The sequence below is a fragment of the Rhipicephalus microplus genome, chromosome 5 (assembly GCF_043290135.1).
Source record: "Rhipicephalus microplus isolate Deutch F79 chromosome 5, USDA_Rmic, whole genome shotgun sequence".
Taxonomy (NCBI): Eukaryota; Metazoa; Arthropoda; class Arachnida; order Ixodida; family Ixodidae; genus Rhipicephalus; species Rhipicephalus microplus.
In genome coordinates, this window is record NC_134704.1 from 103443552 (window position 1) to 103515640 (window position 72089).

Sequence of the window (72089 nt, forward strand, 5' to 3'; positions counted from 1 at the left end):
CTTCGGACGGGCTGCGAAATAAGCGGCTGACGTAAAACACTGGACGAGGGCTGCCGAAAGCGTTTCCCAAAAGACGCGCTAGGTGCCTTGGCTGGTGTCGAGAGTGGGTACGCATATTCTGTGATGTGTGGCAGAAAACATAATTCACGGCCGGTCTTGGCATCTGCGGCAGGACATTTTGTGAAGCTGTCATCGTATTGGCTGCTGTCTGCATCTTGAGCGCCAACTTTCTCCTCATGATCTTGGTCAGTGACATCAGCAGTGGTTACCTTGGGCTCTACCGGCGCCATCACTGTAGGTGGTTCAAGCATAGGCGATGCTGGTGTCTCCACTTGCCTCAGTAAAGGTGATATTGGGGCTGGCTTCTCTAACTGAGCTGTATGAGGACTGGTATCAGCCTCTTCTACTGGCATGATGGCATCGCGTACCGGCGCGGGTACTGAGAGCAGCAGTGGCGTGTCGCACCTGTGTCTGACTTCAAGGACAGGCGGAGAAGCTTTCTGCCGCGCGGCTTGAGGGCTCTGAGGAACCTTCGAGGCGTTGCGCCACTTCAGCTCGGTGTGCGATTGGGGTTGCATCGGTGAAGGGCAATGCAGCACAGTCGAGTTGATTCTCCGCGGCTGTTTCGTTGGAGCAACGCCCTTCAAGAGGTCCGACTTCGGTAGCGGCCTCGGGCCGCAGTGAACTTGCTTCGGGTATCGACAAAGTGTCTAACTTCTCGTATGGTAAGCTGCGGCGCACAGCTGCAGCCTCGAGGTGGAAAGCCTCTGGAGCTCGCTCTTTGATACCAGCCAGGTTGGACGGGGTGGCCGATGGCTGACATGAATTGGGGTCCGGTACCAGCGACGAGTCTGGAAGCTCATTTGTAGAACTGGAGTGCTCAGCTGGAGCCTCAAGATGGAACCTTTCTTGCACTCCATCCTCGGTACCAGTCAGGTTGGATGGGGTGGTGGTGAAGAGGTGGTAAGGATTAAGACCAAAAGCAGCTATGAGCTTGCAACTCCACTCCGCCCATGACTGCTGCTTCCAGCCTTCATACCGGTGCCACGACCTGCACCTTCCCGAAGACGGTCTACAGCCACGCTCCATTTCTGAGATTCCGTCCAGGCCTCGCGCATTGCTATCGCGTTGACGGTTGCCACCCAGCTGTCGGCGTCGTTCCGGACCCCGTGAAATTCCGGCAGTTCACAGACGGCTGGTGATTGAGAGGTGGCAGTTGGCAACGCAGAGATCACCGACGCGAAGCAGTTGAGCTGGTGTAACAGCTCGATGAAAGAAGACCGAAGCTCCCTGCGTTGCACTGGTGTGCTTGCCTCAAGGTCGTATGAGGCAGCTACATCCAACACTGCGTTAATGTCACACAATGCTGGCAACATTGTAGGAGCTCGCTCGGCGATCAACGCTGTCAGTTTGTTAGTCTCGGCACGGAGTAGCGCGATGGTACGCCACAGTTCCGCGGCACTGTCGCACGAGTCTTCCGAACCGCTTTCGTTCGCGTCCGTGAAGTACGCGGTTTTAGTAGTATTCACGGCGGTGACACGCACGTCCATGGAAGCATGAACAGCGTTTCTTGGCGGCTCGTATGTTGGAGGAGTACCGGACAGGGAATGCAGGCCGTGGGAAGCTTGAACAGCATTCCCAAAGGACAGGAGCCCGTGCGTATTACGGCCGCGAAGTGGTAGCATAGTGTTCATTGGGTGATGCCCTGGTACCACAGACGAGGCATGGACACCGTCCACTGAAGGTCCAATGGGCAGCTGAAGCGGTGGCTGGTTTGTTGACTTTATCGCCAAAGAAGCCTGAATGGCATTCCTGGATGGAGAAGCCCACACTTCCGACGAACCACGAATACACGTACCGTGGCTTCCCGCAGTGGGTTCACTTGTCGGCTTGCGCTGACGGCAAAATCCATAGCCAAGGACGCGTGGACAACGTCCCTTGTGAATTGGTACCGGTAACGTGTACTACAGCCGCCGAGGAGGCCTTGACGCCGTCCCCGAGCGGTGGTGGCAGTGGCGGCAGGTGAACAGTTGCCGAGGAGGCCTTGACGCCGTCCTCAAGCGGAGCTTATTGCGGCTGTCCTGGATGACGAAGCCGGGACGTAAGACTTCTTCTTCGTCGACTGTGCTATTGTGATGAGCGAGACACAGAACAAGAGACAACACCCGATCCGGGGCCACCTGTTCTTTTTCTGCCTTCGTTTTTCTTTTCTGTGCTTAAGCTACCCGCGCGCCGAACTTTTTTGGTCATGACAATATGTATATATATATATATATAAATATATATATATATATATATATATATATATATATATATATATATATATATATATATATATATATAATATATATATCAATGCTAGCGAGAGCCCCCCTCCCTCGCGAAAGAATTGGTACGCCACTGCCGGTGTTGTGTTCCTGGGTGCCGCGGAAACTATTACAATGGGTCAAAAGTGCGCGTGTGATGACGCGCAGAAAGAAGCGTGGCTTCGAGCTATTCCACGGAAAGATTTCTCACCAACAGTGCATTCGAAAGTAAAGAATTCTAACATTGCTTTATCGGGTGTGTAAATCAGTGCCCTTAGCTGCAAAAGCCATAATTATCGAAAGAAAATACTCTCTTCGTACATATTGAGAATAGTGTGTTTGTGAATGAACAGTGCTGAGAACGATATCCTTCTCACAGTATAGATAAAATACCTTTTATTTTGCTATAACTGCCATAAACTACATGGTTTGGCCGGTGTGTTTTATTTTCTGCATGTTGATGTGTACAACCATCCCCCAATTAAGCATGTTATGAAGCAAGTTATTGCGACAAAAAAATGGCTTTCTCATGATGCGATGAAAGAAAGAAAACAATAGCAGTAAAACAATGCAATTTTCTTTCATTTCAGATGTTGAAACCTGCCTTCGAAGTCAGTTTTATTTTTGCTTTTTTTTGTTTCCTTCATTTATTAATAAATGAAGAATTGTAAGTGCGGTACTTGCCCGGTTCTTGGATAGCAAAAATCATAGCGTCTCGTAAAAAGAAAGCCTGTTTCTACGTTAGGTGCATCATGTATAGTTTTTTTTAATGAACAACTTCGTGCTTATACCGTGGTTAAATAATTATGAAAGAACATCTATTCGCAGGGTATATCTGCGCACAGTGGGTTTCTTGTGTAGCGCGTTTATAACAGTCGTTTTTTTCTTGCATTCGCAGGTTTCTGAGCTTCACTTCCAAGCAGGTAATTTCATAACGACGCTGTCACATCGAGATGAACGACCAGGAAGAATAATAGAAGTAGAACGGGAGAAGCGCAAGCTGAAGCACAATGTTGTACCTTCTATGTTTTCGAACTGTCCAAAATACTTGTCATCAAAGCAAACACGCGATGAATCGCCAGCGAGAAAGATTGCAAAAAGGGAGAGGGCTGCTTGGTAAGAAGCTACAAACAGGTCGCTTCAGTCTGCTGAACTTGAGCAAAAAGAAACAAGATGTTTTCATATACAAACTTCAAAACTAAGCTGTAAGGGATGCGCAATAATAATTTTTGCACAGTACCTATCAGTAACGAGTGCGTAAGGTTTCTTGTCATCGAAAACAATCCTCTATACGTTAAATGATCATTGATTGTTCTGGATTTCTCACATTCTGTTGTTTTGAACACAGTGCAACTTCGATCGCTTTCTTGTGGTAGCGCTGTTCCAAGTGCTGCGTTTAGGGTAGCACTGTAGCATGGTTCTGGTAACGAAGCTAGTTGTGCAGACACTGTCATTGAGAGAACATGCTCAAGATTCTCTCAAGCAGAGACCAACGCAGTCTCGTCACTTCGCTGGCATTTTCTTTGCTGGACCGCAGACCACCAACTACACATCTCAAAAAATTGGCAGCATATCCACGGAGTGAATGATGGAGAGTGGGGCGAAGCATTCGTCCGTTCATTCGTTCTTGCTTCCGTCCGTCCATGCGTCCGTCTGTGTTACCATCCATGCGTCCATCCGTCCGTTCGTGCGTGCGTCTGTTCGTGTGTCCATCCCTGCGTTCGTCCATGCATCCGCCCCTGCATCCGTTCATGCGTCCATCCATGCATCTGTCTGTGTGTTCGTTCGTCCATCATTCAACACTCCGAGTACCACCAAGTCACATATTTTTATCATATATTCCCCATATAGAACCACCACCATCCAGCGGACATTCCGAGGAATAAATGAGAGGTGGCGCACGCACACATTCTTACGGCTTGCACTTTGTATCTACTTCCCACCTTTAACCACCGCGAGTTCATTCATGGTATATACTTGTTCATTGTATTCATGGCACTGCGGCTCAACGATCACTAAACCTTTCTAAAGCTAAGGAGGTTGCACCCAGCGAGTATAACGTAGCAGCCCTTTCTTGTCAGATAGTGCTCAATGTACATGCCAATGGCTGCTAATTGGGATCACAGCGTGCGCGTTCACTAAAAGCCGAATGCCCCTGTCTCTTATTCCCCATTAGCAGCCATTTGCATGTACATTGAGCACTATCTCTTATTGTTCAACAAGGCACAGAAGAAATCTCTCACCGGCACCACCTCGGAGTTCAAAATTTTATACTTGTTACACACTACAACGGCTACGAGGGACGAACGGGTACCGCTATTAAGAGTTTCACACCTAAAAAATTTTACTTCCTCTGAACACCACGGTGGCCTGCGTGACTGATCCTGTGCCTGCTTGCGTCGTGCCATTTCATGCCGTCTGCTCCAACGACCACCCTAGTGGTGAGCCTGAATCTTCTTCCGCATTTGTTGCAGCCATTGGTGACGACTTGACACCTTCACAAACGCAAAAGCTGCTTGCTTTGTTAAAGAAACACGCAAGTTCATTCCATGCTTACTCCTCGACGTTGGACCGCACTACTACTATAACGCATCGAATCCACACAGTCGGAACATATGTTGCAAGCCGCCGGCCCTACCACGTGTCTCCTGCTAAAAGAAAAAGCATCAAAATAACGTAGCTGACATGCTCAAATGAGAGGTAATTCGCCCCTCATCTAGCTCCTAATCGTCGCCTGTACCTCTGGTTCTAGAGAGGATGGCTCCATGCGCTTTTGCGTCTATTACGGAGTGCTCAACAAGATCACTCGCCAGGAGCTGTACCAATGCCACGCATTGTCGACGCCCTTAATTCTCTACAAGGCGCGAAATACTTTTCCAGCCTCGACCTCCGTTCTGGATACTGGCAAATTCCTATTCACGAAGAGGATAAAGAGAAAAGGGCATTTGCACCTACCTACGTTGCACCTACTAACGAATTAAACGTTATGCCTTTCGGACTGCGCGACGCGCCCGCTACTTTTGAGCGCATGATGGTTACCGTGCTGCGCGGCTTCAAATTCAAGACTTGCTTCTGCTACTTGGACGACATCATTGTTTTTTTTTTGTCAACGTTTGGATCACGTTCTGACGTGCCTTGCCACCGCTGGTCTCCAACTCAACAGCAAGAAATGCCGTTTCGCTACAAACGCTATCAGGGTTTCGAGCCACGTCGTGACCAAAGACGGAATTCAGCCGGATCTGGACGAATAGCTGAAGGAGTTGCGAAGCTTTCTTGGTCTCCCCTCCTATTTTCGCCATTTGATACGGAACTTCGCAACAATAGTGGCTCCACTGCACCAGCTTCTTGCTTCCGACGTGCCCTTTTTGTGGTCGGAAGAATGTCAAACGGCATTCGACTTGTTAAAGTGTTCCCTCACGTCCGAACCTGTACTCCGCCACTTTGATGAGGCCGCACCGACCATCTTACACACGGACGCTGGCGGCTGTGGTATAGGTGCCGTTCTGCTCCAATGCAACACCCCTTCACAAGAGGGAGTAGTTGAATATGCTAGTAGAGTACTAACTGCTACCGAAAAGAACTACACCATAACTGAGCAAAAGTGCTTGGCAATGGTGTGGTCAGTGTAAAAGTTCTGTCCCTAACTCCACAGGCGTCGTTTCGATATATATATATATATATATATATATATATATATATATATATATATATATATATATATATATATATATATATATATATATATATATATATATACATATATATATATATATATATATATATTTATTTAGAAAGAGAGAGAGTCGAGTGGATTGTACGTGAGCAGTCACAACAACTTCGTTTATTTCTCGACGTTTCAGCCAGAGTCTGGCCTTTGTCAGGAACACACACACACACACACACACACACACACACACACACACACACACACACATATATATATATATATATATATATATATATATATATATATATATATATATGTGGAACGAATCATGGAGATAAGGGACACATAAGAAGAGAGAAAGTAAAAGAACAAATTGATAAAAATAAAGCGGTGGAAAAAAGTAAAACCTGTGCCGTATCAGCACCACCCAGGTCTTCTCAAGCTCTGCTGTCCCCCAGCTTTTAGCGACATAGTGTATAGGCTAGCGATCACCCCCGTTTGCAGCTTGCGACAGCCTATTTCCAACAGCCACTTAATGAAAGGTGGTGGAGTGCTCATGTGGGTTCATCATCCTGATCATCGTTATGGTTAGCATGATAGCGCCAGCTGCCATTGCCACCTAGCGAAAGGCTAGGTGGCCGCAAAAAAAACATCAGTGAGTCGAGATTTTGGCGGTAGTAGTGTCGCATTCGCGGTTACTTATTATGTAAGTATGTTGTATTGAAATATTATATAAAGCATGCCACCACTGATACTGTCACGGGGTCGCGACGTGGCCGAAGACAGGAGACTTCGTGTTGGGACTTAACTGTTTATTTGGGCGAACCTGTGCCCAGTAAACGGAAAGTCCAATTACAGCAGCGGTCTTGCACAGATGGCAGTCTCGGACTGATAGCGGCGAACGGAGTGTCGGCCTTCGTTCAACAACTGACAAGCGGCGAAGCGCGTCGGCATTGATACTCTTCCCGTCGAATGTTCTAGCGTTATCGCTGGCGGTGGCGTAGGTTCCAGAACAATCTGTACCGTTCGCACAGTGGGCGTGATCTTATCGAAATGATCTACTACAGTCCGGAACCCTCTCGAAGACTGCAGGCGCGGTTTGCGCTGAGAAGCGTGTGGTGTTTTGGGACGACAACAAAAACTTGGGAAGTGGAACGTGGCATTGCCCCCCTCTGAAGAAAGGCATCGTCCCGATGCTTTAACTAAAGATGAAGGTACAATAATGATGCAAGAAAGTACAATGAATAGATTACGATGCAACAATAATACAAAAAAACACTGTTTCAGTTTGTTAACGCGCATGAAACGGCTTGAGGCGCGCGACATGGACGATGTCAGGTCACGATCGGCGTCGTTGAGAGCTCGTGATGCCGTCGGGGACAACCTCGTAATCAAGTGGGCTGAGACGTCGAACGACCCTGTATGGTCCGAAGTAGCGTCGCAGAAGCTTTTCACTTAGTCCACGTCGGCGTATCGGCGTCCACACCCAAACACGTTCACCGGGCTGGTATTCCACGAAGCGTCGTCGAAGGTTGTAACGGTGGCTGTCTGTCGTCTGTTGATTCTTGATACGGAGACGCGCAAGTTGTCGGGCTTCTTCGGCGCGTTGAAGGTACTCGCTCAAATCGAGGTTTTCTTCGTCGGTGACGTTGGGTAACATGGCATCGAGCGTCGTTGCCGGGCTCCTTCCGTAGACCAATTTGTATGGAGATATCTGCGTCGTCCCCTGTACCGCCGTGTTGTATGCGAAGGTCACATACGGAAGAATGGCGTCCCACGTCTTGTGTTCGACATCGACGTACATTGACAGCATGTCGGCGATCGTCTTGTTAAGCCGCTCGGTGAGGCCGTTGGTCTGTGGGTGGTACGCTGTCGTCCGGCGGTACATACGTTGTGGTTTGTTTGGCTGTATGCCAAGATCGCTTGAGTTAAGTCGGCAGTGAATGCCGTTCCTCTGTCGGTGACAAGGACCTCCGGCGCGCCGTGACGTAGGACGATATTTTCGACAAAGAACTTAGTTACCTCAGATACAGTGCCTTTTAGCAGGGCTTTTGTCTCGGCGTAGCGGGTGAGGTAGTTGGTAGCTACCACGATCCACTTGTTTCCGAAAGCCGACGTCGGGAACGGCCCTAGTAGGCCCATACCAATCTGCTGGAAAGGTCCGCAAGGTGGATCAATTCGCTGCAGAAGTCCCGCTGGCCTTGTCGGCGGTGTCTTGCGTCGCTGGAAGTCTCGGCACGTCCTCACATAACGAGTGACGTCGGTGGTAAGACGTGGCCAGTAGTACCTTTCTTGTGTCCTCGCGAGCGTGCGAGAAACACCGAGGTGCCCTGCTGTCGGATCGTCGTGCAGGGCCTTCAGGAGTTCTGGTCGCAGAGCTGTAGGCACCACAAGGAGGTACTTAGCTTGAAGTGGTGAAAAGTTTTTCTTTTGTAGAAGACCGTTTCGTAGGAAGAACGACGCAAGTGCGCGCTTGAATACCTTCGGGACTTCGGTGGTCCTGCCTTCGAGATATTCTATTAGGGCCTTAAGTTCCGGGTCGGCCCACTGTCGTTCAGCGAAGTCGTCGGTAATTGAGACTTAACTGTTTATTTGGGCAAACCTGTGCCCAGTAAACGGAAAGTCCAATTACAGCAGCAGTCTTGCACAGATAGCCGTCTCGGACTGATAGCGGCAACGGAGCGTCGGCCTTCGTTCAACAACTGACAAACGGCGAAGCGCGTCGGCATTTATACTCTTGCTGTCGAATGCTCTAGCGTTATCACTGGCGGTGGCGTAGGTTCCAGAACAATCTGTACCGTCCGCACAGTGGGCGTGATCTTATCGAAATGATCTAGTACAGTCCGGAACCCTCTAGAAAACTGCAGGCGCGGTTTGCACTGAGAAGCGTGTGGTGTTTTGGGACGATAACAAAAACTTGAAAAATGGAACGTGGCAATACATTTAAGTCGGTTGGTATAATCATAGTTGTAAAACCAAGTGAATAAATATACACATGTGTGTGTAGTTTACAGGACCACGTCTGTTGTCTCGACGTGTTCCGAGATCAGCGCTCTTTCGTTGAGCCTCCACAAGTGTGAGACGCGCAAGTTTGTTTTGACAAAATGCATGTCCCATTTCATCTTTAAAAACATATTTGTACTAAAATACATTCCTGAATGTTATGCGAGTAGCAAGTTTGATCGGGAACACTCTGAGCTTGTATAATAAAAACTTTAAACTTTCAACACTGTATTGAAGCTGCGTGCTACAGGCAGTAAAACCCTTAGGATTTAGACATTCATACTCTACAGCTAAAGAAAGCCTTTGCAGCGGTGAAAGCACAATTATGGAGTTCAACAAAAACAATTATTTTCATTGAATGTTTATATTAGGCAAGGTGAACAAACGCCAGCTATATAACAGAGGGCACTCCAGCCCTAAACAATTTCCCACGGGTAAATTTCGTGCGAAATGTTCAATGCAGTGGAATGAAAAGGGACAAACATTGGCACGAAACGCTGTAAAAAGAAACTAGTGCAACGCCGAAGGCCTTAGGCATTCAGTGACGCACATATACAGTGTATAAGGCAATTTATTAAGGCGAAAGCTTCGGATGCCTCATCAAACACACTGACCATTAGCGGCGCCAGCGTGTGTGATAAAAAACACCATCACAATAGGAGAACGTCACAATGCAACGTCATTATGCTGCCAAGGATCACCGAACCTTACGCCGGAAACCTTACATCACATCACGTGACGTCACATGATGACGTCCTTTCATGACATCGTAATACCTTGGGTTCTATAACAATAATACTACCTGAAGTTCTACGTCATAAAACCACGATATGATTATGAGAGACGCCGTAGAAAAGAACTCCAGAAATTTCTACCATCTGGTGTTCTTTAACGTGCACTGACATTGCACAGTACGCAAGTCTCTACCATTTTGCCTCTATCGCAATGCAGCCGTCACGGCCGCAATCAAACTCGCGACTATGGGGTCTGCAGCCAAGCACCCTAGCCACTGTTCCGACGATGCGGACAGCGCAAAACAAGGGGACGTGCCCAAAGCTTACAAAGCCTCAAATCTTGAAGGCAGTCCGAATTCATGTTGGGTGCAGAAAACTTTTTTAGGGAGCAGAGGTGGGGACAAAGGTATGTCAATACATCGAGTAAAGAAAAAAAGTTTTCTTTCATCTTTATGTCGTCTTAGGAAACAGCATAAGGAGGAGGATGAGGAATAAATGAGGAAGGACAGGGAGGTTAGCCAGTTCTCAGACCGGCTGGCTACCCTGTACTGGGGAAGGGGTAAGGGGGATAAAGGATGATAAAAAATATACGTTGTAAAAAAGAGAGAGAAGGTCATCAGACGATCCACGACGCTGTTTACAGTCTGTCTCTAAGACCACTTGCCCGCAGGAAGCGCAACAACGCTCTTAACGCCTTGCGTGCAGAGGATGGTCTCGGCCAGTGTCCTAATACCCTTTCTTCCGACAATTGGCGATTGCCTATTCTACCTAAAGCTTTTGACAGTTCTTTTCTTGGCACGCTGAAGCGGGGACACTCGCAGAGAAGATGGGAGAGAGTCTCTGCGCAGCCACAGTTGTCACATGTCGGGCTTCTGGTCATTCCGAGTCGAAACGAATAAGCATTCGTAAAGGCCACCCCAATCCACAGACGGCACAAAAGTGTCTCCTCTGCTCTGGTTATTCCTGATGAAAGACGGAGCTGTAGGTGTGGGTCCAGATTATGAAGGCGGACGTTGGTGAATGCCGGTGAATTTCACTGAGCGAGTGTCAGTTCTCGTGCAAAGGATTGAAGCCTTGCAGTGGCGTCCGTTCTTGATAATGGTATAGCTACACAAGAGGCATCATCATGAGCAGTTCGGGCTGCTTCATCTGCACGGTCGTTTCCATCAATGCTGCAGTGGCCTGGTATCCATTGATACGCTATGTCATGTTGTTTCTCTATAGCCCGGTGATGAAGCAGTCGTATTTCAGCAATTTGCTGTTCGTTTGGTCCATGACGATATGGCGAGGCAATGCTCTAGAGAGCTGCTTTGGAGTCAGAGAATATTGACCATGTGTGTTGCGGTTCTTCAACTAGGAACTCCAGAGCGGCACAAATAGCAGCGAGTTCTGCCGCCGTGGATGATGTCAGATGCGAGGTCCTGAACTTTATTGTGATGGATTTCTCTGGAATCACCACTGCGCCTGTTGAACTTGTTGAAGTGACCGACCCATCCGTGTAAATGTGAATGCGTCCACTGTGTTTCTCATGCAGAAACAGTAATGTTCTTTGTTTTAGGGCCAAATTTGACAAATTTTTCTTATTTTGCATTCCGGCGATGGTTATCAAAGCTTCCAGTGGATGTAGACACCACAATGGTAGCGACGGTCTTGCTGCGTGAGTGAAGTTCGTGGCAATCACCGTGCGATGTGGGGCAATAATAGAGCAGAACGCAGAGCATGGCCAGGAAGTTGGAAGGGAGGCGAGGTGATGCGATTGAATCCGGGTGGCATGTCTTATGTGCGTTCTTAAAGCATCCACACGAATGTAGGTTGTAATAGGGTGTTCATGAGCGATTGCAACAGTCGCTGCTGAGGATGCGCATCTCGGCAGCCCGAGGCATATTCTCAGTGCTTGAGCTCGTAATGACGGGAGGACGTGTACGTTTGTTATGCGGGCCTTGCCAAGCACAGGTAGGCTGTAGCGCATGAAGCCAAGAAAAAGTGCAGCATACAGTTGAAGCATGGCTCGTACCGATGCACCCCATGATTTTCCCGCAAGAAACCTTAGGACGTGGGTGATCATGGTCAGTTTCTTCTTCATGTGAGCGATAAGAGGGCTCCAAGACAAATCACGATCTATTATTACTCCCAGGAAACGGTGAGTCTTTTGATAGCTGACTGTGTGTCCATTAATTCTGATATGGTATGGCGTCATTGTCTTGCGTGTAAACGCAACTAGTGAGCATTTCTCATAAGACAGCTCCAGTCCACGTCCTTGAAGGTAGTTTGACGTCAGTGTAGACGCTGTCTGAAGCCTGGCTCGTACGTGTAGACGCGTGACCCCTGATGCCCAGATGCAGATGTCGTCCGCGTATATCGACAGATGTACGGAGTGTGGCAGGACGAAACGAGGCCGATGAGCGCAAGGTTGAAAAGTATGGGTCTTAGGACCCCACCTTGAGGTACGCCGCGATAAGTATGATGTTGCCTTGTTGCGCCATCTTCTGTCTGAACGAAGAAGGTTGTGTCCTTCAAATAGCTGCATATCCATTGGTAAACGCGGCCTCCCAATCCAATGCTGCCCAAGGCGTCCAGGATGGTTTCATGTAATACATTGTCGTATGCAGCCTTAATATCCAAGAAAAGTGCCACTGATAATCTCTTTAGGCTCTTCTGCTGTTGTACAGACGTGACAAGATCAACAACATTGTCCACTGAAGACCGTCCACGTCGAAAGCCGGTCAAAGCATCGGGGTATATATTGTTATGTTCCAAGTACCACTCCAGGCGAGTCAGCACCATTCTCTACTTTCCAAAACAGCTGGCAAGCGCGATGGGGCGATAGGAGGCCATGTCCAGAGGCGATTTGCCTGGTTTGAGCAGGGGCACAAGGCGGCTGCACTTCCACGAAGGAGCAACCAAACCGTTGCTCCACGAGTCATTGTATACAGCTAGAAGGGCACGCCTAGCTGTTCGTCCTAGGTTAGCAAGGGCTATGTAAGTGACTCCATCGGGTCCAGGCGATGACGAGCGCTTGCATGCTGTAAATGCTACCTGAATCTCCTCTAGAGAAAACATATTGTTCATTCGAGTGTCTCTGGACACCGGCGCGTTTCGTAGGTTACTCATGTTGATCCCGGACCCCTTGTTTGCAACCCTGGCACAGACGTCTTCCGCTACATCGATCTCACGCCGGCCTTGGTGGAGAGCAAGGCATTTGAACGGACGATTCTGTTGTGGCAATGTTCGTAGGCCGCGGATTATTCTCCATATTTGCGAAAGAGGTTTATGGGGATCGAGCGACTTGAATAGTGACTTTCATTGTTGCGAGTGTAGTGCATTGATTCGACGTTGAATCTTCTTTTGTAGACGTCTCACTTCCCTCAAGTCGTAGATGGATTTTGTGCGCCTATAACGTCGTTCGGCGCGACGACGGATTGCGCGTAGTCGCTCAAACTCCACCTCATATTTGCAAAAATCTGGCAAAGGTCCACAATGAAACGTTGCCTCTTGAATAGCGGCCTTCATTATACCTTCTAGGCTTTCAAGAGAACCTTCTTGGTTTCTCTCGCATTGCTTCTCTGTGGATGATCTGTACTTTGACCAGTCTATTCATGAAGTTGGCGTGATTTGCGACTTGCTTAGCCCCTTGATTTTTACATAGGAGGGAATGTGGTCACTCCCATGCATTTCATTGTCCGCAAACCACTGCACCTTGGTGTTTAGGCTACTTGACACAAAAGTTAGGTCGATACAGCTACTATATGTAAGACCCCGTAAAAACGTGGGAGCGCCGTCATTTAAACAATATAGTTGGTGGTCAGATGCAAAGGAGGACACATCTCTTCCCCAACGGTCCATCTTCTGGCTTCCCCACAGGGGGTGATGAGCGTTAAAATCACCGGTAATAATCCATGGCCCCGGTGTCGCTGATATAATGGCGCTTAATCTTGCTGGGTCAAAGCGGCCTGAAGGCGAAATATATACTGCCACTAGCGTGAAGTTCACGTTCTTACGCTTAACTGTCAGGCACACGTATTGGTTGCTGTCGTCCGGTGTTACTGGATGCTCAATATATGTGAGTTCGCACCGGATGTAAACAATGACCTTGCTGGTTTCGTTACGGGTTGCAGATCTGAAAGCCTCGTATTTAGAAAGTCGCATAGCATTGTGAAGACGTGCTTCACAAATTACGATAATTGGAAACTGATTCTTGAAAACATATGGTCGAAAATTCGAAATGCGGGGTTTAAGACCTCGGGCATTCCATTGGAAAATTGATGCCTCTTTCACTTGTTTACGGAAGGGCTGCAGACAAAGAGCCATGGTGCTCCTGTAAAATTGATAGCACCGGATTCAAAGCGTCCAATATTTGAAGAGCGCTGTGGGCAGCCGGAGTCTGAATATTATTCAGGAGTACTCAAATTGTCTTTATGAGGGTCTTAATCACGTCTATTATTTTGTTATCTTGACTGTCATGACTTACTCGCTCTGAAGTAGCTTTCAGTGGGCGATGCTGCCGCTCTACTGGCGGTGTCACTGACAGCAGCGCTGGCCACGCGTCAGGGTCAATGTTTCTTGCGTGTTTCTGAGGATGCTTGTTGTTGGCACTTGTTGATGCTTGTGGTGGTGAGTACGTGATATGGGGTAGCGGTGTATCCCTGGCCTTGGCAGAGGATGTCCTAGGAGTTTTCTTATGGCGCGAACGCCGACGTCGCACTTTGGCAGCAGCCTCCCTGTGAGTAGAACAGTCTCTGGCCATCAGCCTCAGCACTTGCATCTCCTTCTTCACATTTGGGTACTGCTTTGATGACGCCTCGTGAGGACCTTGGCAATTGCCGCATTTGCGATGTTCTGCCGGGCAGGCTTCCGTGTTGTGCGACTCCGAGCATCGGGAGCACACAGCAGAACTTGTTCAAACTGCACTCACGTGTCCTATTTTACAGAACTTCCGACACTGAAGAGGTTTCGGCACGAACGGCCGTACTGTGTGTCGAAAATGACCAACTCTTATTTGCGTTGGGAGGCTGTCACTCTCAAAAACTAGTTTCACGCATCGTGAGTTCCCGAGACGGCGGGCTTGCAAGATTATAGTAGCTTCCGTCACTGGTTTGATTAGAGTGGGAAAATCAATATCGCTGATAGAAGTGTCGACGTCGTAGATAACGCCTGCCCTAGAGTCCTTGCCATCTGGTGTGAAAGAACGTACGTTGATGTTCCCGAGCACATTCACCTTGGTCAATACGTCGAGAGCAGTACGTTGCGTAACATCTATCGCCAGAACGTTCTTGCGGCCAATGATTCTCACGTCTGTTATTTGTCCCGGAACGAGCGCCACAAGTGACATAGACGTGACCTGGCGATTAAGTAAGTTCATGCTGTCAGCGGCATTCAGCAGGACAAACAAGATAGTGTGAACCGGTGGCTCTTGAATATTCGTGGTGGCCTTACTTTGGGAAGGAGATGTCGTAAGCAGCCTTCTCTTCGCCTTGTGTCTTGCCACGGGCACAAAGTCACTTTCATCGGAGCTCTCATCACTGGCCGTAGAGTACATGAGCGTGTCCTCACTGTCGACGTTACTTGGGTGGCCGGAGTGATTTCTTAGAGTGGCCACAGACGACGCGGAACGTATGGGTGGAGGCCCTGGTGATTCTACGTCCATTTCTGCAGGCAGAAGAGCGGCGTCTTCCACTAGCACCAAAGAAAACGAGAAAAAATAACAGAGACTGAAACCAGCGTTCCATTCAGGAAAAAACTTCGTCTTCATAAACATAAACCTTCGATGAGCATAAACCTTCGATGAAAGAAAGGCTGTGCAAAAACACCATAGCCCCAAGGGCTGCAGTCGCTCTCGAGTGCTGGTCGGGCTGCAGACCTTCGTCTTCTATGCTCGTCAGGTGCCTTTTACTTTTACCACAGTTATTACAATATTTTCCTCTTATGCTCCAGCGCGCCGGTATGTTGGACTGGTAAGATTACAGTTTTGTATCCGAATAAAAAAAACGGTGCTACCATGAAATCGCCTGCATAAAATGCTTGGTGTGGTACATTCAGCATTTCATCATCGTGATAATTTCATAGCATGCCTTAGTAAACAGGTAAAATGATCACCTATCAGCCAGGAATGGCGGCGCTTTTAAATCAAAAATGAAATTGTGTATTATAGGTTTAGGCTAATTCAAGAGGCTACTGCGTGAAAATTGTGCCCATAGCTGCATGGTACATCGGAATTCAAACTGCATCTTTTTTCCCTCGGTCATGTTTCAATTGAAGTAGATAACATGCAGTGCTGGTGGTAACGAATTACAAGTGATGCCTTTACCGGTTACTTTTTACACTAAGTTAGTAGCGTACACTATTACGGAACAGTAACGAGTGGCGTACTTGACGATTCGAGAAGAGCGATGGTAATCAAAGCATTGTGAAACAATTTATTCATTAAATACACTCCTCCACGACCTTGATCATAAAAGCCACAATGTGTGGCATGTAGAATCAACACTGTGGTAAACCCAAGGCAAGCATGAGTCTAACCTCATTAATATGCACGAACACGTAACCAATATTTGTGAAAAGCTTCGGTGCAGCGGTGTGCTGAACCCACTGCCAAATACCGGGGCCGCACGGTTCAGCTTTCGCTGGTTAATCTTTTGTGCGGAGTGTTCGGGCAGTGGTTTTTTAGACATCCGGTTGTTTTTCTTGGAAAAGCAAACATGCTGAAGCATAGGGAATCAAAGGCTTGCACCATATTTAAATTTCACAAGCATATTAATGAATATGAATGAGTATATAACAACTTATATGGTAAATGAGAAATATACAAACTTAACAACCCAAGCTATCCGTAAACGAAGCAACAAATCCGCTGCCAGAAAAAAAGTGAAAAACTCAGTGAGTACTAAGACACGGTATGTTACTTTAAGTAGAATATCAATGTAAAACACGAATTCACAAAACGGTTCATCGACATATAATTTGAAGTTGTTTCGTCGAATGTTGAAATAAGGTCTTGGTATGTGCGGATCTTGGTATTTCTAGCAATAGGTAATGGCAATGGCTAAATTAATTTGATGTGCGGGGCACGAAAGATTCAACGCAGTGTTTTTAGAACATCGCACGACTCGATTCACTTTGTTACCATGGGCCCGGCGAAGAAACATGGCAGCTGGCCACAGGAAATAGTCTTTATAGAAAGTAGAGGCCCCCCACAAAAATTTTATCATAAGTGAGCGTACCGACTACCAGTCGTTTCAACTAATAACTTTTTTTCGGTGAATATGCTTCTTTGTTGGTATCAGTCTAACTTCGCAGTCGTTTGATTTAGAAGTCCGTCAGTAACAGCAAGCAAAGCGAGCGTAGACATAGCTTCTGTCTTGCTGTGGATAATAGCATTAGTCCTGCTAGGAGCCATGAACGTGTTAAGGTCCGACCATGATGTCACTGAGGTCTTCGCCTGTGCCGTACTAGTATGCTCGAGTGCTTTGCACAAATACATCACACACCAAAGCAGAACCCCAGTACTCGGTATGTAAAGAATAAAGAAACGAGCTATTGTGCATTTAGTGCTATATCCTGAGGCGCTTGGTAGGTGCTGACAGCAGTATTTTGTACAGTAATCGCTATACCGGGCAGGTTAGTTTGAGGTAACAAAATTGTGATATTGAGGAAGATAAACTCTTTCATCGGCTAGCTTAAACGATCGACATAAAAATTGATTTCGATGATTTATCATACCAGCCAAATTACCTGTCCCGTAAACAGTTTACGACAAAAGCAACACCGAATGTCACGATGCGTAAGCATAAACGCATAACATAAATTGCAACGTTATCATGAACTCACAGTGGTGGTGAACAAAACTGAGCCTTGCAATCTGTTATACTGAGGCAACTAATATTTCCTATGTACTTAAGCATGAATCTTAATTCAGTAAAAATCACGCTGCGAATAAACAAGCAAACAAATTGTTCTAGAAAGACTCATGCTTACCAGGAGGTCGCATTTAGTGCTGTTTTCAGCATTCCAAACAGATGCAATACTACATGAACTCCACTCTCAAGAAAGCGACGAGTTGGCAATGCAGCTTGTTGCAAAGTCTGAACAGCACACTCGACATGTCCGGGTTGTCCTGACGCATGGTTGCTTCGCAAATTCTCGCACACATTTAAGAGTGTTCTTATTTCGCCAATTGCTATACGCAAAACATCGTCGGTACAGCCACGCCTTCGCCAATAAGAGCACGACAATGTGGTTAAGTCAGTTATACAAAGAGCAACACCACGGCGACGTGACCGGCCACTTCACAGTTCGACACTCTTCCAGTCATACACATCGAACCTGTGCAACACCGAGGAGAGACTACTACGCTCTTGCGATAAAGCTAAAGCACGGCAAAAGGGCGCCATCGCGCCCTATGTCGAGCGCACACATCGTTTCTGGTTGTCCCCGTGTTCACAAACGCTCGTCGACTTGAATTTCACTCTTAGCTTGACTGAGTTGAGCTAAGGTCGATTCTCGACGAATCACTACAGATTATCGCTAATATGCAGGTATACTTGCTCTGCGCGCATAACGGCGCTCCCATCGACTTTCTCAAGTCAAGGTTAATCGTTTTGTGAAGGGACGTTCTAGAATAGAGGAGTAAGCGTACTTAATGGAATGGCTTGTGGCATGCTGTTCTTGTGAATTTAGCTACCCCCCCCCCCTGTTTTTTTTTGGCATGTTGGTAAAGCGTTAAGTCTAGGCGCGCTTCAAGCTGAACGTTTCGTGTTTAAGGGCAATCCAGATAACGCATTTGCAAGCGTATTCAATTACGTAAGGGTCAAGCGATATCTGGGAAGGCGGACTGCTCGCGAGGCACGTAAAGGAGTTAAAAACTCCCAAATCAAGCGTTTTAGTGGTTTCTGGAAACGACAATATGCTCAGTCGGTACTGTTGTAATGGGCATAGTGCGTCACAAGTTATCTACTCCAGTACAAAACTTTCAAAATAGCATACTTGTATTAGTGTCACACCTGAGTAAAAAAAATTGCTGTGCCTGGTGCTTTAGCTCGTCCTCGACTTAAGTAGGCACACTTAAACATCATGTACAGCTCATATATCTGCTCGATACGACTGGAACTATCACAGCCTCCATGTGTTCAAAATGAATATGCGAACCTAGTTTTTCACACGCGTGTGCTAGAACCACATTGTGTGTCAGGCGACTTATATAAAGTGTAGTTGAAATATTTCGGTTTGGCACAGGATAAATCATTATATAGTTTTCGAATAGCGTAGGCTAAATAAGCGGGCGTTTAAAGCGTAGCGTTTCCTTATGGGTGCCATACGAGTTTTCGTGTGGGCGCCAACTCTGACGCACGCTGGAGTAAACACAATGTGGCTTTGCGCATCTTGCGGGCCGCGCACTACTTCGAATTTCTCGCAGAAGAACCACAAACGCTAACAGTGGTTAGCGTTATGACACATGCGCAGTAGTAGCGACCGCCACGGATAGCAGTTTGCGTACGCTATTCAAAAACTTTATATTAGAAAGTTTCAGAATAACGCACCGCGAGTCCTTGAGGTGCGGTCGCTGTCACTACGCATGCGTCGTAACGCGAGTCACCGTTCGCACTCGTGGCCCGCCCGCAGAAAATCCGGAATAGCGGCCGCGTACGTGTGCGGCCCGCATTCAGCCGGCAAACGCTAGTTTCTAGGCTACGGTGTCGCTGCTATTGTGCTTTGCGGTTTGCAGGAAGGCAAACGCTATTCTAAAGCTCATAAGGCGCCCGCTACGCCGGTGACGCCTGCAGCGCCTGTAAGCGTTATTCTAAAGCTCCCTATTGTTTTGAATGAGCACAGCATTCAGCCAAGTGCAGTGGGCGTGCACGGATGCCCCCCACGCTGGTCGCGGCCACTCTATAGCTGTAGTTGTTCTCCCTGTATGAATCTGCGGGCAGACTTTCGTGACCAGAAAAGCATTGAAGAACTCTGGCCATAGTCACTGTTATTTGGTAACAGAGATGTGCATGAAAGCCAGTCACCAGTCACGCCGAACGTCAAATGTGATTAGCGCAGAGTGAACTGAGCAGTCACAACTCCATGTCCATATCACATCTGCGACAACCTACAGCTGAAAGCGATACTAAAGTACAAAAAGATTTTTCTCTTATTACGCAGCTGTCCTCGGAGGATACTAAAAACACCACACTTTTTTATGTGAATACGCTTAGAAAGCGATAGAACGTACAAAAACAAAATGTGTGTGGCGACACCCCTTCGATGTTTTAGCGCCGCTCACCGTGACATAACGTGTTTTTACGGCACTTGCTAGAGCTTACGCATTCTCTATAAGGCAAAAATGGGGTACATTGTCTTGTTCAAGGGCCATAGACTTACTACGACAAGATTCAGGAAACTTCGTTAGGCCAATAATGCCAAAATATGATAAATACAGTTTCAAATCTGTGACGTCACCTGTTTTTAATGCAAAATTTCAAAATGAAACAATCAACCAGATTTTTTTTTTATAATGAACCTCTCACAGTGCAATTCAGGACGTTACAACCGTTAGGGCTCAGTTTATTAATCTAAACAAATTCGTTGCGTCTGTTCAGTGTCCTCTAAAATTGAGGCTCGCACTAATTAATTTGGTGCAATTGCTGAATGGAATCATGGCAGCGATCACACATTGAGCCCTTCTTCCACTAAAAGGCATCTCTGTGCCCACTACATTTACTACAGCAAAACAATGAAATTTCGGCACTACGTGCTAAAACCACAATACGATTACCGTCGTTCTGTGTCACTTCGTTTGCAGCGTGCATTCACACCAGCGAAAAGTGTGCCATTCCAATCATTTTAGTGCTCGAGCACTGAGTGACAATCTTGCTAAGACACAAGAGAATGGTCGTTTAGTGAACACTAATATAGTGAATCTGACGTTGTAAATAACGCTACCTCGGGAGAGAGAGGGAGAAAGAGTCCAAATAGAAAGTGAGAGGTTAATCAGGTTCTACCCAGTTTGCTACAAGGAAAGGGTGAGAAAGTGGATAGAAAAGGGAAGAACGAAATACAAGGAAGGTAATATGTTCGCACACATAGCAGCGAGTTCTGCGCATGCCCAGAAGGTCTTAAAACTGCGTACTGTCTCAGAGTACGCGTCAACTTCGACTGCTAAGGTGATCGATGAATTATTAGCATGCAAATAGATGAGGACCGAGAAACATGCATGATGCGCAGGCGTAATTTCTTTTTTATCCTGTGTGTGGTGCGTCTTGTTTTTTTTCTCCTCGTCTTCTTGCACGCTTAGAAAATTTTCAGTTCATACTAACACGCCCAAACCACCACAATTGTGTCTTACATGAAGTACTCTGCAATCCACGATGTTAAAAAAGGCTTGCGAAGACTGGCTCCAAGGTATCCAGAACTCGCAGTGCGCTTAGAGCTGATGGGGCGGTCAATCCAGTGAGGAGTGTGCACATTATGCTTAGAAACGACCTCAGCACAGCTATGATGCATAAGTCTTCATATCGCAAATCCTTAGTCAAATCTTGCGTCGTGTCTGTGTGGTCGCTATCTCAAAGAGCTTACTGATAGCAGTATTCTGAAAAAGTCAGTGGTTAATCTTCTTTTCTTCATTTTACTGCGCGACAACGAAGACACGAACGAACGAGAAGCCACAAGTAGAAGCCGGAAACACCGCGAGGAGTTCGCGTCAGTCTATTCGTTCTCTTCAAGGTACCAGTGCTGTATATGCCAGTGTTCGCGAAATTGGAGCGAAAAGCCATCATATTTGTCTGCGCGTTTGACACAAAGCTTGGTAAGGGTAATTTTATGAATAAGCAAATAATAATTTCATTGTGTAGAGACGGTGAAATTGATAACCCTAATCTGCACATCTTTCTAATGCACTGTGAGCCGGCAAGCCCTAGCCAGCCGAAAAGGGCGAAGAGAACAAAGACGAAGTGTGTGTTAGCGCTTCATTCAAAGATACAAGCTCGTGTCTTTCTCCCCGCTGTCCTCTCGCCTCTACGGCTCTTGATGCGTGACAGTATTACTTCTAAAAGTAAGGGTCCAATTTGGTGAACATTTCGCATTTTCGAATGTAAAGTAAAGCCACTTATTTCATTATTATGGCACCCATTTACACAATAAACTGTGCGGAGAATTCAAATGCGTCCATAACCTTAAAGACAGGTCCATCTTCACACACACACACCGCTTTACCTGACGGGATATAAAAAAAGTAGCTTCTACGTGTTTATAACGGAATTTTACACCACGCAGAACGAAAAGAAAGTGCATCATACATCATCTAATCCACGTTCATTTATGCCCCTTTTACAAAATAACTACGTGTTTTTTTGACAGGGATGTAATCGTTCCCTTTCGAGACTTTTTAATGCAAAGCAATTTTCGCGAACTCAGGCGAATTTGAGCGTATCTGTCTATCTATCTATCTATCTATCTATCTATCTATCTATCTATCTATCTATATATCTATCTATCTATCTATCTATCTATCTATCTATCTATCTGTCTATCTATCTGTCCATCTATCTATCTATCTATCTGTCTATCTATCTATCTATCTATGTATCTATCTATCTATCTATCTGTCTATCTATCTATCTATCTATCTATCTATATATCTATCTATCTATCATATAACCGCTTACGTTTGGGTGCTCTTGTAGTCACCCCCTTAACTTGACGTGAACCAAAATTAGATTTGATTGATATCTGGGGGTTAACGTCCCAAAACCACCATATGATTATGAGAAACGCCGTAGTGGAGGGCTCCGGAAATTTCGACCACCTGGGGTCCTTTGACGTGCATCCAAATCTGAGCACATGGGCCTACGGCGTTTCCGCCTCCATCGCAAATGCAGCCGCTGCAGCCGGGATTCGATCCCGTGACTTGTGGGTGAACTGCCGAATACATCAGCCACTAGACCGCCACGGCGGCGCATGAACCAAAATTAGCAGGGGAGGGTCAGATGATTTGACGAATATGACGCGCTGGTCAAGAAATGAATAATGTCACAACCCCGTCGCGTACGTCATCAAACACTTCCCGCCAGACAGTGGCACATACCCACAGGCGGGTATGTGCCGCTGGTATGCGCGTATGTGCCACAGGTGATTGACACTTACTATCTACCCAGGAACGACGAGAACACACATGGGCAATTTTAACACGTGAGCGTTAAGCAATACCCGACATCATAGCGCTGAACCAACGAAAACACAGAATAAATTTCGGGGTTTCAGCTCAAATCGAACCAAACAATTCTGCATGGCAATGAAGCATTCTACCACAGAGCTACGCCAGGTTTCAGAACTGCTTTTCATATAGACGCTATTCTTCGTGAAACGTCAATAGTGGTTGCAGTGCTCCCTACGCAATTTTATAAACATTACATATGTACTCCTTTTGATACAGCCGTCACGTTAAGTAAATGTCAATTGTGGTTAGGTGCTATGCATTGAAGTCTATTTTTGTAGCAGTGTCCAGGGCCAGCATCTTCGCGAGCATCAGCACTTCATATCAGCTTCTGGTGTTGCTAATGCGCATGTTACAGTCGGCATTGTTGCCCAAGTGGGAACAGCTGGTTATATAAGCAACTTGTTACTGAAACAACTGCAACTCGTCAACATATATCTGTGCGTGCAACATTTGTAAGAATATTTAGTGTCATTTCCCGGCGTGTTGCCGAATTAAAAAACTGCACCACAGTAACCTCCCTTCAGCATGCTTGGCATAACGTCGATTCCCAGGTACGTGGGATCTGCTGATTTTATTATCATTTCGGGATTTTATGAAAACTCCTTTTCCTCAAGCACTTTCTTATTGTTCTATCTTTCATGTATTCCACCCAGACCTCCCCTTTAGCTAGCATACTAAGTAGCTGTAGGGTTCACAGCGTGTTGCCCTAGCAATTTCGAGTGTGCATTTATCGAAACACTTAGCTTCCTCTCACAAAAATTCACAAAAGCTTAAAATCTTTCTATGTACCTGGCTGAAGATGAGCGGTCCACGATCTTTTTTTTTATCTTTCCATGTATTATGAAAGAAAGCTCACATATTTTCTAGTAATACTCAAAGCCAGAACATGAAAACCAAAGTGGAAAAGTAACGAATGTTTTTGTCGGTCGGCTCTTCTGTGAATGTAACTTGTGACTAGATACGAGCAGCCTCAATAAGCGCACAGACTGGCCATCTTGTCATTTAAGAAGGAGAACGCTGATTTGCCCCCGATGAACACTCGGACTCACTACGCTTCCGCTCGTTGGTTAGAATCGAAGATGAAGGTTTTCAGTTCCATTGTTGTCGGTGGATTCTGTGGGGAAAAAATGCCATAGCTTAGTTCAAGCACGCAAAAATAAAGCCTGCTCCGGATCAACCACTGACGATTTCTGTATAATAATAATAATAATAATAATAATAATAATAATAATAATAATAATAATAATAATAATAATAATAATAATAATAATAATAATATAGGAAGAAGAAGAACTGCAATTTAAAGACCAAGAACTAGGATGTGGTCATCAGGCATACTGTAACAAAAGGCTCCAGAAATATCGACCACCTCTGGTTCTTTAATGAGGACCTCAATATAAGTACACCAACCATAGCATAGTGGAAGTATACTGACCTCTAGCATGTGCTACCGTCACGATCGGGATCGAATCGTCAGCGTTCGGGTCAGCAGGCGAACATCGTAAACAGTGTACCACCGCTGTGGCTGCTTATTATTGCCGTGTGGCTTTTGAAATAACATAACTGATCACTCAACATTCAGAGCAATCATTTGATTTCCTCTTTCATATTATTTATTCCAGCTCGATAAATATATGTGAGTCATAAACTCCGTCTTTTACGTCTTGAACTGATGTGGTGAATGTCACCATTTACAATACGGAGAAGTCTGGGTAGTCATCAAGCTACGGAGTAAATAAATTCAGTGAGCATCACGTCTTTAGTAATTTAGCTAAAGTACAAGCTTCTAAGGGCGGCAGAGTTGCCAAGTCACACTTGCTAGATTCACGGTTTTTTAACATTAACGTGCCGACAATTCTCCTTTTCATGGCGCAGCTCGTATACGTATACAATATACCAGATTTTGTCGATGGCTTACTGGACTCCCAGTACAATACATATATGTATAGATGCTAGAGATAAGATTATAGCAACGCAATTCAATAGCCGAAAGTAGTAGGAAAGGTGGGCCCGTATTCTAAAATCTATCTTCTCCATTCTATAGTGAGGCTGTCTTAGGCTAGCCTGCAACCTAGTAGCAGACGTTCATGAAAAACCTAACGGGTCCTTTGCCTGAGCAGGTAGGTCCTGTGATCTGGGTTCGACCAATCAGACGCATGCCAGAGACGCTGCGTTGCAAGCTCGCGAACCTGAGGCAGTCTGCCAATGGAGAGCTGCCCCTCTTAGATGGTCTAAAATGGTAAGCTGCTGCATACGTACATATTTTCGTTTCAAGTTCGCTTGTTATTGTGCCTAAGTATCAAACGAAACAGCGTAGAGCAGCGAGCACATCAAAGCTGCGATCATCATCATCATCATCATCAGCCTGACTACGTCCACTGCAGGACAAAGGCCTCTCCCATGTTCCGCCGGTTAATCCGGTCCTGTGCTTGCTGCTGCCAATTTATACCCGCAAACTTCTTAATCTCATCTGCCTACCTAACCTTCTGTCTCCCCCTAACTCACTTGCCTTCTCTGGGAATCCAATTAGTTACCCTTAACGACCAGCGGTTATCCTGTCTACGCGCTACATGTCCGGCCCATGTCCATTTCTTCTTCTTGATTTCAGCTATGATATCCTTAACCCCCGTTTGTTCCCTAATCCACTCTGCTCTCTTCTTGTCTCTTAAGGTTACACCTACCGTTTTTTTCCATTGCTCGCTGCGTCGTCCTCAATTTAAGCTGAACCCTCTTTGTAAGTATCCAGGTTTTTGCTTCGTAGCTAAGTACCGGCAAGATACAGCTGTTATATACCTTCCTCTTGAGGGATAGTGGCAATCTACCTGTCATAATTTGAGAGTGCTCGCCAAAGGTGCTCCACCCCATTCCTATTCTTCTGCTGCGATCACTCGGGCATAAACCTCCACGCAGCATCATGACGTCGCATCTCCATCTGGTGGTTAGGCCTAGGGGAGAGCACACTTTGCCTCTGCGTGAGCGGCTTCAACAGATTTCCGTACTGACCATTGACAGTCTCTCTTTGATCTTCTCATCCCTCTCGTCACTCGTTTCCGGTTTGTTGCGCATGTACTTCCAGACCAGGGGGCAAACGTAGGTAGGGTCTACGACTTCCGACCTACGCCATTCTGCGAAACGTAGAAAGGGAACAAAATTTATGGCATTTTAGGCAATGAAATAGTCGTATCATTACTAGGCACGCCGTAATGAAGGGCTTCGGAAATTTCGACCGTCTGGTGTTCTTTATCATGTCCCAGCAATGCACAACCCACGGGTCTCAAGCCTCCGTCAAAATTTGACAGCTGTGACCAGGATCGAACCCGCGACCTTCGGGTCAGCAGCCAAACACCGTAACCACAGCCCTCCCCCCCTACGACGTACACACAATTACCGCTCTCTGCTGCAAAGCTTGCACCACTTCCTTGAAAAAAAATAAAATTTGAGAACCACTTGTCCTCTCAAGAAAACGGGGGCGTAGGCGTGAAACCCTCCCAATTTTTTTATTTGTTTCTTTCGTTCCTTCTTTTAGTCATACCTACAACGACAATTTGCAAGGCAATGCAAGCCTCCCTTGAACAAAAAAATGTAATCTCATCCATGGTTACGCTGATATACAAATAGTGTTGGCACTTCGTGAGTAAAGAAATAACCTTTTAGTGTCCTGCAAGGAGCGCATGTGTGAGCTCAGGGCTTCTACTTTGGTACGGAAAGGTCTAGCCTAATAGTGGCATCGTGGGTTTGCTGGACGGCCTTGTTTCTGGTCGTCTAGGTTGGGGCTACTAAAGGCGGCATCCCACCTTGCCCCGATGCTATTTTTATACACAATGCTGCACTCCCAGAGCATGTATCTAAGAGTAGCTGTAGTAGGTTTGCATTGGTTGCATATATCCTAAGTGTAGATACCTGCGTATAAGACATGAAGTATTTGCGGAGTTGGGCAAGACAGTCTTTGATTTTTCGTTTGAAAAACTTTCTTCAAGACATGCCTATAGGAAGATGGTCAGAGTTCGTCTTACTTGAATAGTAAATACACCGCGAGGTTTTAGAATGGCGCGACAATGAAGACGGAAAGACTGACGAAACACAGGAGCACAAGCGCGAACACAAGAAATCACATGAGCACAAGGCACTTGTGTTTGTGTGGTTCGTTAGTGTTCTCGTTCGCTTCATCGCACCTTACCAAAATCATGCACCCGAACCAACTCAGTTAACTAACGGTCCTTCTTAACGCGAACACAGCGGTACCAGTAAGTGTCGATCATTATGTGTACGCATTATTCTTGCATGCGTGAGTATGCTTACCAAAGGCCAGGCTCACGGCTAATGAGACAATTAGGTGCACGACGAACCCGACGAAGGCCACCCACATGAACGAGATGTGGTAGAACTGGTAAATCCCACTGCGTAGAAAATGGAGTACCAATCGATTGCTTTCAGTGCATTTTCTAGAAAGCTTTGCTGCTGCAGTGAAAGCCAAGCCCCTAATCTTCAATGAAGTTTTCTTCCTCCATAACAGCTGTACAATTTTTCACCTAAATGGGTAATGAGACTTTTTTCCGGAGACGAGTTACTCTGCCATACGAATCTCCTGTATGCAGAGACGGCTCTGAGTTATTGTGAAGCTCAGCAAATGCTTATAAGATATCTTATTTTTATAATAAAGTCACACTTCTTGCGTCGCACCCACCAACATCGACACTAAATTTACGTCAGCCTACAGTAGTAATCCTGATGACGTCACGCAGCAGTCTAACTCGTTTTGATGATGTCGATCACCAAAACACAAAACAATGGCACTTTGTGCATCGCCTTTTCGATCGTCCGCTCGCGCCCTGCTGTCGTGAGGTCACTGTCGTCCAGCATACCTGTGAAGCGAGCTAGCGTAGTCTGGTATAGTGTACATGCACACAAATACAACATTGACGCTTATCAAAGGCAAAGAAATCCATTTTTTTTATTTCGTTGTCATAGTGGCGATTTTCGCTCTGTAAAGTCTTGCGCCAGCGAAACGGGGACGGTAGGTGCAAGTTACACCGATTTCCATTCAATCTGGTGCTGAGACAAGCGTGGGTCGACTTTTACGACGCCAATTAAGCGCAGCTTACTCTGTTCGCTGCACTTCACTCCAGACGCGTGCAGACGCAACATGCTTCTGCTGACCAACTTTAAATTGTCGGCAAAGAACCTGCGCCTTAAAGGCGATGCCATCCCAAACTTGTGCCCCCTTTCGCGACAGTTGCCATACGTGCCGCGTGCAGCGGACAAAGCAGACCATTGAAGTGACGCGCGGACGAGGACACGTCACGAACATTTCCGCGGGCACATACTACCACCTGGTGGCGTTGCTGATACCATGTCGTTACATGTCGTGACGTAAGGTTACAGTAGGAACCGAAACTAGCTAATAAAAAATACGCTGAAAATTAATTTTCAAGCAAGATTCACGCTTACCAATGCATTTTCACGCTCTAGGGGACTTAACCTATCGTTTGAAGAAAAAAAAAACATATGTGAAAAAGTTTGTGTCAGTACTGCTTAAAACCACTATTTTACATTACCGCATGTGCAATAGCTGTAACTAAGTTGCAAATAGACAACGCTTTAAGGCACTGTTGTTGACTCAACAAGTATTCAAATATATATAATCTAAGAACTTTGACTCCTCTTTCATGTATGTGAGTCACATGTGTAGTACTCGCTTTGGAGAAGAACGTTGGTCTCTTTAGGCGAGTCGGGCGAAGCACGATGGCCCAAAGGAGAGTCATTGAACGCCCCTCCCAAAAAGAGTCAACGTGTCATCTCTAAACGCAGTGCTACACATATGACTCTCACGTGCATGTATAAACGAAGATCAAAGGGACACCTTTTTTTTTTTCTTGGAGCGTACCACGTTCCTTTTCCAACACAGAGTACTTTTAATTAATCTGCTTGAGTAAAGCACAGCGCGATTCCTCGTCCGGTGCTGCATTATCTCGAGATGTGGCAAAAAACGCACAGAAGAAAGATTCATTTCCTTATTTCTGAGATACGCTTAAAGTATGTAATTTTATTTGCATGGCCATGAGGTATGGCACATTCATTCCATCAATTCATTTATGCTTTCGAGGCATGGCTCCGTGGTCGTGTTTGGCGTAAGCATTATAGGTATTTTTATTATACCCTGATTGGGTAAGCGCCGCAGCTAATAGATAATATTAATAAGGAGCGTGACAATATTAATGAGGAGCGAGGACATATACGGTTAGTTCAAGGTCTCATTAGTTTATGGAAGAAGAAAATATTTCGTTTTTTACGACGAAAAGAAGAAATACACAATTGTTGATTAGACAATTCCACGAGAGTTACGTCGTGCTTATTGTGTCGCTGGAACCGCAACTAGCCGCTTTTAGTATTGATGCGGGAAAAACTGGAACACAAGGGTAGATGGATTACTGCTCGTGCCAACCGACCTTGGCCACGGAGGCGACTCGTATGACCCCGATGTGATCGTCTCGTTGAAATGCGAACATCCAGCGGTGGTGGTGGGAAGTGTGTACGGCTTCCTCGGATGTAGAATAGATCCGAGTGACATCCAGCCGGATATGACTATCGATATGAAAGTTCCCACGATGACACCCTGCGTAGTTATTGCTGCTGAATACCAATTCCAAAGACTTAGCAAAAGAGATGTGCATCGTTTGACACTTTGTAAGGCAGCAATAGAGGAAGTATTTTCTTTAAGTACAGCGTATTAAATAAACTCACAACAAGCTATAGTGTGCGAGCTATACAGCGTTTGTTAGTGTGTGGGCTAGAAATAGGGATAGAAAAGTTAATAGTAGCAATTTCGTATTAGCCATTTGCAAGCAAGTCAAACAACTCGTTCGTAATCCGCAAAATAATAATAAAAAGAAATTATTTGTGTAAATATAGCGCGAGATGTGAATACGCGCTTGACGTGGCAGAGCTGGGGCACATGTCCGGTGCACTCGCGGGCCTTATACTTTGGCCTTTTTGTTACGAATAACGACACAAATGCCTCTTGGTTCCTATTTAACAATAACTGTTTTTTTGTTCAAGAAGATCAGTCAATGAGCGTGATGCCTACCACTTATATATGTAAGCATTGTTCTTTTTTTTAAAAGAGAAAGAAGCCTTCAGAATCGCTAGTTTGAATACGTTATAGGTAGCGCTGGTTACCAACTGCATTACCAGAACTATCGTTTCATTATATATGATCTAATTTTCCGAGTTAGCACTGCGAACGTATTAATAATACTACGCTATCATTAAAACTAGAGTAACGAGCCGCTGATTAAAGGTGATTGCACAAAAGAGATCACGTACTCGCTTGTAATGTGCGGGCCGACATCAAGTAAGCCTTATATATTTGTGCAGGCTCAGCTCACCTTTTTCTTGCAGCACGGAAAAAGGAAGCCCAAGACAAAGACGGCAACCATCGGGCCACACAAGGCACCTGACAGGGATGAGGCAGCCTACGTTCGCGAAGAGAAAAAACTTGTATTTGAGAATGATGAGAATGTATGCCTTCCGTACAATTCAGCTTAGTGACGCACCCGTATGGCACCTTCTCTCTCTTTTTTTTTTTCAAATACAGCTACGTCAATCTACATAACAAATCTAGTGTGCAGTGAAAATTACGTGGCCAGAATAACACAGCCCACAAAAATGAACTCATTCGACCACTTTTCCTGTTAGCACTTTTCAAAAATCAATGAATGTGCTTTCTAAAACAAATTATATGTACAAGAACGTTTCGTTTTATATGTAAATGATCTAACAAGCAACAAACAAGTGAGAAACCCGTTCCTACTTCTTAGGTCACATACTCCATAGAAAAAAAAACTGGCCTTTGCTAATACTCAAAAGTCACGAGCATCAGTCGACGTCCCACGCTCATGAATAACCTTTATAGTGCAAGATCAAATAAATACGATTTGTTCGCGCCATTAAAATTGAGTGCTTTTGGATGCGTGCTTACCTGTACTATGGACTCCATGGTGCCGACGAGGACTGCGACTGCTATTGAAAAAAGCCCGTACGAAGCAGCTGGAAATAGCAACATTTTGACACGGTTAATTGGTTATACTAAACAGTAGTCTTAAAGTGACATACCAGTTAACTTTGTTATCCGCAAAGTTGTTGCTTCGGAGGACTTTATCCAAGGCCGCATAAAGTCCTCCCAGGTCACTGCTGCTAGAGAATTGTACCCGGATGACAGCGTACTAGAAGGTAAAGAAGGTAAAGAACTGAAAATAGTTCGCTCTTGGGTGAGTTAATGCTTTGCCCTCGTCTATCTCTTCTATGTGTCGTGTTTATAGTTGCGCTCTCATGATGGTTTTTATGTAAAGAACTGAATTACTCTCACTTCTCGCAGAATCTGAATACTGACTCAGTTATATTAAGCAATATGAAAGATAACACTCTGATAGGTTATTCAATGCTTTACTGGCAGATGCCACGACACGGCAGTCTCACGACGCACAGCTAGACCGCCCTGGAGGCGGTCATTTTTTACTGCATGGCCAGATGTGGCTAGGTTCTGGCTGCCCACGCTCGCGGTCAGAGAACACGTGGAACAAGACGATTTATGAAACAAACCAGCGTTTTTTAGTCGAAAAACAAATAACACGGCAAAAACTCAAACGCAAGGATGCATCCTTCCAGTGACAAATCAAAATGGCGAAGATCATTCTGCGCCACAGGCGAAATTTCTTGCATGACAAACGAATTTCATCTAATTTTTCTACTTTATAAAAAATGGGGATTTCTCAGGTGCATCAAGATTTCATTTTGCGATCGTCTTCGGCCTACGTTTATGAGATGATGTGCACCATACCCAAGAGGAACACTTGAGATCTTTATATGTATCTTTATTCGCTAAATGTACTGTGTAATGGTGATACATAAATTCACTATAGCAATATTCGCTAACAAGACCCCGCTTCCCATACTAGCAGTTTTTTTCGCTCTCATCATCGCAGTAGAGGGTTGGCTCTTAATTTCTCTCTCTCTTTTTTTTTTCGAGGTCAGACCTGGGTAGAAAAAGTGCGAGGTTCCTGTAGACTATTGTTGAGTTTCATAAGTACGCATATTTTTTCAAAACCTCGGCAGAAGATAGCGACGATGCAGCCGCTCGATGTCACGAATCTTCCGGCAAGAAATTGCGTAACTCCATTCTATCACATGGCAAAATGCTCGCGGTGCAAAATGAGAAAAATAGCACAAACCTTGTCCTTTAAACTTTTAATCGAAAACGTATGGTACAAGAAAGCAGCCAGCCGAGTCATATAGCAGGAAGGTAAATGATATGTCGTTAAAATTAGTACCCAGAGAGCAGCGATATCTAAAAGCACACCTATATAAACCATTGCAGATTCAGATTCTTTCTGTAGGCTATAATGACCACATGTACACCGTAACATGCTGTTTCGCATAGCTCTAGCAATCACAGGCTTTGAGCTATGACACCACCAGTGCGGTTGCTCAAATACAACACCCCGTACCGACCATCGTTACAGCTGCGAAAAACGAATTCCCTGAAGCGGTAAGAAATTAAGCGATAATGAAGCTTGAGAGATTACTTTAGCTACGGCGTACTTATTGATTGTGTGAAAGCCATTTTCGAATAAATTTATTCAACTTTAGTTTACCCGACGCCAGAAGTTAGGCTGCCATTCGAACAAGTTGCGGTGGTTGGACGCCTTGTACAATTAGTCGTTATACAGCCTGTGGCAAGTGTAACCTACGCTTCAGAAAAAAATTTATCAGTTCAACCTAAACGACGACATTTTTAGGTCTAGAAATTCAAGCATATTGCAGTTAAAGTAGAGCATAAAATGTTCTTAATATAATAAAAGAAAATTTAAAGTATGCAACTGCTATAATTTGACAGGAGCGTTAAACATTAAGATGCCACGGACATTAAGTAAAACGTGAGAGACACAAGCGTGCATAGTGCCATCACTGATTAACGCTGGCTAAAATTAGCTTTTTTTTTCTTGGCTGTAGTGTTCATTACTATTGGCTATTTTATATAAAAATGTAATAAAATTGTATATTAGTACTATCACGACTTCATCATCATTTCTTAATGTTTAAGAAAATGACCATACCACATAAAATTGTAGCTTTCAAGCTCTTCCTTTTTTTCATATTTAGTACAGAGTCCTCGATGTCTCATCTACATACGGCAGTTGCAAATTTGTTTATCAATGGTGTTTGGAGACATATGAAAGCTAGTGACACGCTCACTAGAAGTTGCTTCATGCGAAGTGTCGCAATAAAAAAACAGCACACAACAATAAGGTTTAATTCCTACATTCATTCAACCAACCGACTGAGCATGTGTCTAAACAGATGTTGCTTTTTTTTTACTGAATCATCTACAAGGACCTCATCGCTCATCAAAGTTAAAATGGTCCTTGATTGTAAACCTTACCTGAGAGAGCTGCTGTACACAGCTGTAGCCAGTAAACCACTCAGTCCTGGGTACTGGTGTAGCATGTCTTGCACAATGTATGGCACAAGCTGTAAAGAGCAGTGATCGACTAAACGTAATTAGCGCATATTTAAAAGCCTCATTAGATGCATACATAATGAAGTAAAAGGCAGTGCCAGGACGAATATAGTGAGACAAGAAAAAAGACAGGACATTCCCTGTCACCACTCTTGTCCTGCTGCATTCGTCCTAGCCCAGCATTTTTGCATTTTTATGAACCCACACGAAGTTGCTCACTATTGCCAGTTACTAGTAACAAGTTACCCTTCGTGTCTTTTTATTTGTATCTAATGCTCTTCACCTACGAAAAAAATTCACTGAATAATTCCTATGTACCTAAGCGCGTACGGCGTACATTTCTAAGTCACGACAGGCAATCAGTCCAAAGCTAAAATGTACTGCGGAATCACAGAAAGAAATGTGAGTTGGCTTGGTTCATAAAGAAAAAAAAGTAAAATGTACCTGCACAGATTACTGCGTAATAGCCACATTTCACATAGTACCCCTAGTGCTTGGAAAATACCAAAGAAACTCAAGAAGACGAAGACCATGCAGTGTGGAGTCGAACTTAAGTTTTCAAAATTATTCGCGTCAGGTTATTACGGCAGTCTGGAACGCAGGCTCAAAAGCATATTACTTGCAGTTAAATTGAATATTTTACATAATGTTGCCATTTCATTCCTTTATTTTTGGTTTTAAATTTCATTGCTTCCTTGAAATAACATTAACAGTCTCTACGTTGTATTCTTGGCCAATCCCCGAAAGCGGGTACGTGCCATGGATCTAGGAAAGCAAAGCAAAAGCAAATGAAGAATAAAAATGAAAGGCGTTTCACGGAAGAAAAGGGAATACGGCATTATGGACCAGACAACAAATAGGAATAGCCAATATTCTGATTGACATTAGGCGATATAAATGAACCCAGACAGGCCACGTAATTCTCGGAACAGACAACCACTGTTAAATAATAGCAACGGAATGATTACGAATACACAGAAAGCACAGCTGAAGGTCGCAAAGAAAATGCGACGAAGTTAATAGGTTGTTAAGAATAAAATCGAAACATGGCACACAATATCGAGTAAATTATCAAGTGCTCTGCTCCATAACGTTTCCTGAATGTGCAATACAAGGAACACTAGACTGTGTGTATAGGAGCTGCAATGCATAGCACTTCAGCGAGCATGGGAGTTATGGGTATGACACGGATTTGCCTAGTCTTCGTACTTTACGTTCGTTCTGGCTTCGTGTGGCTTAAAGCTGCTTTGTCACGAATGGTCACGAAACAACAATCGGCAAATGTTCGGCAGTTACGGATCACCACATTGATCTTCTAGGCTTACTGCTTAAAATCGCATCAGAAAGTGTAAAAGGGTTTTTTTTTTCTTTCTTGCCTTTGAAACCAAACGGAAAGGTAGCAACAAGCAAAGCTACAAGTGCGGTTCACCGCCCGCAAGCACGAAGACTAAACAAATCTGTGTCATACCCATAATTCCCAAGGTCATTTAGCGATCGCAGCGGGAATGTCCCCTCTAGTTATTTGAGGAAACTCTATGCTTTGCTCAATGGTGCACAAAAAAACTGGCTGAAAATTATGGTGATGATTGTGATTCATTTGAATAGCACGATGTGGCTTACCTGGTCTGCCTTGCGGATGTCACCAGTGAGCCGTGGATCACAGTTGCCATATACCGCGTACAGGGTAAGCCCCGACAACACGGCCATCGTTACGTTAAGGATCGTGCCCGGTATGTTCAGCAACAGAGCTCTGCGAATTCGCCAACCCCACAACCACCCTACAAAATAAGGAGCTGTCTGGTGTTCACCGAAGCAACGGGCTCACGAGCACGCAAAACACTGAAACACACAGTCTAATCTTAATAACCTAAAAGCGAATGTCTTGTCGAAAGAAAAAAAAACCCAAGAACAGCAAGAAACTGAGCAATCTGGTCAGTTTTCTTCATTTGAGAAAGCAAGGTACAAAGCCAAAAAATCGGTGCTTGTCTTGGGTTCACGTTGGAAAACCTTTCTTTTTACCACGATGCAACTAAAACCAAACTTAATACAGCTCTCAGACATGCTTATTTCTTAAGTATTAGTAGCATTTCTTAATATAAAATCGTTTTTTACACTTCCAGAGACCCAACATTTCTATTGTCCTGCAAAACTTTATTGCCGTGAAAAACGATTTTACACGATAACAATGTTGAACTTAAGCACTTGAAAATAACTCATAAAATCGCAAATATAAACTGACAAGAGTACATGTTATATGCCCTGATATTGTGATCACGCAAGCACACATCCTGGTGCTTTGTCACTGTACAGAGAATAATGAAGAAAAAGAAGGCTCACATTCGGGCGCCCTTGAGTGATTCGATGCTGGCATAGCGCTGCGCCTGTGTTTGATTGGCGCAGTACATGCCCATCCAGGTGACGGTCCAGCCAAAAACCATTGTCCATGTTGTATACGTCTCGTATGGGCTAAGGCTAAAGCTGCAAAAGAAAAGCTTTCCTATACTTAGGTAAAAATTATTCTCTGATTATTCTCACTTTCCCAGGCCTGAACGCCCTACATAAACAAGCATCACATATTGAAAGGTCTACGCATATCACAGCACATGATACCTCTAATATTCGTTCTCTAAGCCTTGAACTTTGTGTTGACATTATCGACCAGTTATTGCTCTGTTTTTGAAAATGTGTTCGTCTCAGCCCAACGTTTGTACCAGCCTCATACACGGCGCTCACGGGTATAAACAAGCGTTCATAGATATAGCATCCTCAAAACATATGAAATGCATCAGTTATGATGCATCATCACTGTTATTACCTCTTCATTTCTACCTGAGTGTTTAGAAAGCACCAGGATCACGGAGCCTGCAAAGTATCTTACTGTTTTTGCTCTTTAGTATTCATTACACATATTGTATAACGTTTTGGAAATATTTTACTCCCTAAGCACCAAATCACACCAGCCAGCTGCACCACCAAGGGAGATACTAAAGCCTGTGTGGTTTGCTGGAATTTAGAAAATGCTAGTCTGTAGCGAGAACATAGTCATACGTGACACCAACTTGAACGGCTAGGCACATAGTGCAGTTGAATGGTTAGGCCCATAGTGCCTTTTTTGCCTGCTAGGAGGCAGAACTTTAGGCCTTATGTGTCTTACGGAATTGAGAAACACGAATCACAACGAGGGCAGCCACGCAGATGCCGAAGGCCCAACATTTATTACTGGTTCCGAAGGTTGAGTGTTGCTGGCCTAATATTGCGTTTGATAATAAAAAAATCTTATTATGTCGTCGTACTTCTATGAGGCAGAGTTTTTCCAGCAGAGTACAGTGATCGCGGGCGCCAGTTTCACATTTCGCCACTCCCAAAATACGCACGGTATAATCCAAACATTAGATATTTGAAAGAAACCATCCGAGTGTAATGTATTATAACACCTTTTAATAGTGACTGTTGCATTTTAACTACGCTAACCTACTTTGTAAATATCAAGCGGCCTCCATCACCGGCGATCTGCCACATAGCACTGAAGCCTCCCAAGTAGTGCAAGCCCTGAAACACAGAAGAAACTTGTTTTGAACCAAAATGTTATGCTCAAGCCAATATTTCCCTAAAACAGCTTGTCACATCCAGAAACTTACTTAAGCTCATGACGTTACCATTTGGCACATTACAGGCTGAGATAAGTTACTATACCACATGGGCAGTGACAAACCAAAGCCGTCGCTAAGACAAATCTTAAATTGGCCTTCTCGCTACAATAACCTAATATCAGCCAACATGTCGCTAAGACGAATTTGACGTTGGTTTTCTCAATACTTAACCGCAATACCAACAAACACGTGTCTAAAAGAAGTCTGCAATTGTTGTTCTCGTTCCATTCAACTCACCAGTAACTCGTTACAACCTACGCGGAAGCATGAAACTTTACTACCACGTAAATGACATTCTCGTCTGCGTGCTATGGCACACAAACCAACAGGGCGAATCTAATTGGCTGAAAATGAATAAAAAGGGAAGAACATGTATTTATAGAAACGCAGAAAGGTTTGCCAGAGCAATGTTATGACTGCTTCACTGTGAAAAAAGGCGAGGGGAAGAGAAAGAGTGATAACTGATCGAGGTCAGGTTGGGAGGTCAGTATATGCAGTAGCTGCCCTTTGGGGCGAGTCTGAAGTCATACATCCAGTTCAGTGGCTTGGAGAAAGGCTATGGACAGCCCTATAATTGCAGCAGCACTGTAAGCAGCAGCATAACTAAGGCCTAACACAACATCATGACAAGAATGGCTAATGGCCTAAAACAACATCATCACTAAATATATAGACTATAGTCTACACGGCATTGCGCGATCAAAGAAATCGGTTTCTGCCATTCTTATGCGTACGCTGGACAGGTGCTAACCGTGTGTTCAAGCGTCTTTTTCCCTTGTCAGTGCCCATAGTTGGGACCGCTGAAAGCAAGGAAAGATACAATTAGTTGTGGCTTCGATTCCAATTCATAACTCAGTGCTATTAAGCATAAGTTAACCAAAGGAACCGGCTACATCGTCGTCTAGAAATAAAATATCACTTCATTGCAATCGCTTATTTGTAATTTGCTTTATTCCGGGCAACCATTTAGAAGGTAGTGAATAAGTGGTATAATGATGGAAAAAGTATGCTTAATATACTGCACTCATTAAGGTTGAACATAATTGAAAAAAACAATCATAGTAGAAGTTTATAAATGAAATGGGATGACAACTTTTGTACTGAAGTGTTAAAAAAGAAAATAGTATAGAAAGAAAATGTCATCTCTTAACAGATAATTTATTAAAGCACCCCGGAGCCTGTTTTTTTATATTTAAAGAATTCGTAGTGCGAGTCTTGAAGTGCTAACAAAAAAAAACAAAAGTAAACAGTTATTCACTTCGCTCACAGCAGTCTTATATGCTCAGCAGTCTCATCAGAGCGACTGAAGCTTCTCTGAATTGCTGAATGTCGGAATGCTTGAATGACTCGCGAATGTTCCGTGAACAGTGACTCATGAGGCTACGGCGTCTGACCGCTGAACAAAAGGGCTGCGTATACGTAGAACCATTTAACCAAAAATAACTCAAGCAGTTCAACAACGCGTATTGTTGTTGAGTAGAATGTTTTTTTTTTTTCTTTTCCTTTTCGATTGCCAAGCACCAGTTAAGTTCTGAAAATGATGAATGAAAATAAAGACTGCAGAGGAAGCAGTACCATTGTTAACGCAAAGTTAATTCGATACAAGAACAACTCGACGGAAAATAAAAAGCAGACATTTTACATGTCTAACATATACAGAACAGCCCCATGTTTTGCTATTTGGTTATTGTTTAATCTGAAAAGGTTTAACTGGGTTAATACAAACAAGGACAGAGATCAAGTGAATAACCACACGTTTGCAGACTAACAACGTTTACGTACGTACATGTACATGTATTATTCTCTTACATTTGTATATATACATGTGCGTGCGTAGGGTTTCAGTGGAGGCGAAAGTTCTTCGCAGCGCCCATCTCACTATACTGAGTCAGCCCCCTCTCCCTACTGACTCTGCGCCTCTCTCATTCATTTAATTCATTGGTCTGACTTTGCGCTTCCGTCTCATTCCACCATGCCCCCCTCCCCAGCGTACCCCCGCGTATGTATATGTTTATAACATTCCACGCGGTACTCACAGATCCGATGACCATAATGTATGCGATGTATATGAGAACCACTTGGACAACGTCGGTCCATACCACTGCCTTGATACCACCCTGTACAAAATACCAAGCATGTAATTAGGTACAATGTCTAATTAGGTCATGAGGTAAAGACCTGCGTTAGGACTTTTTACATGATACAATGCTCGCTAGAAGACACAAGACAGGTGTTCCTAATTTGCTACACATTTATTCTAGCGCTAGTGAAATAACTAACAAATATTCAAAACTTTTGATGCTTAAAACTATGATCCCCGAAAAATTGCTGATATATTGTACCTGTAGCCAGTGACAATAGATTAAAGCAAACGCTTACGAATGGCCAATTAGGATGGCTGATTTCTGGATGCTCATTGTCCATGTGTGCCCAAGGAATTTTTTTCCACCCAGATTTATCACTATACGACTCATTTTAAAAAGTAACATTGAAGCTCTGAGAAGCTTCAAAAAATATAGTAGGCAACATTAACCATGCACGGAAATTTTTCGCTAGGAACAATGAATCTTGTTTTCTAGTGAATGCCGCACTTTTGCTAGCCTAACGAGAACACTTCCACTGGTCACACACTACATACAGCTGAAGCGGCTCTCTTAAATAGGTTAAGCGAAGCTGCACATGTAACTGTGTCTTCACCGAAATTTTAGCGAACCGAAAATTTGTCACCAAATTAAGCCGTGAGACACTATGAATGCTATTTTCCTCCTTGATCTAAATGCAGTATTATTTTTTGTCTATACATGCCCTCAGCCGGTGCTGCCAGACTTATAATAATGTTTATTCATTCATTCATACATGCTCTCAAGCAACTCTTACCAGTGATTCTGATTTTATACACAACAAATTGTCAAGTGCGAGCAGATTCTATTCATCTAGAGTGCTCATTGCATTCTACGTCTACAGGCTATGTTTGAGTGCACTCGGCGCATTCATTGCAGCAGAGAGCTAAAACAGAACAAACGAGTTATGAATGATGCAGTACTACTCTGGACTTGTAACTCGAAAGGGAAAGTTGTTTGAAAGAAACAGCGTTACGATTAACAGGTGGCTGCTAGAATTAATAGACGTCGCGCCACGCTGAACGGGCAGAAGCCGAAGAACTCATTATCATTGTTGCGAACTAGCCGATGTAACATGTTTGTGCCAAATGATCTTCAAAATTAAGTTTCTAGAGTTCTAAGAGCCAACAGAAGTTATTGAACAGTTATTAATATGGCATAAACCAACACCGTGATGCATTCGTTCGAGCAGTGAGCCTTATTGCCGACATATGAGGCTATTCATTCGCCAAACGCCTTTATTTATACAGCAGAGTTGCCGCAGTCAAAATGGCAAGTAATCAGTCAGTTTGCATAACTTGCAGCTAATTTCTCTGGATTCCTCGAGCATCGCTTTCAGCTCGCCCAAGCGCTCTAATACAGCATCTTCATTCTCATAATCTCAAAAACGCTGCTGTATCATTGTTTTGAATCTCTAATAAATTTATTTTGGTGTGGTTTTGCAAAACATTGTGATCGCTCAGCCTAATTATTCATATATGGATATTTTGTGTATACCGACACGTTCTGATTATCACGAGATTTATCCAATAAAAACACACGAGGCAGTGCTGAGACCAAGGCATCAGTACTAATTAACTAAGCTCGAAGTAACCAAGTTGTAATTAACCCGTGTTTTCTGTATAATCCTTATAACTATTAAACATATTGCAAGAACTCACTATTGACGTGTAAAACGTGCAGACGGCACCATTCAGCAGTATAGAAGACCATACTGGTAAACCGGTCACTGAAAATGATAAAACGTACGTATGAGCAAAATCACTTTGTCTTCAGTTTTAGCCTCATTACGAACTAGCGTGAAAGGTCTCCTTAAATTGCAGTTGCCCTTATTCTACTTCATCGCTAAATAAATATATTCGTTCTTGTTTCACATCCAACAACACGGTACCATCCTCTTTGAAGATCAAACTCCGCTCATTGCAAACGTCACTCCAACGTACTCCTTCATTTCCAACGTAACGTTGCTTCGTTTGACGTGCCTGGTGAAATAGGCACTGCCATACCTGAGAAATGTATTACAATTTTTACTCATTTTAGGCACTTTACAGCCAACATGCAATGTTTCACAAACATACTGACTGAAGAGCAAGATAGTTCGTATGCATTGACAAAGTTCTGCTCACTTTGTTTTCTTTTGTTGCCTTACTATCACATCGCAGTTGCAAAAGAAACGTTTTTTTTTATTTTTATACATGGCAGCAGTAGGTGTACGTACAGTTTTGAAGTATCTATTTGTTTATTATTTATTGAGTAGCTGCATCGCCTTTGCAGGCATTACACCAGAGGGGTTATATACATCACTAGATCAAATTGTCATTCATTTCTACACACAAAGCAATGTGAAAATCACCATTACGTTGAATTTCTGCAATATTTGACGAAACAGCATTCCACTCGCTCGCAGTCCTACAAAAAATGAATAACATAAAGTGTCACCTTTAAAAGTAAATTCAAGAACTTTCAAAGCATGGTCCCTTCTACGAGAATTATATGATGGTAATGCGATATATTTGTATCTGTCAATGTCAGTTTTTGAATAAAAATGCTGTGAAAAAATTTGAGTCTTAGTGCTTTCCGCGCGTCCTTCAGTTCCTGCCAATGAAGTGCGTGCTCACTTTCAAAAACACTGAGGTATTTGTCGTAATTTCCCAAAACAAATTGAACAGCTCTAGTCTGAATTTCTTCTAGTAAGTCGACCAACTGTTCAGTATGCGGATCCCAGCTGACACATGCGTACCCAAGTATTGAACGTACGTTAGTGAAATACAGCCCTTCTTTGAAGTTACTAGGTAATTGTCCGAATTTTTGACGTAGAAGCCTAATTTGCGTGCTGCCCATCTTATTTCCTGCACATGCCTATTTCACCTTGAATCTGAAGAAAAAACAACCTCCATGTATTTATATTCCGTAGCCCTGCACAATTTTAAACCCAACACTGTAAAAAAGCGTAGAACAAACTTCATCAATGGCATTCAACGTATGAAATCTAGTTGTTTACAGCTGCAAAAGCAGAACTAATATACTCCACTCGCACATAATGTGTATATATGAAACAAACCTTCACTATACCACCGAAAATGTTTTGAAGCTTTCTGAACGAAAGTTTAGTCATCTGTGAATTATAATACTTGAAGATTTTCGGGAATCAGATGTAGAACATTTCGACATTGTCCGTAGTTATAATACGACGGGGCTACAAAACGAAGCGCCATAAAGGAGACGTCACATGCTCAGTAAAACACGATGAGCCCACAGTTTAGTTATTTTAGGTTCATCTTGGCTAGGCAATCTCACTCCCAGAAAAATCATAGGTACTCCCAGAAAAATTATACCCTAGCCATAATCGAACAAAAATTTATCGTTATCTTTATGCTATTCGTATTTTTCTTTCACGCATGCGATCAGAGATAATCTTCGTACAGAGACGCAGTTAACATGATTGGCGCACCAATATGCATTAACATTACTGATATAAAATAGATGTTTAAAAGTAAATTTCGTAATAGTGTGCCTTTCATTTAATTGCAATTGTCATATCCTCATATTTATGATTATTCAGCCAGCAATAATGTCCAATTAAGATAATGCGTAATAGAAACTAGGTTTTTTTTTCTGTGGTAGCTTTTGTGTTACAAGTTCACTGAAAAAGACGGTAATCCTGCAGAACAGCTTCACTGAAAGCGATGTTGTAGGCTCTTTTAGTTAAAAAAAAATCATGCAAAACGTTTTCAAGAACCCATCAAGTGGCTCTAAAAGAGAAGTTCGTTCCCTGACGATATTAACCACCACAATTTTTTTAGAATCGTTCAAGTAAAAGCAGTGGTGACAATACGTTTTCCGCTGTCATTCCCGACAAGCACGCTGTGAGCTAAGCAGTGAGCGATGACACAGGAGATGTACGTTAGGTCGCACACTCGTCAGAGCCCTAAGCCCATTTTCTCTCTTCTTTTTTTCGAACGCGTGGATGACTCACTGCGATCGCGAGGAGGCCGAGGCGAGAAAAATGAGAGCACGTGCCGGCTGAACAATGCTCTGGATGGCAAAAGCCAACCATGATGATGATGTGTTTGTTCACCCTGGACGACGTACCATAGAACTCAAATAGCTTCGCTGTTTAAAGCTTACCAGATCCAAGGGCCAGTGATGGACCATATAACGCCACGCCCAGGTAGAGCAGCTGCAGTATAAAACAAAGACAGTTCTTTATACGAAATTTGTTAATGACAAGATGGTGTCTAGGTATGGATTCGAGTATCCCTATTCAGTTGCGTAATAGTGTTCGTTGCGAGCTTGCCTCTAATAACGAGATAGTGCAATCGTTAAACGCGAGTGGACGTTCACTAATGAAATTCAAGTACTGTCAACTTTGTCCATGAAATGACATTTGCAGACCTAATTCCAGTAGACCTGCGAGGACCTGATTCCAGTAAGCGTTGTGTGCGTGTGTTCTTGAAAATAATATCACTAGGTGGTGTATGTGATTGCCGTGTTGTTGACGATATCGTAAAGTTCACAGACGGGCGGACGGACAGACAGACTGACAGACAGAAGAAGAGACAGACAGACACACGGAAAGACGGACGAATAGACGGACGGATGGATGGGCGGTTATCATCATTCCCAGTCATCATCATTTGTTCTGTGGATATGCGGTGCTTTTTTCTTTGCTTTCTGATCATACGTCTTTGTGAAGTCATTTCTATGACGGAAATACGTCACTGAAGTCTTTGTGGACCCGGGCAGAAAACACTTCCATGTTAAAATTGCAGGCATACCTCAAAGAGAAACTTAAGCGAAATTCCCATCTTCTCAGAAGTTTTCACGTAAAATGTGTGTCTAGAACTTTGGATTAATGCCAAAATGTCAATATTTAAGGCAACGTGATGGCCTGCTTAATCACACGTTGCTAGAGTATTTTGTTGCTAACGTACGAAGATGCCTGAATATAAAGGGTTAATATTGTCACGGGGTCGTGACGTGGCCGAAGACAGGAGACTTAGTGTTGGTATTTAACTGTTTATTTGGGCGAACCTGTGCCCGGTAAACGGAAAGTCTAATTACAGCAGCAGTCTTGCACAGATAGCAGTCTTGGACTGATAGCGGCGAACGGAGCGCCGGCCTTCGATCAACAACTGACAAGCGACGAAACGCGTCGGCATTTATACTCTTGCCGTCCAATGTTCTAGCGTTATCGCTGGCGGTGGCGTAGGTTCCAGAATAATCTGTACCGTTCGCATAGTGGGCATGATCTTATCGAAATGACCTACTACAGTCCGGAAGCTTCTCGAAAACTGCAGGCGCGGTTTGCGCTGAGAATCGTGTAGTGTTTTGGGACGATAACAAAACTTGGGAAATGAAATGTGGCAATATTTCATTAGTCATTGCATACTAGAGAGGACTCGTACAATTTTTCTCGCTTGGTTGTTGTCCAATAATTAAGGAAACAGAGCTTTTAACACTTGAGTTACACAAAAATTAAAACTGCATTTCACCAAAGCCAAAGTAAGCAGCAATATCCTGGCTAAAATTAACAATATGAAATAATGGCGTACGCTCTCGCAACCTTCAAAATGCTTCCAAGCTTGCCTTTAAAGAAATACCCCAGTTGAAAATAATGAAAGAAGAACAAATTTCTATTGGTGATAGCTTATAAATTTGATGCCACCGTAATACATTGTTCGAAAGCCTACAGGCCAGATTACTTCTAGTCTATTCCTAAAGAACTTATTGTGATGCGCGTTAATTCAGAGATGCAAGGTAGTAAACAGAAAGAAAAGCAATAGGGATATCCATCAAAAACGTAATATCAAATGACCGTCACCTCCGTTTCAAGTGTACTTATAAAGTGCCAGATGTGATAAGGTTACTATCGAAAATGCCTTAAAACGTTTCACTTGTGATGAATGCTGTTGTATACAACAAGAAGATTGGAAACTACAAGCTTCCCGAAATAGTTGACTTCAGATTATTTTGCTTATTAGGTATTTATAGAATGACAGAAGAAACAAAGCGTAAAGTATATATATATATATATATATATATATATATATATATATATATATATATATATATATATATATATATATATATATATATATATATATATATATATATATATATATATATATATATATATATATATATATATATATATATATATATATATATATATATATATATATATATATATATATATATATATATATATATATATACGGAATAGTAGTTCACCGGGGGAGCGGCAGCAACTGACGCGTAGGATGGACGCAGCAATGTCGCGTGGGCGTCGCTGGGAGGCACGGCAGCAACTTGGGGGTACGTGGATACAGGTTGAGAAGCAGGTGGCTGTACGGGCGCAGAGCCAGTCAGGGATGTAAGTTCCTCCCTGATGATGTCACGTAAGGGCATTCCCGAATGCTGTGTAGGTCGTGGTGTAGGAGGTGTGAAGCCCATGGACCGCAATTCTTCGCGTATAATGTCCCGGATGAGGTCACGCAGATGGCCATCTGATGTGGAGTGGTGGTCGCCGATGTCTGGTTGAAGGCGGATGGAGTCCAGCGCATCAAGGCGCTGGCATGTCGCCACGACATCAGCGATGGTAGCTGGGTTTTGCACAGCGAGGGCATTAAAGGCAACAGGCCCAATGCCTTTCAATATATGGCGCACTTTGTCCGATTCCGGCATGGATTTATTGACACGCCGGCAGAGTGCGAGGACATCCTCGATGTATGAAGTATACGATTCACCGGGATGTTGTCGGCGAGTATCGAGTGTCCTCTTCGCGACGGCGGATCGAATGTCTGGTGTCCCAAAGACGTGCCGCAGCTGCTGCTGGAAGGTAGCCCAGTCGGGTAAGTCAACGACGTGGTTAAAATACCATGTCTTCGCGACTCCGACCAGATAAAAAGGCACGTAACGCAGTTTGGCGGCCTCGTCCCACCTATTAGCGGCACTTACGCGGTCGTAGTCATCAAGCCAGTCTTCTACGTCTTCTCCCCGAAGACCAGCGAAGAGCGGGGGTTCCCGCTGATGTCCGTGTATGTAAGTAGGAGGGGCAGCTTGCGGCGGTGCGGGGTTGATGACATCAGTGCTGGCAGGCTCGGTCTGGGACATGCTGCCTGATAGTGGGCGCAAGCGGCGGCCTGAACGAAGCTCCAGGGGGTATAGCGGGCTGCGGGAGGTCAGAGGACCGAAAATCCACCTCCACCACGTATGAAGTCTTCGTAGTCTTGGCTGCGACAGCGTTTAATTGAGGAAAGACCTCGCAAAACGAACGGGCAGAGCCAGCACAACAGACGATGACGATGATGAAGACCCAGAGTGGCAATGAGGGCAAAGGGACAAGCGGATGATGGTGATTGTGATTATGCAGGGATGAGGACGATGTAAGTTACAAATGCCCACAATATATATATATATATATATATATATATATATATGAACCGGTCTTCGTCAGGGTTCGCGAACAAGTATAAAACACTTGTTCGCAAACGAAGACTGGTCCACCGGTCGATACCGTTGGTCGATACCGTAGAACCACTAAGTTGCCTTCCTTCTCTTCCCAAGTACGTTCGGCCCATTGAAAAAACTTCTTCAGTGTATATATATATATATATATATATATATATATATATATGAAAGTAGATGCGCTTTCACATAACAACTGTTTATTGTGCCGACGTTTCGACAGGAACCCTGTCTTTTTCAAGGCATAATGATTATGCCTTGAAATTATTGCATGCATAATGAATGCATAATGATTATGCCTTGAAAAAGACAGGGTTCCTGTCGAAACGTCGGCACAATAAACAGTTGTTATGTGAAAGCGCATCTACTTTCATATTTATAACCTTGCGGCAACCGAAGTTATTCTTCTGCATATAAGCCTTATATATATATATATATATATATATATATATATATATATATATATATAATTAAGCTCGTGGTAGTACTGCTTAAAGTCAGTGCCAAATTTTTCGCAATGAATTTTTCACAGGCTCATTTTGAAACTATGCGTGAAAAACATTTCGGCACCAGTTTTTATTAATACTTTCAGTGGGAATAAACATTAAACGTGTACCTACGTGTCAGACTAAAAGTGGGTTATGATGGGCCCTCATGCAATTAGCATGAGAGTTTTAATATCTATACTTTCCTGTCATTTATCAGTGGGGATAGTACACTTTCAAAAGAACAGCATTGTGAGCTTCAGTGTTTGTAGGCACATTGACAGCCTCTGCTACAGAACTTGACTCGTACAGATACAAGTTTTTTCACAAATACATTTATAGGTGACGCCCCCCCCCCCCCAGGGGAAAAGATGGATGAGGAGTAATGATCTTTATTCTCAAGGACCAGCAAGTTTAGGTGTCCGGGCCAAGGCCACCCAGGAGGACACGTAAAGGCCTTGCCTCGACATCGTCTCAAGGGCGTGCTGGGTCGCCATATTTGTTCACCGAAGGCAGAGCTCGACAGAGCCCCACACAACCTCGACGCCGGAGTCACTGGAGACGAGTTGGACAACCGGGACAATTTGACAGCTTACAATAATCTCGTTAAATCAATTTGCCTCAAACGCCGAACCTTCCCCCGCCCCTCACCGCAAGCTCAGTCGGGCGCAGGCTACCATTATGCGTCTATAACAAGCCAGCCGATATCCCTCACCTGCGTGCTTTCACCTCATATTCGCAGGCGTTTACACTACTCCCAACTGCCAGACTGCTGCGGCACTCTCCAGGCTGCGTTTCCACATATGCTGTGGAAGTGCCCGGTATACTACACACACACTAGCGCAAGATTGACACGTAAATGTTTTTCGTGTCCCAATTTTTGAAATTTTAGGCATTTTTGATTGTAGAAGGTCACTGTAGCTTCATTACCGCAAAATAGAGCAATGTTGTAACCTGCGCACGAAACCATAAACAAGTGAACAGAAATTATACTCACTGTATGAACGATGAACAGTATGGACCCTATCTTCCTGACGGCCCGTGAGGAATACCTCTTCTCCAGATACTAAAATGAAAAGACAATTTCTTGGGTCGAGTATTCTGTTATTTCGGCGTGAAAAGCAATACTTAGCAACTATCTCAACTCTCCTTTTTCTGCAACAACGTATATCGCTATGATTGCACATATTTTTCCCTAGCGTCAAGTTTGTATGGGCAACCCAAACTTAGCGAATCCTTCCACCCACCTTCAGTTCACCAAAATGAAAGAAACGCACTGCTGGCAAACGTTCATTGCCTCGTGCTCGAAAGGCCAAATAAATACAGCGAATCGGGCAAAACGATGCAGGTAGCGAAACGGAGATTGCGACAGAAGGACGTGAAAATACTTTCCTGCTGAAGTATAAAACCATTTAACGTAGCATTCAAAAAAAGGGGTCATAGAAACGCGGATACAGGAAAGAATTCGAGACACCACAAACACCGGCTATCAACTGCAAAGGCGCACAACGGCGGAAAATCGAGAATACACAAAAACTTATCTGCTTACGCTGGTGTAGTAGAAAGGTACACCTTCCTGTTGAACGGGCATAAGCAGATCTCTTCAGCAGATCATAAGCATATCTCTTATAAGAGATCGCTAGCCTGATGCTCACCTCCTGATTTATCTTTACATTGTCGAGACTGCAAGTGCACACCAAAATTCGTTGAATGCGCAGAATTGTACTGGCACAAGATTGAAGAAACGTGTCTAATGATTGAGCCAAAAGATATCGACAACATTGGTATAGCGCATGCGGGAGTGGACCATCGATTAACCTGCGTTAAGAAGAAATCAAATGGTTTAGACGTTATGCTTCAGGTAGGCCTTCAAGCACACCGTATATATACCTTCGCCTATTTCATTAGCTTGCGAATATAACGTATCACGGTAATGTCAGCGCTACGAAAGACTTGCACATGTGAAATAAAGACGACAGGCAGTCGTCTGTCTCTTACAGGTGCACGTCTTTTGTAGTGCGAAATTCGGCATGTTATGTAATCACCGATTCGCTGAACAACAAGTTCTTATTATGCGCAGATAACTTTTTCGTGTCTTCTTTCTTTCCCGCTGTTGTAAGCCTTTGCGGTTCTTAGTCGGCGTTCTTTTTTTTGTGTGTTCACTTCTTTCTTGTACCCTTGTTTGCGCACCCTGTCATTCAAAATAAATACTTAACAAGTGTCCCAGCTCTTTGTCATTTTATGCTTGAAAAAGCACATGCGCCACCCAACCGCGGTGGCCTAGTGGATAAGGTACTCTGTTGCTGACCCGCAGGTCGCGGGATTGAATCCCAGTTTCGGCGGCTGCGTTTCCGATGCAGGCGGTAATGTTGTAGGCCCATGTGCTCAGATTTGGGCGCACGTTAACAAACCCCAGGTGGTCAAAATTTCCGGCACCCCGCACTACGGCGTCTCTCATAACCATATGGTGGTATTGGGACGTTAGACCCCACATATCAGTTATGACGTCCCCGCAAACACGGACTGAACCCCGCTCCTTTCAAGATGTGTACGCTCGTTCTTCAAACCCACGCATAAAATAAAGGAGAAGAAAACCTTCGGTGTAACGGATGGCCATTCCGGAGTGAAGTACAGAGGATTATTTCTACTATTCTCACGGGCTCCCCCACGCAAACACGAGGACCAGGCAGCGCCTTGTCGTCTACAAACATTCTGACAATGTACGGTGGAAATAATCGGCGCGCACCCTTCAGATTTGTGGCATGGGGGAGCAGCAGAGCACCTTTTGTTGGTTCGGGGAATGCGACGCGGCCGCAGCGCTTGTGCCGGGTCCAGTATGACTTTCGGTCAGCCTCCGTGGCTCCATGGCTCATTACTGCGTTCTGTGCGGATGGCCGCCCGCGGCGGGGAATGACAAAGAAGCGGCGGCTACGGAGAATTTCGCGGGAGACACCGAGAGAGAGAGAGAGAAACAACATTTTTCGCGCATCCGGCGTGCGGGAAGTCACCGGCCGCGCAGGGCGCGGGTATTCCCTATCTAAAGACTATGGCTCATAGTCCTATAGTCCCAGGCCCTAGATCTTGAGGACGTTGTGCTCTGGCTAGGCGTTGGATACTCGGGCTCCTCCGCTCCCGTTGTCCGGGGCATCGGTTCCCTTTCTCGTCTGCTTTGCCAGGGCCTCCTCAAGCCGCTGGATGGCCCTTCGTTGTGTGTTTGAGTCTTGGGAGCATATCCATGTTCCCACCTCTTCGGGATACGTGGCGTCCTGGCACTGCCCATTCCCATTGTTCACACCACGGTTACACCCGCCCCATATGATGTGGCGGAGGGTGGCTAGTTCACGTTCGCACGAGCTACACTTAGCGTCCACAAACATGTCGGGGCATAAGTGCCGGGCCAATGCTGGCGTTAGCACGCATTCCGTTTGCAGTTGTCGGAGCTTCACTGCTTCCGCACGCGACAGTTCACGATGCGGGGGCGGAAAGGCTCTCCTGGCCTCTCTGTAGGCCGCCAGGATCCCTCCGTAGTCAATGAGGGGATCGAGGTGTTCTTCTCGTTCTTCACCGCTGGTTTCAGGGAGATGGGCTGCCGCGGTCCGGCACGTGATGAGATCTCGGGCCACAGCGTCCGCCTCCTCGCTGCGGTTCTCAATGTCGGGAACCAGTTGTCCCATGTGGGCTGGGAACCACTTGAGGGCAATGGTTGGCCCTGTAGCGGCGCCGCGAGCAGCCCACGAAGCCGCGAGGGACGTCACTAGCCGCTCCGTGCCCCGCGACACCATGCCTCGGGCAAAATTCCTGATTGCCTGCTTTGAGTCGCTTAGCACCGTGCGCGTGCCCGGCCTACCTGTGGCCAGGGCTATCGCCACCTCCTCGGCCTGGCCGGCTGTTCGGGCGCGCACGGCGCTTGCTGTTAGTAGTTTACCGGTAGTAGCGCTGACCACCACTGCTGCCAAGGCGTTGCGTCTTCCCGGATATCTTGCGGCGTCCACGTAGACTGCGCCCTCGTCTCTCTGATGTTCACGGGCCAGCGCCGCTGCTCTCGCCGCTCGCCTGCCCGCATCCCTTTCTGGGTCCATGTTCTTTGGCAGCGGGTAGACAATGATTTTCCTCGCTGCCTCATCGCTCAGGGGAACTTGTTCTTCTAGCTCCCCGTCCGGTCCTGCTCCCGGGCGTTCTCCAGGAGGTAATAATCCCACCCGATCGAGTGATCCTCTGCCCGCGACTGTGTTGCTCAGGCGGCTCAGCTGCGAAGCTCTCTGGGCCTCGCTGATCTCCGAGAGCGTGTTGTGTGTTCCCAGAGACAGCAAGGCCGTTGTCTTTGTGCCTGGTAGGAGCCCAAGAGCCCCTGCGTAAGCCTTCCGGATGGCAGCGTCGATCTTGGCTCGTTCCGCGCCGGTCCAGCGGTGAAAGGCCCCCGCATATGCTGCGTGGCTTATAACGAAAGCCTGCAGCAGATGCAGAAGCCCCCTCTCTTTCATGCCCCAGTAGCGGAACGAAATTCGCTTGACCAGGCGCGCTGCGATGCCCATCTTGGTTGTGATGTTGTTGACCGCCGTGGCGTTGGTTTGGGTGCCGTCCACGAACATCCCCAGGACTCGAAGCCCCGGGACGTGCGGGATCTGCATACCGTCACTGGTGCGCACGATGATGTTTTCGGCCGCCTCTCGACTTGCCTTCTTTCTGTGCCTCCCAGGTGGTGGCAGGATTAGTAGCTGTGATTTTTGTGGCGAACACCGCAAGCCCGTGCCCGAGAGTGTGGACTCCACGGCGTCCACCACCGCCTGCAGACCCGCCTCGATGTCTCCATCGCTTCCACCCGTGGCCCAGATGGTTACGTCGTTGGTGTAGAGGCAGTGTCGTATCCCCGGGCCCAGCACCTCCAGACGCCTGGCCACCTCGATCATGACAATGTTAAACAGGAACGGGGAGATGACCGAGCCCTGTGGGGTCCCGACACTGCCCAGCTCTCGTTCTTCGAGCTTCGTTCCTACCACCTCCAGCCTGGCCGTGCAGCGAAAAAGGAAGGCTCTGATGTAGTTGTACGATCTTGCGCCCAGCCCCAGGCGGGACACCTGAGCCAGGACCGACGAGTGTCTAACGTTGTCGAAGGCGCTCTGCAGGACCAGGCCCAAGATCGCTCGGTTGTCATTCTTTGGAGTCCCGCCCAGTGGGTCAAGGACTTCTCGTTGGATCAGGAGCATGGCGTCTTGCGTTCCCAACTTGGCCCGGAAGCCAAGCATTGAGTCCGGGTAGACATGGTGCGCTTCCATGTAACGGTTCCACCGGGTGTTAAGAACGTGCTCCAGGACCTTGCCCACCGAGCTACATGGAAAGGTTGAGACTTGGTCTGGACATTGGCTCACCAAGTACCGGAAGCAACGGGACAATTGTTCGCCCGTAATTTAAAGTGTCTTCGGACGGCTCGCCCATCACTCTCCCTGAGGCTTAAGTTTGTACATTGTTACTTGCTCGGCTTTGTTTGGGAGAGGGTTTTCTACTGGTACTGGTCGAAGATGACACACACCGACTGACAGAGAAATATGCCGCGTGGATAGTGGCCATTTGTTTTGATGCCCCAGTAGGGCGCAGTCGGGTCCTACAAAAAGGGGAGTCAGAGATACGATGCAAAAAGAAAGAGTCAGGGAGATACGATGCGAAGAGGGTCGGAGAGATACGATGCGATGAGCTTGAGAGTCAGAGAGACGGAGCGTTGAGATTGAGATAGTAGAGAGACAGAATGGAAAAGGAAGATAATGGTGCGAAGAGATAGCGATGAGGGGCGATGAGATGATGTCTGGGGCAAGGACCGTATGATGAGGAATGAAAGTGGGGGATAGGAGGCGAGTGAATGGAGCATTCTGAGAGGCACGACGAAGGCGAAGATGACGAATACGATGAAGGCACCGATGAATCGGACAATGACCCCATGAAGAAGCCCTGAGCCCCAACTCGAACAGCCAGCTCCGAGCCCCCGTTCAACATGGACCTTTCGTGAGACGGACTTTGTGCATCTTATTTAGATTAGCTTTGCGGGAAGGAAGGTGGCGTGTTGAGACATTGCGGGGTTTTATTCATTAATGACTTTACCATTTGTGTCGTGATGCGTCTACTTTGTATTGTCGCACCATTTTATTGTCAAAGTTATTTTCCTTATGTATCCTGCGTCGAATGTCGCGAGTGTTTAAATCATGTGTTATAATTTTGTGTAGTGGTTGATGTATGCGGGTATACGATGTTTGCAGTTAGTATTAAATTAAATGAATCAGTAAACAAGAACAGGTCATAGCGTCTCTTACTTCCCGGCCCCAGCACGAATCCCTCTATGTGAGAAGTGTTTTGAGACACGTATCCAAGAGGGAACCGGATAAAAAGGGGTTGAGTGGTCTTCCCTCTTTTTGGTAATCGGTGGCGTAGCGGGGGACGTCTCACAGTCATCAATCATCAAAGCACATGCGTTAAATTCGTAAGGGACACACTGAACGGACATTTTGTACTTTTCTGCAAGTTGCGTGATTGATAAACGTTCAAAATTCTGTGTCAACGCGGTGTCTATTGCGGTACAACTTCGCTCATCATGCACTCCCTCATAGAGGGGTGGCTCACAATCTGTTATCGATTTACATTACCAGGAGAGCGGTCACCCATACATGTGCCTGTATTCGCTGGGAGATGAATGAACGGTATAGGCCGTGTAAAGCAACAGCTAGCTGTAGACCTTATTCCGTTGCCCTCAGCCACTTTTGATCGCTGCTGCTGATGATGATATGTGGGGTTTAACGTCCCAAAATTACCATATGATTAGGAGAGACGTGTAGTGGAGGACTCCGGAAATTTCCACCACCTGGGGCTCTAACGTGCACGCAAATCTGAGCACATGGGCCTACAGCGTTTCCGCCTCCATCGAAAATACTGCCGCTGGAGCCGGGATTCGATCCCACGACCTTCGGGTCAGTGGCCGAGTATTTTAGCCACTAGACCACTGCGGCGGGGCCACTTTTGATCACAATAAATGCGCTATACAGTGACATTTTTTTTTAAAAAGAGCGGCTTACTGCGTTTGGGTCATTACTCAACGTAACTGACAAAAAAATTAAATATTATTGAAATGTACTGCACCGTACCAAAGTGCAGAATTTTATGCATAACACCACTGTCGGTAAAGAATTTTGAAATACAGAAGTCAGAGAGAGACAGAAAAAATATAAGGTTGGGAGGTTAACAAGTACAGCAATCAGATGTTTTTTTTTTTTTAGTGGTAATGACAGTACTAGTATGCTGTAGGTTAAGCTGAAAGATGCTATATGAAAGACAACAGTCTTGATATACGCGATGCTTTGCATTAATAACTCACTCTACCAAGAGTGATTGGAATGAAATTCTATTAAACAGTAGTATTAGGTGAACCAAAATTAAAAACAAAAGCTGGTTGTCGAGACATTGCGATTCTAAATACGGATGTTGAGATATGATTGTAGTTACGCTTTTATTATTGCACAGTGCCCCATTGAACAGTGAGAGATAGCCTGTGATACCCAAGGTTCACTCAACCCACTTCTCTTTCACACCACGTTCATCGAAACATCCCTTTATGTGCATTATTTCAGGTATAGAGTTACTGACTGCCAGACTATCTGCAATAACGATGTGATCGCTTCATAACAAAACATTCTAAAAGACAAAAACGTCACTGTCCATACCTCATTAATGCTGGTGATGTCCATATTGTAGTACATCGGCATGAATATGAACGCAGCCATGAGAATCGCCAGGGTTGTAGATATAGAACCATACCAAAAGGTTGAACCACGGACGAACACTTCAGCAGGTATTCCTAAGACCGAAGCCGCTGAGAGGAAGCTCGCCATCATTGACATCGACACTGGAAGCCAACTCAGTTGCCTGTTCGCCGTTAGAAACTGCCGGTTCGAATTTCCTCGGCGGTCATGCCAGGCAAAGTACACGCCGATTCCGGCGGACAGTAGGAGGAAAGAAATGAGCACAACATAGTCCAATGTCACGAAGGTATGTGCTGCCATCTTGATCACTTCTCTTCGCTCCTTAGTGTCTGGAAGTTTCGGTGATGCTGTGGCTGACGCAATGTGACAGCTCTTATTCTTATTCCTAAGATATATTTCCGTTCATCAGTGTTCAGTCCAGCACGTAAATTTTCACGGATCCCGTACCAGTGCGGCCTCACACTCTCCTGCTTGCAATGTTGTGACCCCTCTTATGTCATGCGCACATATTGTTTCGTGCCTCGGTCTTACTAGACGGGTAATTTCTTTAAAAATACTTTTGCTATATTTATTTCCTTTAGGTATAGAATTTTATGTACTATAAAGTCGTTAACCAACGTCTTCTCCACTTCTTGCTGCCATGCGCTTTCTCTCCGGTTATCAAAGCCTTGTTCAGGATGATTTCCACGTATAAATTCCGATATTGCCTTCCTCCCAGCTCAAAATGACATCTTTATCTTACAAAATACACGGAAGTATCGCTTTCTGCTTGATTTGAGAGCTGTCTCACCAAAAGAGAAGTGTTATCAGTCAAAGCAGGCTTACTTGCTCTCATTGATGTTTTTCTTTGCGTGTGTCTTTATTTTCTTTTCTATACAGTACAGGTGATTGTGCCTTTTGCATGAATGCTTTTACTCACACAGTCATTTGATTGTGACTGATCTTCTTGCAAAGTTATGCCCATTAACTTTTTTCCTGTACGTTTCGTACGTTCAGCACTGAAGGTGATAGCACTTCAGCACTATAAAAAAAACCATGGCTCTTTGGAGCGTTAAGAGGAACGTCTGCGTCGTATTCATGCTTCCAAAGCATTAGTTGAAATATCCTCAACGATTGTAGTTACCACCGACGTTTTCTACGTAGGCAGCTCCCTTGCGCAAAGATTCTGCCTCGACAGAGTTCTTGAAATGGTACTTCAGCTTCAACGAAGACTTCGACGAGGAAGTCGACTGAAAAGACGACAAAAACAGCCAAACAGCCCAGAGTCATTAACAACATTTAAAAAATATAACGCGTACAATATGACATTAGTGTGAAGGTGACACTACTGAATTTCTTTTTTTCGTATTCCCGGCTGAGGTCCACTATATAAAAGTCGACTGTATATTAAGGCTCAACTGTTATACAGTGCCTACAGACGAAAGCATCACCTACTAATTGGGATTTAGCATTACATACATTGAACTACACTGCTGTTCAAGCGTTATTCAACAGTGTGCCGCGTAATGGCCGTTAACATAATTTACAATTGTATGTAATCTATCCTAACTTTCACAGAGGAGCTGTATATGGCTGAGATACCGGCTTTATTGGTACCGCCTGCGTGCAAAAAGTAAAGTTTTGTCGGGCTGCTTGAGATGGCGGTGGTCACCCATGCTGAATAGCAGGTGTACATACCGCTGCAGTCTATCGTCAAGAGTGGTAACGCCAAGTGACCACACCACCGCCGCCATATTGTGTCGGATAGGTGGCTGCCAACACACGTGCGCCCATTGTGCAGTCGCTATTCGATCATTCCAGTGACTATAGGCGGTGCAGCGAAAGGCAGAAATGGAGAAAGAGACGGTGATGTCGCGAGCGTTCACGTCAGCGTCACAGAGCGTGAAGACACGTTCATTCGTTTATGACTACTGAGAGACCGAACTGCATCGAAGTTTTATCATCGTGTGACAGCTTCAGAGCACGGCTACATGGCGCCGCCTGCGTCGCTGGAATGACCGAATCGGCAACAACTTTTCTTGGCAATGAAGGGAAAGCTACACAGGTAAAGCTTCTACAAATTTACCGCTACGCGAAGTAGCTCGGTTATGTCAGGTGTTTGGTACCGCTATGGATAGTGATGGCTTTGTGCGATCAGCGTTTCATATCGATGCAGATGCGGCTTGGCGTTCGGAGTACACGTAAAAGACGTGGCTTTCTCACGCCTTCAAAAATGCGAATTGAGAACGACTGAGCAAAAAGAAGTATGAATATTTTACTGATGCGATCTGCGTGCTGTGTTGAAAGGCAACGTGTAAAAAGTTGACCCCGTACTTGCTTGTTTAACTGCAAATGTCGTCGCAAGACTATCGTCTTGCGTCTGGAGGGAATGAATAAAACGTTTATTTGGTGTTCTGTGCGAGCGAATTGGTGAATGCGATTCTGGAGGCGCTGCTTGAGACATGAGCGCCATCTGGCAGTAATCTCGGAAAACAAAAAGATGGCCTCCGATTTCGACCTTTTCACTGAAGGCTCAATCCCCTGGGCGCGCCACAATCTTCTCTGGGCTGTTGTTAACATGTACGGCCCCCAAAAATGCAGGGCTGCAGCTGTGACGTCTCCTTTTGTGACGTCTACAGCTGTGACGTCTGACTACCGTGCAACAGCCCAGAAAGAAGGGGATCCTTCTCTCCATACAGAAAGTCGCAAGCGCGCGGAGTGTGCACGCAATCTTAGCAAAGCGCTGGAAACACCGGCCTTTTCGTGCCTGGCGTTGCGTTGTCAACGCAGCGTAATAATCGCTACGTTCCTTAGAATTACTTATGTATGCCTTTTATAGTATAAATAAACACACCACAGATATCGACGTGTTGAGGTTGTGCCCCAGATAAGCGCTATATTTCATTTTACTCAAGAATACGCACAAATAAATACGCCGAAAAGAGATCAATATTGGTGGTCACTGCGGATGTAGTTGGATTTTAGCCGTTTCGGGTGACAGACAAGTCAACCGACAGACCGGAATTCTTTCATTAAAATATCGTAAGAAAGATTATCGTCTTTAAAAGCGAAGCCATATTTTTGTCATATCAAGTTGAAAATGACGACACAAACGTAGAACAACGTTCGTTTGCGGTAGGAAGCGCGATTTGGCTCTGTAGCCTTCACTCCATTGCAAGAAAAGTTGTCCGCGATTACAGTTTATACATGCTGCCCTACTTTTTTCGAAAGAATATGACGGCGTCTTTGGCAATTCCATACGAAGGAACGCTGGCATCGAGGCACTGAAGCACAATGAAAATAAACCAGCAGCTGTCGCGTTCTTGCTCTGATTGGACGCGCACGCGCCTCCAGGAAGCAGCAGAAAATGAATAATTGATATGTGAAGTTTAACGTGCCGGAACCACCATATGATAATGAGAGACGCTGTACTGGAGGGCTCCGGACATTTTAACCACCCGGGGATCTTTAACGTGCACTCATATCTGAGCACACGGGCCTACAGAATTTCCGCTTCCATTAGGAATGCAGCCGTCTCAGCCGGGATTCGATCTCGAGAACTGCGGGTCAGCCGAGTACCTTAGCCACTAGAACACCACGACGGGGCGCAGGAAATGAATAAAATAATTAAAAGGTCCTAGTGTCATCATCATATACATGTCTTATATTGGTTCTAAAAAAATGTCTTCTAAACAGTGCATTTGCAGTTATTGAAGGCTTTTTTAGTGTTAAAGATGTAAGCTTGGTGTTTGTTAGCTGGCTTTAACACTTGCACCTGAGATGGCAAATACCGATGACGATCGCGCACGAAACCCTAAGCTCATGTGGAGTGCTATAGAATGGCGCACGTCGCGAACCGAAGAATGCGGTCTTGTATATGAGACTGTCTAGCAAACATCTCGTAATGTGCCCATCAACGGCAGTGTCGTCGTCAATGTGTCGCGGTGTAGACTCTACAAAGTGTCTTGAACGTTTATACGCCCGTTCAAAGCCACACATTGTGGACCAAACTGGCTTTCGCCGTATCACCTCTACGGCATATGCTAAACAACCTCACCCATCATCCACCTTCAGAGAGTAGAAAAGCCCACATATTTATGACTACCATTATTATATATGTACTTCGAACACTACTTTCTGTTAGCACTATACATCAGAAACTTGTTCTTAAGGCAATAAACGGCGGACACTGGACGCCAAGGCTGAACTAAAAGGTCACTTCTAATACCTGAGGCTGAAAGCATCCCCTGGCAACAAAATCACAGCATAAGATACATGGACAATTGAGATAAGAAAAGAAGGTCAAGTATCACATGATGAATCGTCATTGAATTTGCAATAATAAGCGAGCGGGAGTAAGAAGCGCAGAGATAAGTTATCTGAAGAAGCGCTGGCAACATTCTAACCGTTGCAAGGCGTTTTGAATGTAGGACACACAGCTGAACAGAGGTGTTTCACCTCGAACATCTCATAAGTAAATGATTTTTACTCAGAGCCACGTCCACGTTCAGTTCATAGGTGGCGCCAAGTTTAGAGGAGAAATGCTTGAAACTCTTGTGAGACGTATTTTGAGGACAGAGGAAAGAAGTAGAAAATGTAAGGGCTTCTTTTTGTTAGACACAATATTAATCATAACTAACAGACAATGGTGCCACGGAAAGACTTATTTAAAGAATAAGTTAATCCCGGAACGCATTAATAGAAAAGCGGGACTTCACATAGCCGGCGTTCTGTAACTGTGCATAACGTGGACATTAAACTATTCGCGTAAATATCGCACTAATACTCTGGGCAATCACCATAGGTACCTTTGCGTAATTGAGAATTATAAGTAACTTCCCGAAGCTGATAAATATTTCAGACAAGGCACTTTTTGCACTGCACGCTTTCTCACGGCATCCTTGCACACAATCCTCGCACCCGTTTCCAGAGTTTGTTGCACCGGTCAACCAAATAACATCGGCGAGCCAACACGTTAGCGTTGTTTCACGAATACTGAATTCAACCATAACATACAATAAAAGGCGCCAAGTCCTTATGTAAACTTCTTTATACAGAGAGATCTGCGTAGTCAACAGAGCACATCTGGTGACTTCCGCTTCAGTGTATTATTCAGTACAAGTCTGGCGAGTGTACAACACAATTTCCGTTCTTTGTTTAACGCAGTATAAGTTTTATCTGCTCTCTCTGTCTGTGGAAAAGCACTTTAACCTACAATTGATGCTAAGCCCTAAGAGGTAGAACGCATTCGTAAACAATTAACTTATGCTGCGAACAAAGTGTACATACATTAGGAAAACTGTTGCGATATAAATTATGTGCTCATCAAAATATTACTATAGAACAGTTTCATAGAATTAATATAGAATACAAAAATTTGTTCCTACGACTGAACGTGCAGCATTTTCACTGTGTTCCTCGTCAATCTCGGCTAAATACTAGTACACAATGAAAATGATGCTGTTATATCCTCCTATTTTAAAGTTCTGTGCTCCCAAGCTGCAGATGCAGAAACTAGCGCCTTTTAAAACACTAAACCATTACCGTTCTTCAATATTCAAAACACATGACAGCGGAGAACTTGCATCATAATTGGATTAACTTTTAAATTTCAATAAATCAGAGAAGCACCGCGGCTTGTATGCCTCGTCCACCATAGAGTTTCCTATAAATACACTAGAGGGTACTTTGGCGCTATAGTGTCAATGGGAGGTGCAACGCACAGCGCTTCATTCAGCATGGGAATGATGGAGAGCACACAAATTTGCTTGGTCTTTCCTATCTATTGCTTTTCTTCTTCTTTTTTGGCTCCATGTGGCCTCAATTCGTTTCGCCCCAATACGAAGTTCAGCGAAGGTTCAACAGTTACGATTCACCACCTTGACCTCTTTAGGCTCACCAATTCCGATAGAGTGACCAAGTTTTCAAAAGTCCGTTATTTTAGTTCAAACAAAAACCAAAACACAACAATAAACAACGCCAGAAGTGCGTTCGAAGACCGCAAGCATGAAGACTAGGCAAATATGTGTTCTACCCATCATTCTCGTGGTGGCTAAGCTATCGCTGTTCTAGATTTTTTCTCGAGCTAATTTGAGAAACTATATCTAATTCACAGCATCGCTAACAATTACAACGGTTACCCAGTTCACTGGCTTACCTGCAATTCCCAGGCAGCTCAAGGAACACGCTTTTAAAAGCACAACGCAGCTAAGAGCAACATCCATAGATCAGTGACTGCCACGGCTGAGAAATACTCTGTAACGCCCAAGGAAACACTTTTATCTGACCCATATCCAGTAGAAGTGTCCGTCAGCTGACCGGTCCTAAGCAAATATGCTGTATCGATAACATGCAGTCATGAAGAGAACAGGGCAACTTATCTTCAGCAGTCTGCTGTGTCCCCTTCAGTCACGACGTACACCACTGTGTACGCAAACATCGAGGGCACTTTACACGCCGCATGTTTCTTCAACTGGCCTGAAACTAGGTGTGGACATACGTGCAAGCTTTCTGAATGAACACCTAGCGATCAACTAATTTCATTTTGCTGCGTATTGCTCCAGAGTATGACTTGCCTGTAGACACCACCTTTCTTCAAACCGGTAGTTCAAAATTCTGTGTTCCAGCATCCGCGTTAGAAGTATTTTTGTTCTGCGCTCACAACGTATACAACCAAACAACAAACTGTGCGTCCATTTCGGGCCTGTTAGTTGATTATTTCATGTTAATACTAACGCTGACTGGTGGCGCAATATATAAATAGTTAGTTACACACTCAATAACATTACTTACGGAAACTCACGCAAAACAACACATTCCTTGATTTCATATGTAATAATGAGCGCCATGAATTTATGCGATGCGAATTTCATGCATTTCTAACTACATATCTTAGTTCATGACTGAAGGAGATATCTCTTGCTCGCTATTTATTGGTAGTGAATCTGAAAAAAGCATTTGAAAAAAATGCACACAGCTCGTTTCGCTGGTGAGAAAGCCATCATCTCAATAGCAATAATATCTGGCGTTTAACATCCCAAAACTACCATAGGATTATCAGAAACGCCATTGTGGAGGGCTCCACAAGTTTTGACCCCCTGGGGTTCTTCAATGAGGACGGTACGATAATCTAAAGATGGCCGAGTGGTGGCAGTGACATCACAGTGAAAAAGGCTGATTGTCCAGTCAATGGCTGATTGATGGCACTGCCTAAAGTCTACATTTCATCAAAACTGAATTACGTAGAGATGGAAGGGGGGGGGGGCTGTGTACATCACTTACTTCTATTCGAGCACGCGCTTATGTGTGACTAGCTTATGGATGGGTACAGCCATCTGTGGTCCCCAGGACCGAATCGGACAGGAAGTCCAAACTGAAGTGAGAGCCCAGTGCTCCGTTTCTTTATCCACCAGCAATGCGATATGGGTGGAACTACAGTGATAGAGTTTAAACTCATAGCAGGTAAATGACATAACACTGTCCTTTAAGTTTTGTAGAGAATAATTACTGCAGCCGTCTTTGAACCTACTGTAGGCTTTCAGCACATTTTACTGAACGGCAGCAATTATGAAGTCAGCAGTCTCAGTTTTCATATACTCACTATACTTGACCCATTTTCTACTGTCGACCGAATTCCCGTATTGCCTAAAATGTAATAATATTCTGGCAGCCTTCAATGAGGGAGAGCGCTGTTCTCGCAGTGAGGCAGATCGGAGACAGAATAATCCACTTCTGATAATAACGACGCTTAAGTCGCAGTAAGAATCAGCCTGTTGTAGAATACTTTCCACATACTTAATTGTACTCTACGATATCTACCCTATAATGCATCGACAAACAGCTGCAAAATGAAGCAAGAATACGCTGTTGTACTGGGGTTTGACAGCATCCCACCCGCGTTTATCTGTTCTTGGCCCGGGAATTGACCAAGATTCCACCGCTGCTATTCGCTGCTGAGTTATTGTGACTATATGCCGTTACTGGCACTGAGGGACTCGGGAGGAAGACGCCGAGCATGAAAAGACTAATGAGGAAAGTTATAGGCGAACACTTATCGCCACATTACGGAGATCTAGACGATGATGTCCTACATCGTGACAATATCGTCGGAGGCTCTCCCAGGCACCCACTGCGGCTCGCTATCGAGAGTATTTGTTCCCCTCACCCTCAAAATAGAAAAATGCTTTAAACTTCACTGTCCAATCACCGGAGACAGATCACTTTCGACGGTGCCCCGCACACCCACCCTGGTCTTTCATCAGGACCAAGTTGTCTCTTCTTTGGGTGAAAATGCCGCTAAGTGGCGTGTCCCATGCTCGTACTACCGCCGCACCGCCGGCAGCATCGAAGAACCCGCGCTCGCCACGCTGATTTCACGGGGCACATCGTCATTCATGCTGACGCCACCATTTCTTCAAGAAGGCGACCGAAGCCATTTCGGCCATCTCGCTGTACACTTTGCGGCGTCGCGACTGCATGCACCTCGCTTCCCGGCTGGGAGGACACCACACTGAAATATCGAAGAACACAAGCAGGCGTTTTTTGAGCATAGTAGTTACGTGATGAATTTTTATTTCGCGACGCCCGTTTCGGCAGCGAAGAATTTCCTTCCAGCCTTACCGCGGCGCACGGTGTTCTCTGCGGAGCGAGCCACCTGCAAGCCACATTGAGGAGACAATATGCAGCTACAATCTCAAGCCTGTGCCTCAAGATTCTGGGCCCGGATTCACAAAACTCACTTACGAAAACATTTTTGCGCAAGAGAAATTTTGTTGCGTAAGTCGATTCACGAAACGAAAAACGTCGTAAGAGGCCATCGTTGTCACATCGGCGGCTGCAAATAAAGCGCGCTGTGACTGCAACTTGTTCTCAGAACCACGAACACCCCCTTCTGCTTGACTCAAGTGCCAGTCTTAAAAACGCCCATAGAGGGGGGGGGGGGAGGGGGAGCGATTACGAGTAGGACACTGTGTACGAATGCACACCCTTCAATGGCACACTGTCAGCGGTATGTGACGACAAAATTTGACCACGTAGAATCTGTAGCTTTGGGATGTTTCAGAGTCTATCAGCCACACTTTTTACAGCTTCAGGCATCGCCACTGAACTTGCTAAACAACAAAATTCTAGAGCCAGCTCCACTGTTACTGAGTGTTAGAGAAGCGCAATCATACGCATATCTATCGGGAGGGGGAGGGGGGGGGAAGAGTGCTGGCTCTCCACTGCTAAAAGTAGGAGGGGCTGAACCCCTCCCCCTTTTGAAAGCGGGTGCCTGTCGGCAGCACACTGAAATATCGAAGAACACAAGCAGGCGTTTTTTGAGCATAGTAGTTACGTGATGAATTTTTATTTCGCGACGCCCGTTTCGGCAGCGAAGAATTTCCTTCCAGCCTTACCGCGGCGCACGGTGTTCTCTGCGGAGCGAGCCACCTGCAAGCCACATTGAGGAGACAATATGCAGCTACAATCTCAAGCCTGTGCCTCAAGATTCTGGGCCCGGATTCACAAAACTCACTTACGAAAACATTTTTGCGCAAGAGAAATTTTGTTGCGTAAGTCGATTCACGAAACGAAAAACGTCGTAAGAGGCCATCGTTGTCACATCGGCGGCTGCAAATAAAGCGCGCTGTGACTGCCCGGGAACATGTCAGCGATGGTGATGCAGTTGCTATATTTGCTTATGTCACCGAAAAGTGCTCGTAACTGGATTCACGAAGCGAAATTGTGCGTAAAAACAGCATGGCTGAGAGAAAATTCTAAGAGTAGTCCGGACCACTCTTAGGAACAATGTGGCTACTTAGAACCTGCTGCCGCGGCGGTATACTTTCGTGCCCTGGCTGGTTTTGAGTTAATTCACGCCCATTAAGGGCTGCCTGATGACTGCTGGTGCGTTTTTATTTCTTTCGGCGCTTTGAGCTTCGCGTGTTGTTTCCCTTGTACGCAGTGGATGGTGTTGACAACCACCATCGTCAAATAAGTTTGAAGTCGCAGTAATTGAAGAATTCTATTGGGCATCAATGGCATAAAACTACGCATGTAAAGATTTGTGGTTGGATGAAAACCAATATGATACGTGAATGGTCGGTGCATTCGAACGCGGCATGGCATAGGATCAACCTTATTTGTTATGTTGTTGTGTTGCGCCCCATCTCATCTAATTAAAAGTGCGACTCGAGATCTTTGCCTCATTGGTGGAAATTACCACCAAAGAGGTTAATGGGAGCACATTCTTTGCACGCTATTGGAAATAAAAATGAGATGAAGTTTTCAGTGAGTGGCTCATAAAATTTGTCCTCTAGTGTACTTTGATTGGCTCTAACTGTCCAATGGTTGCGATCTCTGAAATACAGCTGTCGATACACTTTGGGACGATCTGAAACAAAGCGTACTTTGTAAATCAAAGCGTATAAGGGGTGCGCGTGATTACGCTGGGAGCTAAAAACAAATCATGCATCTTCACCTTCACTGTTCAGACACCGATATGGACCGTGATAATATGGCAAGCAATCGGAATGAAATGACCCTAGTAACTTTGTATGACACCGAAAATATGCAAACCCTCACGATTCTGGAGCAAACCTTGACTGAATTCATCCCTGAGTTAATTACCAGCCATTTAACTTGGCGCACGAACATCATTCAAGGGTAGAGCGAGCCACTGACATGTATTTTGTGCGACTCAGCGACCACTTGGCCTGAGAATAATAGCGTTGCGAAGGCGAATCTCCTGTCGCATGCTCTGATCGAAGCAGACGACAAACGCGAGCAGACGACGGCTTGGCCGACAGGCACAGCTTGTGATTGGTTGTGAAACAATACCCTCTACATCAGCTCACTCCGTGACGTTGCCAAAACACTTCTTTCATCTGGCACGCCTGTCCTGTTCGTCATATCACTCTCCTCACACATAGGAGAAAATTTTTTCACGCCGTGAAAATAGGGCAAGTACTTTCTAAGAGCTCTCTTATGTGCTGTGCAGTTGTCGAAAACAACATGGCGTCGTAAACAGCGTATCGGTCGGTGCGACTTTCAGCAAACGCTTCTCGCACGAGTTACTTCAGCGTTTGACCGGATATGTTGTGATTACAGCAGCTCTTTCGGTGCGTGTAAGCAGTGCGGAAAGCTGTGGCAGTGCAATGGTGTACAGTGAAGCGCAGCAAAGCCTGCGCGTCGGGGTGGTTATCAAGCGGGGATCAGCGTCGATGTATCGACGGCAACTAGCACTCGAGAAGCCTGCAATGTGTGTTTGTGTGCCGGTAACAGTTCGTTCGCTTGACTTTCCAGTCTCTCAGTTGGGTGCTGTGCGACATTTCGGATTGACAGCGTTTTGACACGTTACTTGAGTGACCCAAAGTATGTACGGAAACGTATGAACTACGCGCTCGGTTCTTGCTTCGCCACTAGTTAGCCCGTACGCTTCCATTTACTTGAGAGCAATGTACTGTTCGGGAGTGAAACGATGTTCGTTGTGAACAGTGGTGCTGTGTTGACGTTCCAAGACCTGTGAACAAGCTGTGCTCGTGTGACCGAAAATTCAAAGACAGCGTTGATAACTGTTTTGCCCTGCGAAGTTATGGTGGGGCAGCCTGGCGCTTTTGTTTGTTAAGTCGTCACTTCTCCTTTTTGTGATAACCATAGTCCTAGCGCTGTGATGTGATCAACCAAAACTGCGAGATGCTACATTCTGTTGTGGATCGTGTTACTTTGGAAGCGCGCCTAGACTGTTCTTCGGTAACAACTTGAGAGTTCTATGTGGCAGCGAGAGCCCGTGAATATCAAGCTTCCCTCAGGCCCCCAGACCTAGCGCTGTGATGTGATCAACAAAAGCTGCGAGATGCTACATTCTGTTGTGGATCGTGTTATTTTAGAAACGCGCCTAGACTGTTCTTCGGTAACAACTTGAGAGTTATATGTGGCAGCGAGAGCCCGTGAACGTCAAGCTTCCCTCCGGCCCCCAGAAAAAGCAACGATTTCACCGGTGCCTTGCTTTGGATGAAGTTGTAAGCCAATATCGCCTAACTACAGGTGTCCGAGTTCGTCTGGCGATCGTTTTGCACGGCACTAGAGCCTTGACAACAGCCGGTCATGGCCAGTTCTTACACTTTATCAATTGACGTGCACGCCTGGCCAGCCCTTCATTGCTGTCATTGGCAGCTTCCAGTCTGCAGATGCCCTTTGCCTGTTGGCCGTACTTGGTTCCTCATGACACCGACGGCTACTAAATGCTGCCATCGGTGAGTTCACCTTGCAGAACTAAATTTCACCGGTATTATAATTCTCGCAGTTCTATAAGGTGTGCAAGTTTTTAAGCCCATCAGATGTAATGTTTCTCTATAATAAGTTTAAGCATGAAAAATTTACTACTCCTGTTATATACATATATATATTATGGAGCAAATAGATGAAAAGTTTTTTGTGGTTTGATACAAGTGAGCTCTTGTTTGATTATGAGGTTGGGCCTGTCGATTGACCACGTTTTGATAGTTGCAAAGTTAATGTGAATTTATTTTTCAAGAGCCAGGTTGCACTTAAAAAATTTATGTTATTTTGGAAAATTATTTCTATAGACGATTACCACTCTGGTAGTACTATACTTCAGTAGGACATATATATTGAGGTACGTAAATTTTACATGAGGCTTCAGTTTATTTCAAAGTGATTATAGCAGATTTTCGTCACTTTAACGAAGTGATAGCTTCCTCAAATAAGTATTAGAAGTAAGTGCTCTTAATGATTGTTTTTAAATATCTCGTTTTTGGCTCTTCACAGATCACAGAGATTGGTTCGTTAAGGTCCTGTTATGCATCGGTTGCACATTCTGGCACATCAATCCTCATCATTACTTGGAGCACCTGTACAAAAATAGGAAGGACACGTTCTCCCTTACTGTGCAAGCCCATGTCACTGCTGGGACTGTTATCATTCAGCGGATGTGGCGTGGAAGCATGCATGGCAGCCTCATCTGGAAGGACTGCGATCTGCTTGGGAGCTTTGAGGGCACAAAACTGCCTGACGGCTGGCTGCAAGGTTAGTTTTTCTTTAATACATACGATTACGTGAACACTACTTACTGTGCACAAATTGAAAACCCAAGCATGGTTGCTTTCAGTGGACACCTGTAATATTCTTACACATAATTCTTATTCAACATTTATAGAACTAAATTGCAAGATAATCTAGAATGTTGAAAGCTGAAAGCCTGTAGCTTATGAATGAAACTTCAATAATCTGAGACTCAAAAGCTTGTGCTTTGAAACGAGCACAAATACTTTGAATCCTTATTGAGCTCTCGAGCTTGTGATTCCCTCTGTGGATCAAGTGCTCTGAAAGGAAATAGCAAGTGGGGGAAAATTGCCTGGCTGTTCACAACTTGCAAGGAGAAAGACCTATTGAACAAACTTCAGACGACATAGGGCCAGTAACTGCATTTTTTGCTTCATGTAGCTCTTTCTCTCTCAGTGCTTTGGTTTGTTGTATTTCAGCCGAACGTGTTCACCACGATTGCATAGTGATAAATATTTTTCTACAAATTGTACCTGACCTAAGTATGCATTGTTGATCTCTAAGGGTGACGTTCAGTGTGTTTCAAAGCCATGGCTTCTCATTTCTCTCTCTGTGGCTAGCCTATTTCAGCAGCAGAGCGATGCAGCTATCACACATGCAATCCAAGTCATGGAGCGCTCCTTTCGTGTTCTGTGCAGGACACAGCATATCCATCCGGCAAGTCACTGGTATCAACAATAATGGTGAGTGTTGGTGGCACCTGTAAGAGCCCATTGTGTTTGTTGCGTATGAATATTTCCCCTGATGAAATGCATTTTTGAAAAATTTTCTTCATTTAGAATAATAGATGTCAGCAACAAGCACACTCATAAGACACAAGTTCTTTGTGTCTTCTAGACTGCCCATTTGCTCCTATATGCGGTATGGTGAGCTGGCTATGTTAGACAGCCCTAAAGTTATGAACATTGGCTGTTGTGTTGTAATGCAGTCTAACTTGTGTTTCTTAGTGAACTTATTTGTGGTCTACTTCTCACACCTAGTGTAAAGTCGAAATAGAAGGAACTCTATTGGCTTTTCATGCCTGTCAGAAGTTTCATGCCTTCATCAATAACATTGTAGTTTTGCTCTTGTATCATATTAAATTTATTTTCAGTCTTCACTGTTTGTGTGTGTGTGTGTTGAGGCTTGTCATTGGCTTCTGAAAATACAATATCTGTAAATATGAGCACATAATTGACAACTATGCACTCTTGCATGTAGCATAGTTGTAACAATGATCTGTATTTTTCTAAGTTCCAGCAGTAACAAGGGGTTCGGTGCTCCACGGTCATGTACAGTGTATCAAGAACAGAGCACAGAAGACCAACAAGTATAAAGGGACTGCCAGTGACTGTTCTCCTGCTCAATGTTTACAACAGCAGAAAGAGCACATTGTGATGTCAAGAGCAGCTGCTGCTTAACTTCTTAGCAGTGCATTATTCAGCAGTTTATTTGCTTGCATTTGAAATTATTTAAATTTTTCATGGAAGATATCAAACTATGACACTAATATCAAACTATGACAGTCCTTCCACGCGCTCTTAACTAAAGCCACAACGCTCGCGCGAAACTCTCCGCTTGTTATAGCAGGCGACTTCAATGCCCCCCACCCGTCATGGGGTTACCCCCAGGCAACGGCTAAAGGCACTAACCTCACGCGAGCAATTGACGACTTGTCCCTCACACTCATCACAGATCACCGATTCCCTACGAGACTTGGAACATCGGTACAACGCGACACTACGCCGGACTTGGTATTTACCCGTAACGTCACAGGCCACACCTGGACCAATACGCAGGAAAATCTGGGCAGCGATCACTTCATCATACGAACCGAACTACCCAACGCATCAGCCCCACCCCGTACATTCACGCTGACGGACTGGGATGCCTTCCGCACCCTCCGCAAAAACAACACAAAGGAATACAACACATTCATCGAACTACTCACCTCACTTCAGGAAGACATAGCCAAAACAACGAAAACAATACAAACAGAACTCGAGGTCCCGAGAATGGACCCACACCTCGCACATTTGCTCGAGGCAAAAGCGTCAATACTCGCGCGCTGGAAAACACAACGACTAAACAGACGCTTACGAAAACGTCTATCAATACTGAACCAAGACATTGCCAAATATTGCACGGAGCTCACACGACTCCAATGGCATGAACTCTGCTCGGCGGTCGACGGCCGCATGCGAACTGGGGGTAAATGGAACCTCCTAAAATACATGCTGGACGACTGCGAAACAAAAAACAACCAGAGTCATGCCATAGACCGGCTCCTACACTCGCACAAAAAGATGGGAGGAACAAACTCATCCTTTCTTGAAGAAATCTCCAAACGTCACCTCCCCTTAAACACAGCACAACCCACCGACTACCCAGAAATAGAATGCGAAACGATACCCGAACTCGACGAACCCTTCACGGAGTCAGAAATTCGGGAGGCATTACACAACCTCAACAGCAGATCAGCCCCCGGTCCTGACAAGGTAACCAACCGCCTGTTGCGAAATTTAGACGACCAAGCCATCACACTACTCACAAAAGACATTAATTACATGTGGGAAACTGGCCAGGTACCTGAACAATGGCGCACGGCCACGGTAATCCTTCTCTCAAAGCCAGGTAAACCACTCAACTTCGACAATCTACGCCCGATTTCCCTAACCTCATGCATAGGAAAAGCAGCTGAACATGTCATCCTAAATCGTGTATCGCGCTACATAGAGGATCACGAACTCTTTCCGTTCAACATGGTCGGGTTCCGTCCGCACCTTTCAACACAAGACGTCATGCTATTACTAAAGAAACAGATCTTCGACTCAAAAACGAGAGATGTTCGTGGCATTCTCGCCCTAGACCTCACTAAAGCATTCGACAGCGTCTCACACCGCTTTATACTGGAATCCATTGCCAGCCTTGGTCTCGGTAAAAGATTCCAGGCGTACATTCGTTCTTTTCTGCAAAATCGAACAGCTCAGCTGCATTTATCGCAACTTACATCCGATACTTACACATTAGGTTCCAACGGGACACCACAAGGGGCAGTCATTTCTCCACTCCTTTTTAACATAGTAATGAAGGGACTATCTGACAAACTCCGCGACATCCCAAACATAAACCATGCTATATACGCAGATGACATCACCATCTGGTGCCCAGGAGGCTCATTGGCGGAGTTGGAGCAAGCCCTTCAAACTGCTCTCGATACCACAGAAGCCTACTTAAAAAACACTGGACTTCGTTTGTCGCCCACAAAATCAGAGTTGCTACTGTACCGGCAATCTCGCCAAGGCGTTCGTAACTTAACACCCTTAGGTGATCTACCCATAGCGCTACACGCCAAAGATGGGCAGCGAATACCCCGAGTGGACTCCATACGCATTCTCGGCCTCCTCGTCGAGGCCACTGGCTGTCATGCAAGAACAATTAAACATATCACAGCAAAAACAGAGAACATGCTCCGACTCATTCAGCGAGTCTCGGGTCGTAGACGAGGCCTTGGAGAGGCCAACCTTCTGCGCATATACCACGCGTTCCTAATGAGTCACATCAATTACGTCGCCTCTGCCCACAACTGGACGAAGGTAGAAAAGACGAAACTAAACACACTCATGCGCAAAAGCATTAAACAAGTCCTTGGTTTGCCTCAAAACACGAGCACTTCCCGTCTCGACCAACTAGGCATGCACAACGGCATCGATGAAGTGATCGAGGCCCAGACCACGGCCCAAGTGATCCGCCTCTCCTCCTCCAAGGCAGGCCGCCGACTTCTAAGCGAGGCCGGCATGTCCCCACACCCCTGCCTTGAACGCGCAGTAACCCTCCCCAGAGTTGTCCGAGCTACTTACATGGTAACCCCATTTCCGCGAAATGTCCACCCACAACACAACGAAGGCAGACGGCTGGCCCGCGCTCGCGCGATCCTAAACCGTACCGCCGCGAATCGCAACTCTACCGCATTCGTCGACGCAGCGCAATACGGTAACTCCTCCTCTTTCGCACTCGCGGTAGTAGATGGCGACGGAGCCCTACGCTCAGCCGCCTCGGTTAGGCTATCAACAAGCGCCATAGCCGAACAAGTTGCTATAGCTTTAGCGATGACCGACCCCTCACTCACTAATGTCTTCACAGACTCTCGCGCCGCCATTCGGGCTTACGAAACCGGCAACATC

General features: G+C 45.1%; 1 protein-coding gene across 1 annotated transcript; it reads right to left on the reverse strand.

Moving 5' to 3' along the window:
- Positions 1-23424: 23424 nt before the first annotated feature.
- Positions 23425-55719, reverse strand: LOC119174289 (sodium-coupled monocarboxylate transporter 1). The gene is made up of 16 exons (XM_037425127.2): positions 54847-55719; positions 48144-48212; positions 43320-43371; positions 40853-40920; positions 39108-39188; positions 36897-36970; positions 35759-35899; positions 35042-35171; positions 33344-33432; positions 31018-31127; positions 30884-30951; positions 30291-30377; positions 29352-29518; positions 27205-27302; positions 25909-26030; positions 23425-24019 (listed from the first exon to the last, which is right to left on the reverse strand). Exons 1-16 carry the CDS (start codon positions 55183-55185, stop codon positions 23954-23956), a joined length of 1761 nt encoding a protein of 586 aa, XP_037281024.2. The 5' UTR covers positions 55186-55719; the 3' UTR covers positions 23425-23953.
- Positions 55720-72089: the final 16370 nt, after the last annotated feature.

Excerpts from the sequence above, each read along its gene's own strand:
- LOC119174289 (XM_037425127.2), bottom strand. The coding sequence starts at position 55,185 with ATGGCAGCACATACCTTCGTGACATTGGACTATGTTGTGCTCATTTCT. Across the intron at positions 48,213-54,846 it reads ACATCACCAGCATTAATGAG|TATCTGGAGAAGAGGTATTC; the intron begins GTATGGACAGTG and ends TTTTCATTTTAG. Across the intron at positions 40,921-43,319 it reads ATCACTGGCCCTTGGATCTG|TGACCGGTTTACCAGTATGG; the intron begins GTAAGCTTTAAA and ends TATCATTTTCAG.